This window comes from Miniopterus natalensis, chromosome 1 (assembly GCF_054644295.1).
Source record: "Miniopterus natalensis isolate mMinNat1 chromosome 1, mMinNat1.hap1, whole genome shotgun sequence".
Taxonomy (NCBI): domain Eukaryota; kingdom Metazoa; phylum Chordata; class Mammalia; order Chiroptera; family Miniopteridae; genus Miniopterus; species Miniopterus natalensis.
This window is the reverse complement of record NC_142081.1, coordinates 27,796,430-27,866,958: the sequence shown is the minus strand read 5'-3', so window position 1 is coordinate 27,866,958 and position 70,529 is coordinate 27,796,430. Positions and strand designations below refer to the sequence as shown.

The following is a 70,529-nucleotide window of genomic DNA, read 5'->3' as shown; positions in this document are numbered from 1 at the left end:
TACTGTCTTTGTGACCCCAGCAGGCTCATTAAATTCATCAAGACTCACCTCCTGACTCACAGTGGAACATACAGCAGACCCCTCGCCCCAGCCTAGCTTTGGCCCCCCTGGGTCAGGGTTAGGGGCCACATCACCAACTACTGCATTTGTTGTGTTTTTTTAAGTTGAAATTGAAGTTAATATTTTTATTGTAAAATATATATATATATATATATATATATATATATATATATATATATTCATCAAGCCTCAGTTTCCTGTTCTGTAAAATGGGAATAATAGCCCTGCCGGTGTGGCTCAGCAGGTGAGCATCAACCTAGGATCCAGGAGATTGTGGTTTGATTCCGTCAGGGCATGTGCCCAGGTTGCGGGCTCAATCCCTAGTAGGGGGCGTGCAGGAGGCAGCCAATCAGTGACTCATTATTGATGTTTCTCTCTCCCTCTTTCTCTCCCTCTCTCTGAAATCAATGGACATATATTTTTTTAAAGGGAATAATAATACCTGCTTAACAGGATTGTTGTGGGCCTTATAACTGCTAAAAAATGTTTGCTGTTATTACCTCAACTTTTACTGGGGCTCTCCAAACAGCATATAATTATTCAGTCTGTAGTGAAGTGGACTCTACTTTCTTCAGTGGTTGGCAAAGCTCTCTAAAGAGGTGTTCAGCCCATTCTTTTCCAGGCCCTGTCCTAGGGTGACATTTCACATCCTGGAGACCAATAATATGAACAACACAGAGACCACATTGGATGGAAGGAAACGTGTTGGCTTCCGTAATAACATTAAACTCACTTCCTCCGAGGTCGACCCCGCTGCTGGGAGACTCTCGGCATGGGAAGGGTGGCTGGATCTCTTGGCTCTTGTCCCCCAAGTCTCACCTTCCCCTGGAGATTTCTCCCTAATCTCACTGGTGCCATCAAGGGTAAGGAAAACTGCACCCCTTGCCCACCCCCATGAGAATTTCGCCTTCACTGCCAACTTTGGAGGATCTGGGTTTGATTTTACTGAGGGTGTCAGTAAGTTTCTTTGCCCTGAGAATTGGGGATTCTCTTCTTTTTAGCTTTAGCTAGAATAGCTTGAGATTTCAGGATCCTTAGTTCCTAACCAAAAAATCATCACCATCATCATAGCAGCTACCATTTATTTTTAGCGCTTCTTAGGTGCCAAGTACATATGGATTCTCTCATTCCATCTCCACTCTAACCCAGTGGATTAGTGCCTATGGCCACCTTCATTTTACAGATGGAGAAACTGAGGCACTGGGCGATTAGGTAACTTGCTCAAAGCCTCATGGGTAGCCAGCAAAGGAGCCAAGGACTACAACCTGGCAGTCGGCCTCCAGAGCTGAACTCCGAATCACTTGGCTGTGAAAGGAGTTGAATAAACACAGACACTGCCTTCCCACCCCTCCTTTCCCTTGGAGCAGTGATAAAGCCTAAGGTCTCTGATAATACCAGTTTCATCGAAAAGACTGACTGCAGACTCCCTCTGGCTGGCCCCTGAGTCAGGTCAAGACATCGGTGACATCAGGGAGGAGCTGCTGCAGGGAGAGAGCTAGCCTCCCACAGTCTGGCACTTAACTCTCTTTCCCACATGCTTCCGCTCCCCTGCCCTCCTCCCCCGCAGCAAGTCCCCTCCCTGCCTGAGACACAGGGAGATACTCAGCTCCCTGGGCAGGATCCTTTGCAAAGGCTCATGGCTGATGAAGAGGGTGTGTGCAGCTCCTTTGAGGCGCAGTCAGCTTGCCACCGTCTGGCACAGTTGGGAAGAGAGACACCTCTGAGGTCCTCCCCTGTCAGACAAACTGGGCCCTGTCCCTAAGCACAAGAGCTGCTTCCTCGCGTCTTAGCTTTTAAGCAGCCTTATTGGAGCATAAAAGGGCACCGCCCTGCCCAGGAGACTCAGACTCTGTCTCCATCGCAGTGAGGTGAGAAGGAAAGTCAGTGTTGAGGTTTCTGGCTTGTTCCCCATGAGAGAGAAAAACCCCAACTGTCAACAAACCCCAAACCAATCAACCAAATGATGCTGGGAGGCTGCTCGGCCGCAGCTGGGCTGCATGTGTGGCAAATGAGGTCGCAAGCCATCCTGGGCACAGAAACCAAGGTGACAAGGACAGAGGAAGAGAAGGAGAGGAGAAAGCTTGAGAGGAGGGATGCTTAGAGCTCAAAGGGAAGGAGGCCCTTGTGCGCCGACTCCCCGGTTCCCGGGCAGCTGGGCCAGGTAGGGCCAGAAGGCGAGCACAGGAGGGAATTGGGGGTGGGGAGGGATGTGAAAGGAGGGCCTCTGTGTCCCAAGGGGGAAAAGGAAACAGCTTGGAAAGAAAAGCAAATGTTCCAGAGAACCCATGGAATTAGGATGTTAAAGACCCAGACCCACTGACCTTGGGGGAGGCTTTCCTGGGGCCCTCATAGTCTAGCAGGACCTATCCAGTGGTGCTCAGGGAGGCTGCTGGGACCGCGGCGGAGCCGGATTTGTCCATATAAAGCAATTTTCAGGAAAGGCAGAGTGGAAGAGGAGGAGGCTGAGAAGGTTAAGGAGATATGTTTAGAAGTTTAGCACAGAAGGCTGCGCACCCTATGATTCCACTTACTCAACATTCTGAAAAAGGCAAAGCTACTAAGAAGGAAATCAGATCCGTGGTCGCCAGCAACTGCAAAGGTGGACGAGGCAATTTTTTGGAGTGATGGACCTGGTCTGTTTTTTGTCGGTTGGTTGGTTTGTTTATTTTTGTTAACCCTCACCTGAGGATATTTTTTCCATTGATATTTAGAGAGAGTGGGAGGGAGGGAGGGAGGAAGGGAGGGAGGTAGGGGAGAGGAGAGAGAGAAACATCGATGAGAAAGAGACATATCAGTTGGTTGCCTCCCACACGTGCGTGCCCCGATGCTCTAACTACTGAGCAACCCCGGCCAGGGCCCTGGTCTGTATTTTAATTAAGGTGATGATTACAAAACTGTACACATTTGTCAAAACTTGTTGAAATGCATGCTTTAAAAGGGTGAATTTTATTGTATATAAGTTATGCTTCATTAGCCCGACTTAAAAATAAGTTGGGGGAGGTGTCAAAAATTACATACTACAGCTCAGCTGTGTAAAAAAAAAAAAAAAATTCAACCTCTTGCCCTGCCAAGTAGCTCAGTTGGTTAGAGCATTGTCCTGATACACCAAGGTTGTGGGTTCCATCCCTGGTCAGGGCACATACAAAAATCAACCAATGAATGCAAAAATAAGTGGAACAACAAATCGATGTTTTCTCTCTCTCTCTAAAACAAAAACAATAAATAAAATTAAAAAAAAAAAATTCAGCCTCTTTATTTTTTAGAACCAGTATAAACTCCTTCACAACTCTCGTTCCTATTACTAGTAAGAGAAGGACTTTAAACTTGCCAGTTAAAGGTAAACTAGTGTCTTCCACTTTAAAATAGTTTTATTAAAGTAGTTCAGCCTCTTTTGAATAAATATTAAGTCCAACTTCTGCCTGGACTATTACCTGCTCTCTGGGTGTACCTCCTCCTGCCCCTACTCCTGATCTTATCACCTCGTAAGTCTGGGGCAATGGGAGAGGGTGGCTGGCCTGGATGCTGTACCCTGTGCTGTCCTCTGGTCCTCAGTGGCCTCTGCAGAGACGTGTTCACCCACCTGATCTGCTGGCATTGTGGTTGAAGCCCTAGCTGGTGGGGTCCAATGGCTTACCTGACCCATTTGTCCTGTCTCAGCCCTGCTGGTTCTATAGATACAAACTTGCACCTGTTGGATGTCTCCATACATTTCCGGTCTTCTAAAGTAGGTCCACAGGTTTGGTTTGGTGCTTAGAGTGTCAGCCCACGGACTGAAGGGTCCCAGGTTCGATTTCAGCCAAGGGTGCATACCTCGGTTGCAGGCTCAATCCCTGGCCCCTGTTGGGGTGCATGAGGGAGGCAACCAATCGATGTGGCTTTCTCTCTCTGTCTCTTCCTTTCACTCTTTCTGAAAAGTAATGGGAAAAAAATATCCTTGGGAGAAGATTTAAAAAAAAAAGTAAAGTAGGTCCACAAGTTCTTAACTCTCATCCTAGAGCCTTCCCTGGTGGCTCTAGGAACTTCCAGGTTTTTCCTGGGGCACACTCAAGCCAAGGGGAGTTGGGGTGGGGCAAGGTGAGGGGCAGGGAACCTCGGAGGTCTCTCTCCCAGGCTAAACCTGCCACGCAGTTGTCTCCACTTTGCTGCAGCTGCCCCAGGTGATTATATGGACACGCAGCACAGTGACTGCCCCAGGGCTCCAAGTGAGGAGTGAGCACAGATCTTTGGTGTTTCTGGCACACTCTCGGCTGCTGTGCCAGTTTCCTACTGTTCTTGAACCGCCATCAAGGTTGGCCCTGGTGGGCAAGTACAGGCGGGGGGGGGGGGGGGGCTCCCTCCCCAGCAGCGCCCTCTCTCCCTCCAGACACCAGAGGGCTTACACTTCCTCTTTCTGTTTCAGAGACCGCCCTTCTGTCCTGTCTTCCCTCTTCCCTGCCCTGTGGGTTTTGTTCTAGACGGTGCCCATCTTCCTCCTTCCCGAGGACAACAATCCCCATGGTGCATGCAGTGAGAGGATAGAGCTCACTGAGAAGGACAACGCCTTGGAAAGTGTTTTAAAAACAGTATCTTTATTACTGTGGGATTTCAGGAATAAAGCAGTCATTTCCAAGGGAGTGTTTTTGTGGCATATTAAGGGACCGTCTTTAAAATGACACAAGTTTTCTCAAAATGGTGCAATTCCCATCCATTCAGATACACAGCACATGCTTCGTTGTCTTTCCCAAGGTCGCCTCATCTTCCCCCCCCAAGCTTCTTCCTCCTGTGCTTCTAATCTACCCAGGCACCTAAGTCAGAAATCCTGGAGCCCTTACTCAACCTCCAGTCTATCACTGTACATTCTTCCTCAACCTGGAAGAATTCTTGTCTCTGTCCCAGCTCCCATCCCCACGGCTGCTGCCTTGGTTCAGGCCCTTGTATTTCTCACCTGGGTTGTTGGAATGGTTTTCTGGTTGATCTTTCTACCCCCATACTTGCTTTCCTCTGTGATCCTCCTTGCCACTGGCATGACTTTTCCAAACACACATCATACTGTATTGTTCCTCAGCTTAAAATCCTTCTGTAGGATCTCCACGGCTCTATGACATGGCCCCTGACCATTTCTCAACACTTGTCTTCTTGTCCTGTGGGCACAGTCCCTGCTCCAGCCACGTCAAATGACTTGCCGTGGACTGGCTGTGCTGTGCTGGTCCCCCACTCTGTGCCTTTGCACATTCTGTTCTCTATGGCTGGAATGCTCCTCCTTACCTTCTTATGTAATATTCAGCTCCAAGGTTTCCTTCTCCTCGAAGACTTTCTTGTCCCTCCAACCAAGAACTCTGTGCTTAAGTCATCATGGTACCAACTTGTCTGCCTTAGGACACTTGGCACACAGCATTGCATTACAATGCTAGGCTGTGAGCACCTTGGGACCAGTGACACAGCCATAGTAACCTGCTTCCCCAGCATGTAGCACAGTGCCTGGCCCAAGCCAGTCGAATGAATGAATGATGAGCATCAGCCCTGGCGTGGGAAGAGATCTCGAAGGTCATTGGGATCAATGTTTGCATTTCCAGAAGAGTCTCAGAGAAGTTCAATCTCTAGTTTTACCTCCCACAGCTTAGACCTGGGCCTTTGACTCCAGGTTCAGAGCTCTTTCTACCACTCTGCAGGATGTCTAGACACGGGGGAGGGGAGAGGGGGGGACCAGGCTGTGGGCAGGGGTCCGTGAGAAAACATCAGAGGCAAAAACTTAACTCAGGACCTGGTAGAACTTATTCCCCAGCAGGAAAATGGGTCAGCCCCACAAAGGGTTTTTGTAAAACCCTCTCACCTGTGCAATTGGAGAGATGCACACAATGTCAGCACCAACAGCGGGCACCTGAAGTTCCAATAACAACACTGTGGAAGAAACTTAAAAAAAAGGCTTGCTTGCTCACAGCCGATTTGTTTGAGGCCCAGCCCATTTATCTAATCCAATTACCATCACCACAGGGCTTTTATGACTTTATTTCTTTAAAAACAAAATTGTAAGGTATGATTTTTAAAAAGCAGCCATACTTCCTAAGCCCTCCCCTTATTTGCTCCTGGAGACTCAGTGTGGATGATGGAGGAGCGTGAGCTTTGGAGCCCAGGGCCCAGACTGAATATGGGGTCTTCTGCTTACTTACATCATGATTTAGGACAAGTCACTTTTCTGCTCTGTGTCTCAGCTTTTATGTTTGTAAAAACAGAGGTCAGGCTAGTCTGCCCCATGGTTGTGAAAAGAAGGTACCAGGGAAGCAGCTAGCACCTGGGTTCAACTTCCCATTCAGCCCCTTGCAAGGTGTGTGACCTCAGACATATTACCCTCTCTGTGACTGTTTCCTCTCTGCGTATCTGAGTATTGTTAGTATCCCTGTGGCACTTGGACAGTGCCTGGCACATAGAAGGCACCACCTGAGTGTAAACTAGGGAAATGCTGAGCACGGTGCCAGGCGCTTAACATATGGCGTTCCTTTCTCCTCCCCCTCCCGAGGGAGCAGGGTCTGCGAATCTGTGCAGATGCACAGGAGGGACCTTGGCCCATGCTCTTCAGAACCACCTTGCATCAGCTCATGATGAATCTGGAGGAACCAGGCCCTCCCTTTCCTCTACTGAGCCAATGGCAAATAAACTCTGTCTCTTGGTCACCGGGGGCACCATATGTTGAACCCCCCCAACAAACCTTGTGTATGGAGCGTGATCTCCTCCCACCACCACGCTTTGCACGCCGGGAGTAACAAGCACAAGCACAAGCCCAGCCTTGGGCCGGGCCCTCCTCCCAGGTCCAGGGCGGTGCGGTCTCCCGCAGGCCTGGCTCAGGTGCATCATTCAGTGCTGCAGTCTGGACCCTGGACACCGAAACCACCCGAGGCCTGTTTGGACCTGTTGTTCCTTGGGTTTATTAGTCTCAGCTCACTTGCTAGACTCTCAGCACTGCATGCCAACCCCAGTGACCGCATCCCCATCCGGACACATCCCCAGGTTCTGAGAGGAAAGCTCAGTCCCATTCCTGGAGAAGGTGGAAGGAAGTGGGTGGGGCAGGGGCCAGACCCTGTGCTGAGAAAAGGAGGAGCCCGAGTCCCTCGGCTGCTGAGAAGTGAAAACAAAGACAGCGAAGATCTGCAGATCCTGCTTCTGGGTTTCTTAGAAATCCCTTTGCCCTGTGACAGTTCTGGGGCCAGGATCCTAAAGACTGAAGAGACCTGAGAACTCCTCTAGGCCCACTCTTGCCTCATCCTGATGCAAGAGGCCATGCTCAGGCATCCCCAACAGGTGAGAGTGGATGTGCTCCACTCACAGACACTCACTACCTTTCCACCGTCACTAAGCCCCTCCACTGGCTGCAAACGTGGCTTCTGGGGCTTTGATTCAGCGCTCCTCATCCCTCCTCCTCTTTCGGGGTACTGGGCAGTTTGAGCAGTTATCCTGCCCACTCCATGCCCCATCCCCCTGACCCCTGCTTCTCCAGGCTAAACAGCCTCATGGTTCTTCACATAACATGATTTACAGGCCACCTCCGCATTCTGCCCGTGATCACTGGATTTCTTTTATGTCCACGGAAAACAATGAAGCCTGCAAATATTTAAGGATCTGTTGTGTGGTGAGCATCTCACTAGGTGCAGTAGGGGGAGGGGCACACAGGTATCACACCTGGTCTCTGTCCTCGGGGAGCTGACCAGAGGTGAGAGGGAGACAACTTACCTTCACGTTTGCAGGCTGATGGTGGCCACCTGCCATAGGCCCAAGTGCTAGAAGTTGAAGAGTTAGGGGGATGATACTAAAGGTTATGAAGGTTCTTTTAGAGGTGATGAAAATGTTCTAAAGATGAATATGGTGAAGGTTGCACACAATGGGTGAATACACTAAAAACCACTGAGTCGTACACTTTAAATGGGTGAATTGTATGGTATGTGACTTACATCTCAATAACGCTGTTTAAGATTTTAAAAGTTTAACAGATAAAATACGTTCTATCTTCTACCCTGAAAAGTATTCCTTCATAATGAACCTGCAGGGCCAGGTTTGAAGCTGGAGTTCTTGGAGCCCTTGGAGTTCTGCATGGAATGTGTCAGCACACGGAGAGTTGGTCTGGCGCTCACACCTCCCCACACCCCATCTCCACCCCAGCTCTGTCCTGCACCTTGAGAAGCCCTGTGAGCATGCCTGTGGACTTAAGCTCACAAGTTCCAGCTCCACCCACAGCACCCCCTGCCCAGCACCCTTATGGCTAGTGGTGTGCACACTGGTAGTGGGATCTACCCTCGGAAGGTCAGACTCAGGGAAGACACTGTCACAGGCCCAGGTGGGCTAGGAGCCTTTGGCCAGGGAATTCCGGAGCATGGTCCAGAGCAGTGCTATACCATTGAACATCTGTGAAGCTGGAAATGCCTTATAGACTCTGCCCTGTCCAGTATGGTGGTTACTAGCCTCAAATAGCATTGAGCACTTGAAATGTGGCTACTGCACCCGAGGAATTGAATTTTTAATTAAGTAATATTTAAATTCAAATTGCCACATGTGGCTAGTGGCTACCATATCAGACAGCACAGGTCTAGAAAGTGGTGGTGGGGGGCTCTGACTGGACGTGTCCTGTTGACTCTGCTGACTTCATCCCAGGAGGAGGGGGTGGGTCAGAGGAGGATCAGAGGAGGACTCCCAGGTCTCAGGGAGATCCTGGAAAGGGAAATGTTTGTTCTCAGAAGGAAACTGCCATATAAGGCAGCATGTTCCTGTCCAGCTGAGCTCTCCAGATCTCTGAGGAGGAAGAGGCAGATGGCTGTGGGCTAGGGGAGGGGGAGTGACTTGAGGGCACCCCCAAACAAGTCCTCCTGAGATATTTGCGGGACCTGTTTCACATAAGAGGCCTGCTAGGACTGTGGGTCTTGGCAGAGAGAGAAGGCTCTGCTATTTTTTCTGCTGAGGCCATGTGAACGGGGCAAGCCATGTGCATAGTTTCCATGGCATAATCTGACTATAAAGCCCTGTGTGTCTGTGAGGGAGGGACAAGGAGAGGCCCTTGGCCTGGCTGCAGTCAGAACTGGGCACGGGGCCAGAAGGCACATTCCCTGCAGATTCCTGCAGGGTCCTGAGCCGTGAGGACGGGAGGGTGTGCCTGGCTGGCCAAGCCTTTGGAAGCTCATTTGGTTGCTGATTGGGGTGAGGGTGTTGGCTCTTCCAGACGCCTGGACTGAGGTAGAGGAAAGATAATCTCTGGAAAACTGGGCCGGGGCGAGGTGCAGCAGAACACAGGATGTGGATTCAAGGGGAGGCAAAGCAGAGGTAGACAAAGGAGGGCCACCTTGTCTGCACTTGGCTGCTGGCTCTCATCTGCAAAACAGAAGCTGCCTGCAGGCTGGCCAGGGCCCAGGCTCGAGGAGGAAATGGAACAGGATCATTTGCCCAGAGCAATTCTAGGCAGGTTCACTAAGTGCCTTTCTCTGGAGAAAGGATGTCTATGAAGAAAAGATACTACTTGGCCAGCCCCTGACAACTGGGGCTCAGCAGGCAGAAGCCAGGGGTGCAGAGCATGGGCTGATATTTATTAAGCAACTACTAGGTACCAAGCTCTGTGCTAAGTGTTTTGTATGTTTCATCTCATTTGGAACAATATAGATTAATAATCATTGTAATAGCCAATAGTTCTTGAGTGTCTACCAAGGGACCAGACATCATTCCGTTTAATCCTCATAGACACCCCTGTCCATGAGGTGGAGGAAACTATGCCTCATGGGTAATTTTGCCCCAAGTCACTCAGCCAGGAAATGGTCTAGACAGAATTTGAACCCACTCTTGACCCAACGTTCCCTGCTCTTAACCATCAATTTTCTTGACAGACGTTCTGGCTGTAGGTTTTTTGAGACTCTAACCCAAGGACCTTCAAAATGGACCCCCAGTTCTGAATTATCCAGTTTGCCCCAAAGCTCCTGCTTCCTTCGGGGTCTCAAAGCCCGGAGTCTCAGAGGTGCTCTGTCCTCGAGAGTGGCTGTTCCTTCGTCTGCTCTGAGTTTGTTGTGACGTGTGGGGCGGCAGCCCCAGGCCAGGGAGGTTGCCCAAGACAATCCTGCCTTTCTGAGAGGCGAGCTGTGCCTCGAGCCTCAGGCCAAGGCCAGCACACACAATGCCCTCTGTCTCTGTCAGGGCAGAAAGGCACATTATTGCGGTTGGGTGACTCGGGCTCTGCTGGGTTGATGCTTGTGGCCGGCACCTCCCCCACACGAGCTGCCCTACTCCGTGAGCTGGCTAGAGGCTGGGGGGAGGGGTGCAGGCACTCAGGGCCTGGGAGTCCCTTCCTCTTGAGCCATCTGCCTTGCTGTGAATATCAGACTTGTCCCCTCACCTTCTGTCCCCTCCTATAGGTCTTCCCCTGGACCCACACCTCACACCCCTAAGCCTTTGAATACTCTCATTTAAATTATTCTGGAAAGCACACAGTACTCTGCCTGATACATCAGGCTCTCCCCAGATGCGACTTTCTCTTCTGTTTTCCTTTTCTGGTTTCTCATGTTTGGACTTTTTGTAGGTTGGAGATAATTCTATCATCAGGAATTCTGACAGCGCCCCTGAAAACAAGTGTGTTAGTAGCAATAACAGCCACAGTTTACTAAACCCAAGCATGTGCCAGGCACCTGGCTAAACCCATATCCTCACAACAGCCCCGGGAGGGGGTGCTCTTTCTAGTCCCACATTAAGGGTAAGAAATGGAGTCTCAGAGGACTTGAGTGTCTTGCCCAGGGTGGCAAAGCTAGTAAGTGGTGCAGCTGGGAGTCAAACTCAGTGTTTTTTTTTTCCCATGTCACTCTTTATTTTTATTATTATTAGTTTGGTTTAAGCCATTTTATAATTTTTTTAACCTTCAGTATTATTTTATATTACTTTTAGGTGTTCAGCACAGTGGTTAGACAATCATATACTTTACAAATGACTCCCCCTGATATTTCTAGTACCCACCTGGCATAGTTATTACAATATTATAGACTATATTCCCTGTGCTGTATTTTCCATCCCGGGGCCAACTCAGTTCTGACTGAGTTCAAGTTCCTGTGTTTAACTGTTCTCTTAGAGTACCTGATTGGTTTCCCAGGGCTGTCGTAACAAAGTACCAAAAACTGGGTGGCCTAGAACAACAGGCATCTATTGTTTCACAGTTCTGGAGGCTTGAAGTCCAAGATCAAGTCACCGATAGGGTTGGTTCCTTTTGAGGGCTGTGCGGGAAGGATCTTTTCCAGGCTTCTCGCCCAGCTTCTGGTAGTTTGCTGGCAACCTTCACATGGTCCTCCCTGTGTGCGTGTCTGTCTCTGTGTCCAAATTTCCCCTGATTATTAGGACACCTGTTGTGTTGGATTAGGGCCAACTCTAATGACCTTATTTTCATTAAATCATCTTCAGAGGTCTTATTTCCTAATAAAGTCACATTCACAAGTTCTGAGAGTTAGGACTTTCAACAACTTTTTTTTTGGCAGGGGAGTGGGGGGCAGCAGTTACAATTCAACCCATGAAAGCACCCTTTTCTGCTTAGCATCTTGGTGGCCCAGGATTTCTTAGGAATATTAAGAGAAGGTGATGCTTCCTTCAGCTCCAAGGGCAAGAAAATCTCTTTTCAGGACTCCTTTCACTTGCTCACATGGTATACACACACAGATGCATGCACACACATGTACATACACAGCTGTGGACAGGACAGAGGCTGGACTGCCACATTAACATCTGGGCCCCATGGAGACAGTGGCACATCTGGCCCAGGTGAGGCATGGAGGTTGCCAGGTGCTTCAACAAGAAGAGGAGGAAACAGCCAGCAGTGCAGACACTCAGCTCTCTGAGCATGCAGTTTGCCCACAGCCACAAAGAATCTGTTCTTAAAATACCACTTCCCTTCCGATCCCTGTGTCCTTCCTAGATGCATCGTCCTTCACCTCCCTTCTCGGGCCTCAGCCCTCCCTGCGGTCTGAGTGGGGCAGAGGCAGGGGCCTGTCTGTCTCTCTAGCTCCAGGGTTTGGTGCAGGAGGGACTATTTATGGAGCGTGGAAGGGAGAGGGGCAGCTTGCCAGCAGCAATGTGGACTCTTCCATCTGTACCTGCAGCAACACCCAGGTTATCCTACCTAGTTAGTTGCTGCTTGTGCTGGATCTCACTTAGCAAGTCCCCACTCCTCTGGTGTAGGAAGGGCCAGGGAAATGGAATGTTGGGGGTAGGAATGTTGCTTCCTGGGCCACTGGATTGAGGGTTAAGGGCTTGAGGGTTTGCAGCCCCAGGGACTATGGTCTTTTGGCTGCCTGGCCAGCCACAGCCCAAGGCCTTCTCTCCTAGCTTCCCCTCCCAGCTCCACCCGAGGCCTGTCCCAGCCTCTTCTGCCCCCACCTCCTACCACACCCCAGGAGGCTCCTGGTCAACTTTCTGTCTCCTTAGCTTCTTGCCCATCTCTGTGATTGATCTCCCCCATGTGAGGCCTCCCAGGCCTCAGTGCATACACTCATACATACTTTACACAGTTATACACACACAAACTCATACACAATCACACATACACTTTACAGACTCACAAATATTCATACAACCACACTCTTTACGGTCACTGACACACATGCTCACACATACCCACACACATTTTATAAGTCACATGCAGTCACATGCTCAAACACTTCCACACTGCTTATACACTCCCATGATACTCACACAACAGCACATACACATTCACATACACACACACACACACAGCCTCATACACACTCCCAGAACCTCCCTGCTTGGGGCTCTGCTGTACCTGAGCAGGGGCTTCCTTGAGTTGGCTCCTTATTGGGTTTATCAATCGGTCCCCTGGGATAAAGCACCCATTGGTCTTGCTGGGAGAATGAAAACTAAGACAGAGTGCCTTGGCCGGTGTGGGTCAGTTGGTTGAGCATTGTCCTGTGCACCAAAAGGTCGCTGGTTCAATTCCAAGTCAGGGCATGTGCCCAAGTTACAGGTTTGGTTCCTGGTCGGGGTGACAGGAGGCAACTGATTGATGTTTCTCTCACATCAATGCTTCTCTCTCTCTCTGCCTCTCTCTTTCTCTTTCTCCCTTCCTCTGTCTCTCTAAAATCATCAAAAACATATTAAAAAAAGAAAACTGAGACAGAGAGAGAGGTCCTCAGAACCACGGATGGGGGGACTAGAAGCCTGCCTGACTTTGGGGTTGAGTCCCAGCTCCACTATTTCATGGTTGTTGAGAACCGAGGTACTTGCCTTATTTCTCCCAACCTCATTTTCTTATTTGGAAAATGGGGATAATGTCACCCATTTCACGGAGTTGTGCTAAAAGCAGACAACAGATGTGAAAGATACAGCCTGCCATAAAAGAGGCAGTTGCTATTTGTTTCAAAATTTAATTGTATTTACCTTTTAAATTAAGTGACAGTCACATGATTCACAGCTCGAGGTGGAAAAGGGGACACAGTGAGGTCTCCCTTCTCCCTGTTCCCACCACTAACCTCCTTCCCCACAACCAGTGTTACCAGAGAATTATTTTTTCCAGAGAGATTTTGACATATATGAGTAACTACATATGCAGTATTAGTTTTCTCCCCTTTCCCCACAGATACTATGCACTGTACACACTGTTCTGTGCTTTACTTTCCTCGCTTACTATATCTGGGGGATGCTCCATTTCAGTACCTTAAGGGCTTCCTCATTCTCTTGGGGCTGCTTTATATGGAGGTACCTTCATGTACATAACCAGTTCTCAATGGATGGGCCAGGCTATTTCCAATCTTTTGTTATTTCAAACAAAGCTGCAGTGAAAAGTCTTGTACGAACATCATTTCCCACCGGTGTGAACATATCCATCAATACCGTAAATATTGTAAAACGGACACAAAGAGCTGCTTTTCCTGGCACATGGCTCACTCGGGCACCCACTTCTACAGCCTTGGGCTGCGAGAAGCCTGATGGGCAATGCTACTCACACTGGAGGGCACCCAGCGCCAAAAACCAACCCGAGAGACCCTTGCTTTAGTTGAAGAGACACCCCTTTGCGTTGCAATTGGATTCCGTCCACAAGCGACGAGCTCCCACTGCCTGCGTGCGGAAGGCCAGTGGTGAGTAAGTTAGAGCTCTGCTGAGAAGGGCGTTTGCGAGCCGAGGAGCACAGCGCTCATGCCTTTGCCTGTTGCGTCACTTAGTCAGCTGACAGTCGCTGGACACACAACCTGCCACACACTGTGCTGGGAGGAGGGCCCACTGCAGTCGAGCCAGGGCAGGCTCTGCCCTCAGGGAGCCTGCGGTCATATGGTGCAGACAGACACAAAGAAAACAATCCACAAATGGCACAAGGCATGGCAGTAAAGCAGGGGGCGGAAAGAGCATGCCTCAGGTTAGGCCAGGCCCAGAATTCCCAGGCAGGCAGGGCACCCTTTGACTCTTTTCTGAAGCCCCTTCAGGTGTTCCCTAGAGCCATCAGGAGCCTTCTTCCCTGTTATCTTTCTACCCGTTACCTCCTTTTTTTCACCCACTCTGGGCAGGTGAAGGCCTGGGGCTGGGTTGGGGTAGAGGGTGCTGCCACCCAGGCCCAGCTGGATACCTCAGGTCTCCTCACTGCCGCCCACCATCAGCCTCGCCGGCACTAGAGAACTGTTTTGGTCACAGGTGACGGTGGGACCATAAAGTGAGGAAAGCTTAGCTGTCACCCACTCCCTTTCCAGGCCAGGGCTGGCCCAGCCACAGTAGCTGCTTTGGGTCTGTTCTTCTGAGAGCCAAGGCTGGCTCACCCTTCCTGACGCACAGGAAAGCAGCGATCTGATAAAACTGGGTTGCACATAGGTATCAGCCACTTAATGGGTGGCCCTCCCCAGGAATATTTGCATATTAGATGACACCAGGTTGAGGGTTTTGCTTAATGTAAAGGGGTGAAATCCTAATTATAGAGATCACCCAGGTGGGAAGATTTTATTTGGGTGGATCACAGGGGACCTTCCTATATTAGCAACAGTTTACTTCATTTAGGATGGTATTTTCCATAATCTGCCCTTTTAACATTTTATTTACTTATTTTTATTTTTTTAGGGAGAGAAACATTGCTTTATTGTTCCATTCATTTATGCATTCTTTGGTTGATTCTTGTATGTGCCCTGACCAGGGATTGAACCCACAACCTTGGCAGATTGGGCCCATGCTCTAACCAACCTGGATCTGGCCAGGACAGAGCAGATCCCTTTCAGGGCTGGAGGCTGTGGGTGGAGCCCTGTCACTACTGCTGGCTGGCTTGGATGATTTCCCACTGTGTTAGGTGACAGATTGTTCTTGGACAGGAAATCATTTAAGTTCAGCTTTTCCCCTGATGATCTGGAAGGCACTCAGTCAACACATGTGGAACTGAAATCCCACAGGGACCCTGTCATTCACGGACCTTTGAGCTGGGGTCCTCAGGCACAGCGTGAGATACTTTCCATAGTGGGGGAGGAGTGTGGGATATGGGATCTCCAAAATCATGGATTTGGCGGGGGTGGGTGTGTGTGTTCCCTATTGGGCTATTGGGGGGGGGGCGTGGAAGTTATTTCCTTCCTCACTGGACTGTGGCTTTGGGGACACCTGGTAGCCTCAGATGACTTTTATGAGGTCCTTTTCAGAGGCCGTGGCTCTCAGAGGGAGAGGCTGGGCGATGACAGTTGCCCGAGTTCAGGCAGCTGATTCTGTGTTTAGGAAGGAGGTTGACACCAGGGGTCTTCCCTGTTTCCCATTCTACACCATCTGCCTTTCCTGATGTAGGTGGTTGATTGGGATGTTCCGTTACAATTTATCCTGCCTCTTCCCTTCCAAGCCCCGAGGTGCATGGAGGAAGGATGTTCTCTAAGGCTCAGTGTCTAATACAAAGCCACCAGCCACATGTGGCTATTGAAATGGGAAGTTATTTCAATGAACTAAAATTAAAAATTCAGCTCCTCAGCTGCACTAGCCACATTGCAAGTGCTCAATAGCCACGGGTGGCCAGTGGCTACTACAACGGACATTGTGGGTCTAGAACATTCCCACCATCACAGAAATGTCAGTTGGGTGGTGCTGCCCTAAGCCTCCTATTTCTCTTCTCTGAAATCAATAAAGACATATTAAAAAAAAAAGAAAGAAACCAACCAGAGGTTCACATACACCAGGATCACACACAGACCAATTTTGACCATAGGTTTGAGTCCCCAGCACTGTCTTCCGCTCCTGGAATTTCCTCTCCTCTTCACCTCTCCCCTGTTCTCCCTCTCTCTCAAGACCCTGTTAGATGGGGGTTAGTGGAGGTGGGCAAAGGGGTGTGTGTGGGGGGGGGTTGGGAGGGGAACATCTGCAATAATGTCAACATTAAAAATTTTTAATAAAAGAAAGAGACCCTGTTAGAGCCTACCTCCTCCAAGAAGCCTTCCTTGACCACCCCAGTCTCTACCCTCTGGCTTCTAGTACCAATTATAATTTTCCAAGAATGAAAAACATCTTGTATCATGCCTGCTTTCATTGTTTGGAATGATATGTTAAAGATTTTTCTGTTATATGTTTGCAGTTCATCACCCTCTCCCACCAGCTCGAGGTCAGAGATGGGACCTGATGCTTTTGTGTTCCTGACAGGAGCCAGCATAATGCTTGGCACATAATGGAACCTCAGTGAATGTTTGTGGATTAGAAATTTGTGGAAACCTGTGTGAGAGCTACAGGACTCAGGCCTTTCTGCAGCTCTTCTCAGAGGGAAATAAGCACTCCATTTAAGTGCCCAGGATGACAGTGGGTTGCCATTTCTCTAGTAAAGCACTGGTCTCTGATCAAAGGACTCTTTTTCACATCAGGGAGTGAGGATGGAAGGAGAGGAGGAACAGGGGGAGAGAATGGAGAAGAGGTGAGAATGTAGATCTTTGCCTGATGGCTGACACCCGCCCGGGAAGTTTTCCTAGGTCACCCAGGATCGTGGAGGAGAGAGGTGACCCTGTCCCAGACTTCTCTGAACTCCCCAGGGAGGAGTGGGTGTGGGGTGGGGAGAGGCACAGGTCTGAACAAGCTCCTCTTTGGAAATACCTTCAGAGCTGGCTCAGGAGTCATGTGGGAGAAACTAGTGTCCTCGCTCCACTGTCACACCTCACTCTGGATCCATTTTAATGCAGCTGGAGACTCGGGTCTGAATGGCATTCGGCTATTTGCCAAACATACTACCCCAACCATGAAAGCCCGGGATTTGCCAACACTGACGCTATTATAATAACTTAAAGGCCTTTTGAGTGATGAGAAGATATTTGACATAAGCACACATTCTCATTCTTTGAAAGCCGACGTTTTTCAAAGTATGCATTCTTGAGTCACTTATAACAAGGGAGAGAATCTCTCTTCCCTTCGGGTGTGATAATAGTCACATCTGAGAGCAGAAAAAATACTGCTGAGTTAGGTCCTCAGCTGTTCTGTTTTCTGGCTCTTGTCTTTTTGATTTGGTCATACATTTCCTTCCTGGGGGCAATGCCACATCTTTTTTTTTTTTAAATTTATCTTTATTGTTGACAGTATTACAGATGTCCCCCCTTTCCCTCCCCATTAATCCCCTTGACCCCACATCTGCCCCCCCCAGGCCTTCCCCACACTATTGTCTGTGTCCATGGGTTATGCATTTAGGTTCTTTGATTAATCTCTCCCTACCCACTCCCTCACCCCACCTTCCCTCTGAGATTTGACAGTCTGTTCCAAGCTTCTATGTAATGCCATATCTTTATTGATTTCAGAGAGAGGGAGAGGGAGAGAGAGAGAGAAACATCAATGATGAGAGAGTCATTGATTGGCTGCTTCCTGACCGCCCCTTACTAGGGATCGAGCCCACAACCCGGGCATGTGCCCTGACCGAGAATCGAACCTCGATCTCCTGGATCATAGTTGATGCTCAGCCGCTGAGCCATGCCGGCTGGGCTAATGTCACATCTTATACTAAGTATATGTCATCCAACAACCAGGGCACTCAATAAGTGAATACTGGATGCATGGATGGATGGATGGATGGATGGATAGATGGATACTCAGTAAATAGCTACTTAGACAAATAACAACAACAAAACCCTGTATTAGGGTTCTGCAGAGAAACAGAACCAATGGGATATCTATATATCTGTATTCCTATCTACCTACCTATCTAATATTATTTTACATTTATTTATTATTAGGTATTGGCTCATGTGATTATGGAGGCTGAACAGTCCCATGATCTGCTGTATATAAGCTGGAGCCCCAGGAAGGCCCGTGGTGCAGTTAGAGGGCCTGAGAGCCAGAGAGCCCAGCTGCAGATTCCAGGCTGAACCTGAGGCCTAAGAACCAGGAGTACTAAGGGTAGCAGAAAACTGATATCCCAACTCAATCAGGCCAATTTCCTCCACTTTTTGGTTCTAAGCAGGCCCTCACAGGACTGAATGACGCCCACCTACATGGAGAGGGCCATCTACTTCACTCAGTCTACTAATTCAAATGCTCATCTTTTCTGGACACACCCTCACAGACACACCCCAAATAACCCTTAACCAGCTATCTGAGCATCCCGTGATCCATCCAAGTTGACACATAAAATTAACTAACACAAACCCTAGCATTTGTTAAGCATTGACTGTGTCCCAGGCACGTGCTAAGCACTTTACTGATATTATCTCATTCTTAGAAATACATGTGTGTGAAAATTACATAGAAAAGTTCTAATATTAGGTTGCTTCTAGGGCCTCTATCAGTTATAAGATTCTTTGATGTTTACGGCATTAGGGAAACAAGGATGATGAGGTGGGGCTTGGGCATGTCAACGTAGCAGTAGAAATAAAATAACTTTCATTACTAGTTACCTTTTTTTGTGGACTAGTAATTGTGCTAACTTCCTTTCAAATATTTTCTCATGCCCTAGCTAACTCAGTGGTTAGTTGCTCAGTGGTTAGAGCATTGGCCTTCAGACTGAAGGCTGCAGGCTTGATTCCTGACCCTGGTCGGGTCGCATGCAGGAGGCAACCAATCGATGTGTCTCTCACATTGATGTTTCTCTCTCTCTCTCTCCCTTCCACTCTTTCTCTGAAAAGCGATGGAAAAAAATGGCCTTGGGTGAGGTTTAAAAAAACAACAAAAAAACCCAAAAACAAAAAACAAATATTTTCTCACTTATTCCTGAATAATACCCTATGAGACAGGTACTACTTACTACTCACCCCATTTTCAGATGAGGAAACTGAGGCACAGAGAGGTTAAATGGCTTCTCTAAGAAGCAGAGTTAGCATTCAGTTGTGCTGACTTGAAAGTCTGTAATCTTAACACCGAGATGCTTCCAGAGGGACTTGCAAAACCCTCCGTGCTGGTCCGGATGCCTGAGACGATGCCTTTCCATGGGCCACAGGGATGCAGGTGAGCTGGGGAAGGGAGAGGAAGGGGAGCATTGTCCTAGAAACAGCAAGATCCACTGTGAGGAGGGGTGGCACCCACCATGGCAGCTGGGGCTGAGGAAGGTTCTGGAGGCAATTCTACAGGAGTCTCTGAGCCAAGCAGGAGGCCAAAGCCCCACTCCTTTCAGCAGCACTTGGTCAACCGCAGCTTTGCTCCCTTGGTCGGTCCCAGGGGCAGGCAGGACAGGATGTTCTCGCAGCAGGACTATTCCTTGGGAACAGGCAGCAGAGCTGTGACTAGGACTTAAAAAGCCTGTGGTTGCCAAGCAAAGGCCCTGCCTTACCTTTTATAGCCCTCTGGCTTAAAACGTCACAGGTATTTAGAGACTTACTTTTTTCCTCTCTCACCAGCTTTGTGACCCTGAACACATTCTTCCTTTTGTGGTAAGCAGTTAGACAGACATGAGCAGAGCAAGGACAGTGGGCCAGGTACAAAAGGTCACCAGGGCTGAAAGCCCTGGGTGCCTAACAAAGGACAATTGTAGAGTGGGACCTCGCCCCTAGGGTGACCATTCCTCCTGTAGCAGGACCCCGTGACCTTTCCTTCTTAGACATAACATCTAGGCCTCAGTTGTATTTCAGCTCCAGGCCCAGAAAAGCAGCAAAACCAGGCAACCACCACCTGACCTGAGGACAAGCTGCATTGAATAATGACTTCCCTGCCCTGGCACTGAGCAATCAATCAGTGGAGACCACAACCCTGAAAGGACATACCAGGAAAGCTGCTGATTATGCTATTGAGATCTTCCCCTGGGACTTCCCCTAAAATCTCCACCCCTAAAACCCTTACGATGGAGGACGCAGAGTGCTCACCCTCCTGGGAGTACACTGGAGCTTTTCCACTCCCCCCACACCTCCCTCACTTCTAACCCCTCTCCTCAGGCACATTACCATTACTTTGCTCACTCCGGAGCTCTAAGGCCCCTTCCTTTACCTCTATAACTTGTTTCCTAAGTCCATTTCTTCTACAAATTACTTCTACCTCTGTGATTTTCCAAATAAATGTTCTCTTATAATTTGAGTCTTGGCTTTGAATTCTTTCCTAGCCAGAACTCAAGTACCGAGGTCGCTGAACCCAGGTCCAGTCTGACCCCATGGGTCTAGCACTTAGAGCTGTTTCTGCCATTTACAACACTTTTCTTCCCATTACTCAATTTACCAGCCTCTAGAACAAGTCTATAACTTCCTTTTGAGCCCAGAAGGCTTTCTGGTGAGTTGTAAGACAATTCACACTGGATTGTTGGGCAGAATGGGGTGGGGACATTTCTTTTCTTGGGTTTAATTTGCTTAAATTGCTTTCACCTTGCTCAGGTCTATTTGCTCCTAGGAAGCTGGGATGGGGTATTTTGGTGGTAGGATGTTGGTTAAGAGCACAAGTTTAGACTTCAGAGGGGCCTGGGTACATGTCTTGAGTCTGCCATTAAGGGCCACATGACCTGGGACATGGGACTTGGCCTCTCTCAGACTTGATGTTCTCATCTTTAAAATGGGAGAGAACTGTTACCTGCCTCAAAGGATTGGTGGGAATGAGATAGGCTAGTAAGCCAAGACTAGCAGACTAGGGAAACTGAAACAGATAGTTAAACAGCAGTTGCAGCAACCTAGTAAACCCTGTCTTCCCTAAACCAAGGACACCTAAGAGTAAATGGTTTGCATTTCTCCCCAACCAGAGGGTAAATAGCTTAAATCAGGAAGACAGATGGCAGAAACCCAATTAGTGCCATTTGCCAGCCACACCCAAGGACAGATAAAGTTAAGAGAATAAACCTCATTTTGGCACATCAGTATAAAGCTGCTGAATATTCTATTATCTTCTCCTAAGATCTCCCCTAAATGATCAGCCTTTAAAACCCCTCAAAATGAAGAAGCTCCCAGTGAGCTCTCCCCTGGGAAGACTCTCTCCTCCCCTTCCCCCTCTCCCCTGACAGGCAAGCATCTCCTAAACTCTAAGGGACCTGAGGAAGTTTGCAACCAGGGCAGTAGCAGTTTGTCCTGGGCAAACCCCCTGAACCTGTCCCCAAGGCTCCCTTTTCTGACTTTTTAGTGAGCCAAAGCAGCTCAGCCTAGGCTCATCTCCCCACCTAGTTCTCCTGGTATCCTAGACCCTGCCTTGTTTCACTGTCCCCAGCTTTAATAAACATTCTCTAAAATTCACCTGGACTCATGTTGTGAAATTTTTCCTGCGTGGAGTCAAACCCATACACCATCGGCTGGCCCTAGGCAGCCCCGCTAGGGCCAGGTCCCCTTCCTGGTAACAGGACGATGGAGTGAATGCTGATGGGGCACTTAGTGCTGCTCCTGCACAATGCTATCCCCGTAATCCAGCTAGCAGGACAACCACAGGCCTTGATTGAGGGCGTCTGGGTCATAGTATCAGAGGTTATGAGGCCTGGTTTTTCTCCCTGGGTGAGCTTGGAGATGAAGGAAAAGAGAACTTGTAGCTGAAAGATCCAGTGTGGGCTTTCTTTTTTTATAGATTAAAAAAAAAAAAATCTTTATTGATTTCAGAGAAAGGAAAGGAGAGGGAGAGAGAGAGAAACATCAATGATGAGAGAGTCATTGATGGAGCCCACAACTCGGGCATGTGCCGACCAGGAACTGAACCCAGATCGCATGGATCCTAGGTCAACGCTCAACCGCTGAGCCACGCTCAGCCGGACCAGTGTGGGGTTTCTTAAGATGGTAGAATCCAAGATTTCTAGGATTGCAAGAGACTCTGGAAATCCCCTAAGACTGAGAGGAAGGCAGTAATGTAGCAAGTGAAAAAGAAAGCGGGCCAGGGAGACTGCCACTAAGCATCGCACATGAGGATATTTGAGGTTTTGATGGGAATGCCTGATGGCCAATAATAGGATAGGACTGGGTGGGGTGTGTGAGCCTGGTCGATGCTCTGGCAGAGAAAGAGTTAACCCCATTCACCCTGGGGCAGTTCCTCAGTCCCCCTGGAGGAGATGCTGATGACTTCAGAAACTAGATGGACTTGGTCCCAGTTGCCCTAATAGGGCTATAAGCAACCCGTGTTTCCTGTGTGGTTGGGCATAGAAACCAAAGGAGGGGTATGCAGACCTGAGCCCCCTGGTTCCTTGGCACAGCTGCTCTGTCCTCTTTGGACAAGGCAGAGAAGCCTGGGCTGGGAACCCGTGGGGCTCCAGTTAGGAAGAAAACATCAACAACTAAAATTACAGCCTGGAAGAACTGCCTCCATCTGCAAGTAACTGGGCAATTACCTTCTATTAAGGTCTCGTTAATTTGTTTTCTGAGGGTTACAGTATGGTGCTGCGTGGGTACACCCCGCCCTGCTTATCACCAAGGTGTTGAAGAAGATTAAGCATTTCAAATGAATCCTGGTGGAACTCTTCCACCTGATTAAACATAATAGCCTTACTTATCCAGCATGATGAGTCTTAAAAGCCATGCCCTTTTATCCTTGGAGCACAGAGAGGGATTGCAGGGTTTTATTTTGAATCCTATGTTTCTAGGGAGGAAGAGGAAGCACCAGGAGGGGAAAAGACACAAGGCCTGAGTCAGAAACTCCCCAGGTGATTCTTACGAATAACTCAGGTCTGAAAATCTCAGGTAGAAGTGGAAAGCTTTCTGGGATATTACTGCCATTGATAAATGAGGTATACAGACAACTCAAAGCACGATTTCAGCCCATAATTTCTAAACCCGCCCTGGAAAATCTCTCACCTTAGCCTTAAGCTGGGTAAAGCTTGACTGTTTCATGTTTACACTTCATCCATCTACAGCTGGTGGTGTAAATAGAAAAACTTCTGGCCCGAAGGCTAGAAGTCAGAGAAGAAACAGCAAGTTTCAACGGCTAGACCATCAAAGGCTGTCGTAGTTCCAACTCCCTGGTCTCAGGTGTTGTAAATGCTGACTTACAGCTCCTTTATCTACTGATAACGAAGGTGAACATAAGTGATCTCCAGAAATGGTTCACACGTGGCTCCCAGGTTCTTGAAAAACCACAAGTGATTGGCAAATGTTCTGTTGCAGAATGAAAACTCAAACAGCTCATTTCCTTCAAGAGCTGCCCAGGGCAGTGGCTGCCAGCCTGAATGTAGTAAGGAGGGGAGAAGTCTGCCTCTCCCTCCCCCCACATCTTCTTCCCCTTTCTGATGTCAGATGTTTCTGACACTCAGGAGTTCAGACTGGGGGAAGGAAGCTATTGATAAGAAATGGGACTCCCACCCCCACCCCACCTCCAAGGTCACTGCCCTCTGAGTTGGTAACAGACGTTTCATTTTATTCATTTCGGGAAGCCTAGGGGCCACAGGGCTCGGAACTGACCTTCATTCAGTGCGCTCAGGGGAAATGTAGACTTGGGTCCTACCCACAGAAGATTCTGATACGATTTTGATTATAAGTAGCCTGGATAACTCAAACAGGTGGTAGTGACCCACACTTTTATTTTTAAAAGAAATAACCTTTTTTAATTGATTTTTTTTTTTTAGAGGGAGGGAGGGAGAGAGAAACATCAATTGGTTTTCTCCCACAGGCACCCCTGAACTTGGAACCTGGGTATGTGCTCTGACCAGAAATCGAACCCAGAGCCCTTTGGTGTACAGGATGACACTCCAACTGAGTCACATCAGCCAGGGTCACACCTTTTTTTTTTTTTTAAATAACAGGTTTATTGAAATATATTTCACATATCACACCATTAGTAGATTCAATATTTTTAGTATTGTATCACTCCTAAAAAACCCCAAACCTGTTAGCAGTCACTCCCCATTTCCTCCAAACTCCCCCCACCCCTCAGCTCTCACTAATCTACTCTGCTTGTACAGATTTGCCTATTCTGGACAGTTCATAAATGGAATTGTGGTAGGCAGTTAGACATGAGCAGAGCAAGGACGATGGACCAGGTACAGAAGGCCACCAGGGAGGAAAAATCCCAGATGCCTAGCAAAGGACAATTGTAGGGTGGGACCTCGCCCCCAGGGTTACCTTTCCTCCCCTAGCAGGACCCTCTGACCTTTCCTTCCTAGAGATAACATGTAGGCCTCAGTTGTATTTCAGCTCCAGACCCAGAAAAGCAGCAAAACCAGACAAGCAGACACCACCACTGACCTCAGGACCAGCTATTGGATAATGATCCCCCCTGCCCTGGTGCTGACCAATCAATCAATGGAGGCCATAACCCTGAAAGGACACACCTGGAAAGCTGCTGAATATTCTATTGAATCTTCCCCTGGGACCTCCCCTAAAATCTCCACCCTTAAAACCCTTAGGATGGAGGACCTAGAGTGCTCTCCCTCCGGGGAGCAAGCCCAAGTCTCCTCCAACCCCCAGGCGCATTACCATTACCTTCCTCACTCCCAAGCTCCAAGGGCCCTTCCTTTACCTCTGTAACTGAGTCTTGGCTCTGAATTCTTTTCTAGCGAGAACTCAAGTACTGAGGTTGCTGAACCCAGGTCGAGTCTGACCCCACAGGTCTAATTCCTGGTGCCGTTCCAGCCGCCTACAACAGAATCATATGCAACCCATTGTGACTGGCTTCTTTCACTTAGCATAATCTTTTTAAAGTTCATCTATGATGTAATAGGATAACAGTCCATTGTATGGATATTAATTCTGTTTATCAGCTGATGGACATTTGGGTTGTTTCTACCTTTTGGCTATTATGAATAATGCTACTATGAACATTCATGTATAAGGTTTTGTGTGTGGATAGGTGTTTTCCTTTCTCTTGTGTAGATACCTAGGAGTGGAATTGCTGGGTCGACTGGTAACTATCTTGAAACTTTTGAGGAACTGCCGGACTACTTCCCAAAGTTCATGCATCAGGAGTGCATGAGAGTTCTAATTTCTTCGCATTCTCATTAACCTTATTTTTATGTGTTTTTTATTTTAGCCATCCCAAAGGGTTTGAAGTGATCATTTCATTGTTTTGACTTGCACGTTCAGAGAGGCTAACAATGCTGAGCATCTTTTCATGTACTTATTGGCCATCTGTATATCTTCTTTGGAGAAATGTCTATTTAGAACCTTTGCTCATTTAAAAAAATACATGTTTTTATTGATTTTAGAGAGAGAGGAAGGGAGAGGGAGAAATAGAAACATTGATGAGCCTGGCAGGCATGGCTCAGGGGTTCAGCATTGACGTATGAGCCAGGAGATGGAGGTTCGATTCCCAGTCAGGGGACATGCCCAGGTTGTGAGCTTGATCCCCAGTAGGGGGCATGCAGGAGGCAGCCAATCAATGATTCTTTCATCATTGATGTTTCTTTTTCTCTCTCCCTCTTCCTTCCTCTCTCTGAAATCAATAAAAACATTAAAAAAAAAAAAGCAACTTGAAACTCTGAAAGCTTTGTCACATAGAAGTATGGCGGAGCTTTATGTCACCTTTGACAGGAAATCTCCAAGTTTGGAATTTCATTTCTCCATCTCAGCCAGCCCAGGCTCCTTCTCAGGGCTGGAGGCACAAAGCCCTGGGGACCTTCACCATGTTTACATCCCCTCCCACTCCTGAGGTCTACCACAATAGAGCAGCTGAAATGACAGTTTGGAAATGTCCTTTATTGTGAAAACTCAATGGCCTTTGTCTCTGGGATTTGAAATTTTGATGCAAATGTTGGCAGCCAAGAGTTAGGAAGGAGGAGGGAAAGGGCCTGGAGAAGAAACCATGCCATTGATTTCCATAGTGAATCATTTCTGCTCTATGTTGTCTTGGTTTTCTCACCCATAAAATGGGGGAAATACCTCCATCTCCCCATCTCAGTGGGGGGTACTATGAAGATGAATTAATCTGTATGTGTTAGAACACTTTGAGATCTTGGATTAAAGGCATTACTGAGGCACAAGGTATTATTATAATAATAAATGACTTAATAGCAGGGAGTGTGACGCTACTAAAGCAAGAATGGGTAGAGGCAGGAAGGGGTGAGACTGTGAGTTGTGGAGGGGCTGCAGCCTACGGAGCCTGGGCCTAGACACAGATTTTTATTCTTAGAGGTGAGACTGTGTGATTTCTCGCAAACGGTTTGGGTTATTTCATCTGAATTCAGCATTGCTTTACTGAGTGCTTCCTATATGACTGATACCATAAGGAAAGATTTTAGTCTTTTTTGGAAATAAGCTATACATACATTAAAACAATCAGAGCCCAGCTGGAGATGGCTCAGTGGTTGAGCATCCCCCCTATGATCCAGGAGATGGTGGTTCGATTCCTGATCATGGCACATGCCCAGGTTGCGGGCTCTATCCCCAGTGGGGGGCATGCAGGAGGCAGCTAATCAATGACTCTCATCACTGATGTTTCTCTCTCCCTTTCTCTGAAATCAATAAAAAAACAAACATACATTAAAAAAAAACAATTAGAAACAACGCAGGACATTATAATAAATGCTGAATTGAATATAGCAAGTGAGGAAAAGATAGACTAGGTGGTGGTGGAGAGCAGTGTTTTGCTTATGAATCCCAGGTCTACCACACTAGTGTGTGACCTTGCCTGGCAGTTTCTGCTGTGACTGCAACTGCTTCTTTAAAGGGCTTGGGATAATGGCCAGCACGGAGGAAGCACTCGTGTTGGACCTACCTGGGATTTCGTCTGGCGCTCCTTTTGCAGGTTCTGCAGTCTTGGCCAAGTTGCTAGATCCCTCCCATCCTCGGTTGTCCTATCTGTGAAATAGGGATAAGGACAGTTCCTCGCTCAGGAGGCGCCTGTGAGGTTGAAGGGAGACCATGTAAACAGCATAGAACCTACACATGGTGAGCATTGGCTCAGTGAGGCCTCATTACTGTCATTAACACGATTGCCTGCCTTGGGGAGGAGTGAGGGGTGCGCTCAGGCTTAGCTGAATCGGGGCCTTCTCTGGAAGCTGGACTATGAGGTGGGCAGGGAAGAAAGCGGGATCAAATCCAGACGGAAGGCGGGAAGGGACGGGGTCTTCTGTCCTCCTCCAGGCGGAGCTGGCCCGCTGCACCTGGTCGAGCCGTGGCGCCTCTTCACCTCCAAACCCCCTTCCACATTCTCGGCTTTCACCTTCCCGGGCGGCCAGAGGAGGGCTCGGCGAGGCTGCCGCGGACCCCCCTCCCTGAGGAATGTGGGTCCCGCGTCTCCAGCGGGCCCGACCCAGCTTGTACCTCCCCCTCCCCCAGCCAGCAGCCAGGAGCCCCGCTGCCTTCACCCCACCTTCCGTCGGGATCGTGTTACAAAGTCACCTGAAAGCCATTTCCTTCCTCGTCTGCCCCTCCCCTCCCCTCCCTGTAAATCACCTGGAGGTTGCTTTTTAACCTGGAGCAGCTTTTTTTTTTTTTTTGGGTGTGTGTGTGTTGTTTTGTTTGTAACCAGAATTCAATAAGCACCGTTTACTATACACACTTGTCTACACCCGGATATCAAATATACCCAGTGGTTCTGATGACCAGTGTCCCTTTCCTCCTACTTAGGAACTGGTTTTGACGCCTAACCAGTGGGACCTCTTCCCTGGGCTTTTCTCCTCTGGCCTCGTGCTGGGACAGCATCTTCTATCCAGGACCTTTATGGATGAATTATTTCGGGTTTTTAAATGTATGCTCTTGCTCAAAACCCAGCCTGCCCTGGTCCCCTCCCCCACTTGCAGCTGCATATCTTTCCACGCCCATATGATTACACACAGGCGTAAAGACAAATGATCTGTCTTCGTTTTACAAAAACGGGGGTCCTCTATTTCCATAGGTTTCTGCATCTTTCCCCCCCGACCTAACAGTCTCTTCTAGGTGGACTCCCTCCAAGTAATTGGCTTCGTCTCTGGTCAGCTTCTCACAGGCTTGGGTTTACATCTGTAAAGGGTCACGGGAACCGAGTTCGGTGGGGAAATCAAGGTGTGCCTTTCTGACCCAGAGGAACCGAGGTGACTTGCTCTGGTGGGCGGGTTCAGGCCCCCCCCAAACTGGGTCCCAACCAGTAACGCACTTGAAAGCCCCCTCTCCTGTCCGTACAATGGGGGATCTTTGGGCGGTCCGGAGCCCTCTCCCGAGGCGGTAATATCAACTATGTGACACCAGGGTGACCCCACCACGTGCGTCTTTGAATCTTGGGGACATTTAGGCTGCCCCGGAGGGCTCGCGAGCGGCCGGCCGGACACCGTGGGGCCGCGCGCCCGCCCCACCTGCAGCCGCGCACGAGCCCCGCGGCCACCGCCGCCTCTACCCCCCGGCTCCAGCCCGCAGCGCCGCGGTTTCCCGGGCACCCGCCGAGCCGCCCATTGTTGGATTCCAGCAGCGGCCCTAGTCTCCACCCACTGGAAAAATTCCTGGCCCGCACCTCCCTCTCCTCCCTCCCGCCGCAGCCCGGGCTCGGCCCCGACTTCCTGCCGGGCGCTGAGAAGCCGCGCGCGGGCTGGAGTCCCCGGGGGCCGCGCTCGCAGCTGGCCGCCTAGGGGCCGGCAGTGGGCGGGAGCGGCGGGCAGCCTCGGCCCCTTCCGAGAGCGCCTTTCAAACTCGCGCCCGCGGCACTGCCCGGGGCAGCCTCGCGCACCGTGCGTGGCGGACCCGGCAGACGGCCACCGCTTGGTGAGTGTCCCCCGGCTCTCTCCCTGTCCCTCTGCCAGTGCAGCCAGCGGAGTGAGTGCCCAGAGCCACTCCGAGGCCCCCACCCTCCCTGGCCATCCGCCCAGCCCCCTGCGGGGTGAGGACTGGGGCGGCCGAGGAAGGCCCGGGCTGCATTGGCTCCTCCCAGGGCGACCCTCGCGGCTCGGCTGAGTGCCGGAGGCTCTTTCAAGGAGACATTTTCTGTCCTTCAGCCCCCACCCCGGAAACAAAAGGAGCGGGCGCGCCGGGTGGCTCCGAGAGGTTCGGTCTAAAGCCCGGGAAGCCCCCAGGGCTGCGCGCACTCGCTCCCCGGTGCGCTCGGTCGCCCGAGGCACGGGACTGGGGGCCCGGGGGCGCGTACTCCAGGGAAGGACGCGAGCCTCTGGTCCCGGGAGCCCAAGAGGCGCCAGTAGCCTGTTCCGGATTGTGCCACACGGTGCTGGCTCCTGGGAGCCTCAGCTCATGTCCTGGAGGAGTTAGCGCGGGTGCCAGAAGCGGGGTGCCCGGGAGCGGAAATCACAGAGGCCACTGCCTGGCCCCGGCACCTCGACCCCGCGCCCTCCTGAGATGGGTTTGGTTCGTTAGCGCCACATCCTCGGCCCTTGGGTTTGCAGAGCTACGATCAGGCGTGCAGCCTGGAGAACTCCAAGACGTTCTCAAGTAGCTACTTTGAGTCTTTGCAGCTGCTTTTGAAAACAAAAGGAAGAACGGTGTGGGAAATGTAATGGTGGGAGGCTGGAGAGGTGTGGCCGGGGGGGGGGGGGGAGGGGGCGGTATTAGCGGCGGTTGTTAGAGTTTAATCTCTGAGGTCACTCGCTAGGTTGTTGGCACGTGAAGGGGCCTGTCCCCTGCTGTGGGACTCGCAGGAGGCGACCCAGACTCCAGCAGCCTACAGGGAACCCTAGACTGGGGGTTCCCAGAGTCTCCCCAGCCCTGCCTCTGCATGCATCCCGATCACACTTACCTTGCTCAAGAAATAATAAGCAGGGAGAGTAGTGGCAGCCCCCACAGGACTCCCTGCTGAGCAAATCCCCTGCCTCCCATCAGGAAAGTGCCTTTCCACGCTCTCCTCTGATGGACTGTGAGTGGAATCCTGAGCGACTTAGCTGGGAGTACCTCACCTCCCTGGCAGAGTAAGAACCAAAAGAAGGTGTACTCCCTCTCTCTGTTATTCACCGCTTCCCGGTGGTCCTGGGACACCACCTCTCCTTCCACACCTGCTAATAATGCTTTTACTGCCTCTGCTGCCCCCATGCCCTAACTGGAGGGTTGGACAACCCCTTGGCTCCCTGGGTATCTTGTTCTGGGATTGGGGCAAACCAAGTTCTAGAAGCAGAGGGAGAGGTTTGTGTAAGAGCTTGGGAGCTTTTCTAACTGCCTTTTATTAGAAGTGGCATAGGAGAGTGGAAAGAGCGCTAGCCTGGGAGTCCAGCACAGGACTTTGCCCGAGTTTTAGTCCTGGCTCTACTGTATGGCATCAAAGACTAATAATAGTCTCTTGTGCTGGAAGGTACCTTGGATTTGCCTAATCCATTTACATGAAGGGAGGAGAGTTCAGAGATGGAGGCCATTTGAGCCTGGTTCCTGTTGGCCTAATAGGGACCAGCACTCAGATTTCCTCACTCTGTCTAATCCATGCTTTTCCCTACATGACTTGGGCAAGTGACTTATGTTTTCTGACTCAGTTTCCACTGAGTAAAGTGGGGTGCTTGCCTGCTCTTCCTCATAGAAGTTGGAGTGAGGATCAAATGAAGCCATATATGTGGAGAGTGCTCCATAAACGTCTATACAAAATAAAGGGCTCAGCTGTGGCTAGGAGAGGCCCTCTCCAGAGCTTTATAATTTCCTGGGTTTGTCCCACATGTGCCACAAGGAAGGGTAGATACCAGAAGCCAACGGTGAAATTTACACCCCTGGACTGTAGTATTGCATCTCCAGAGTAAACATTTGCCTTAACCAAATCCCAGGGTCACTGTTTACACTGCAGGAGGCCAAAGGCCATGGCCTGAGAGATGACCAGGGTTGGAGGGAAAAGGACTGTGTTCCAGTGTATGGCATGTCCCTTCACCTCCACCCCACTCTCAGAACCTTGTGAAGCATCTGGCTCCAAGCCTGGAGTATTGCTACAATCCCAGGCTGGAGCTGACCTAGTAGGGTTAACTGTGAAGCCATTTAGCTATTTTCTGTTGTGTTGGGGGTTGAGGGGACTCTGGGCTTTGGGAACGTGTTGCCTTTGCAGCTGCACTGAGGGCTGTTTTCAGCTCCTCTTTTGCCCCCCTCCCCACATCCCAGGCTGCCCCTCTGGCCCAGGCTGCTGCTCTGTCCCGCCTCTGGCCAGCTGCAGGTCCATAGGCCTTTGTTCCAGGCCTTCCCTCCCCAGCAGGCTATGGTCCTGGCAGCTGGAACTCACTACTGCCAGCAGGAAGGTTCTACTGGAGTTGCAGAGGTCCTGGCAGACCCTCATTTCCTCTCATGGGGCTCATTTTGGGGCTCCTAACTTGCCCCTGGCCAGATTCTTTCACTGTCCTTTCTCACCCCCTTTCTTCCCCTGAATCATTCTCTTTTCCTTCTATACTCATGCCTCTTAGTTCTATTTTAAAGCATTCATTTATTCATTCAACAGTTGTTTATTTGGCACTGACTGTATGAATGCTAGATGCAGGAGACACAGCAGTGAACAAACTATACAACTATCATTGACCTATGGAGTTGACTTCTAGTGGGGGAGGCTGACAATAGGCAAGATAAATAATTAAAACAGAAAGCATTTTAGCCCTGGACAGTGTGGCTCAGCTGGTTGGAGCATAGTCCTGTGCACCAAAGCGTTGCCGGTTTGATCACCAGTGGGGCGGGTATGGGTGCAGGACGCAACCAATTGATGTTTCTCATGTCAATGTTTTTCTCTCCCTCCCCCTTCTCTCCCTCTCAAATCAATTAAAGCATATCCTTGGGTGAGGATTTAAAAAAGCATTTTAATGATAAGGAGAAAAGTCTGACAGGGTAGATGGGTGTGAATTATAGAAGGGGTGAGATGATGTCTAAGATGAAGGGACTGGAGGAAGGGACGTTTGAGAGAATGCTGAAGGAGATGTTTCCTTTCATCTCTCATTTCCCTTTCTTGAAACTCTTTAAGCAACACTGGAATTGGACACACCTGGGCTCAGATCCCAGCTTGACAGCTTACTACTAGCCCTGTGGTGCTAAACTCCTTTGTGCTTGTGTTTCTCACATGTAAAATGGAGTTAGTCATAATACCACATATGATATTGTGAGAATGAACAATGAGACGATGTATGTTAAGTGCTTAGCAAGTCTATACAGGGATGTTCAGTAAACGATAGTCTTGTTATTTCCCCAACCAAGTTCTGCAGGGGTAACCTAAAATATTTAATGCTAAGGACTGTAGATGAGAAGTTTTTTTATTTCAATTATTAGGTAGGAATGGGGAATTAGAGGGCTGTGAAAATAGAAATCCTAGTTAGTGCAGACTTTATATTTAGTGAGGTTTTTCTATAGGGCCTTAGATTCCAGGTGGTTGAAAGGTGTGGGCTGCTTTCCCTGGTGACTGGCTGGGTTTGGGGCAGCCTTGACCCTCCCTTGCTCTGGAATTCCCTCTGTTTCCAACCAGCCCAGATGATTCACACCTTAGTCTCCGGCCTCTCTTCTGCCTCAGGCTGGGAAGGCTATCAGCTCCTCCCCCAATGTCTACTTAAAGTTTGCTGGGGTGAGGGTTGGGGGTGGGGTGGGGAAATGAGAGAGGGGCTGGGGAGAGCTGGGCAGATGGTAGGCGGGGCTGTTTTAGGGAACCTGTGGAAGTGGCTAGAGGATTCTGTTAGAGGCTCAGAAGCAGCCTTGAAAAAAGGTTTAAGAAGGGTCCACATGGACCAGAATGTAGAGTAAGGGAATGGACAGACACTATGAGATCTCAGGGTCTAGCTGGACTTTGACTACTCAGCTCTCCCCGGCTTCCACCAGCCAGCCTAAGGAGCCTCTTCCCCTCTCAGCTGGAACCACGGACCTCAAAGGGAGGGGCCCATCTAAAAGACTGCTGTCAAAAGCTGCGGTGAGCGGTTTCCTGGGGGCCCTGCCGGGGCTCCGGAAGCTGGTTGGTGGAGGGTGGGGCCCAGGGAAGTGGTCATCAGACAGACCACTCCCCTGGAGAGCTCTTCTGCACTCACAGGCTATCCTGGCAGGCCCTGTGGTGAAGGAACTTTCTTTCTGGGCCTGTAGGTCGGTGCCTGGAGACCAACTAAAGCTAGATGTAATCTAGCCTCAGACACAGTTGCAAAGAGGGCCCTGAACAGCCCCAGACATTTTTGTCACAGAGAGAGAAAATGGGCAGGGTCAGTTAACCTGTGATTGTAAGGAGGTGCATCTAGAGATGCTGGCAGCCTCTCTGGGGGTTTATCTGTCTGGGATAAAGGCTGGTCTTGTTGACCGAGTCTCTGCTGTGTTCTTATTTTGGTTAGAAACTCTGAGGGCAGGAACGCTGCTTGATTCATCTTTGTTCTCACATAGCATGAAGAACAGTAGAAAGTGTAATCGGTGTGCTGAGGAATCTGGGCTTGGTGGTCTCAACTACTCCAGCTTTTGCTCCATGAAGTTAGGGGGAAGAAGGCAGTGGTGGGGGTCAAGCCCAGCCTCTGTGGGCTGTTGCCATCTGGGAATGCAGGACAAGGAGAGAGGGGCTTTCTGTAGTCCTCTTACTGGCCTCTGGGGAGGGAGGGAGTCTTGGTTTAAGCTCAAAGAATGGATTTAAAAAAAAAAAAAAATCTTTTATTGATTTCAGAGAGAGGAAGGGAGAGGGAGAGAGAGAGTTGAAACATCAATAATGAGCGAGTCATTGATTGGCTGCCTCCTGCACTTTCCCTGCTGGGGATGGAGCCTGCAACCTAGGCATGTGCCGTGACCAGGAATTGAACTTTGATATCCTGGATCCTAGATCGATGCTCAACTGCTGAGCCACACCCGGCTGGGCCAAGGAATGGATTTTTAAGGACTCATACTCTGTTCCATGCTGAGCTGACTGGGGGACTGAACACAGGACCTGAACAATGTTCCAGTAGACGCGATGGTGGCTGTGCATGTAGCCTTTAGGAAACACAGTTTCAGGGTCCTCGAAGTTGGCTCTGATTATTGCTGGAGTCTGGTTGAGAATGAGGGAGGATGCAAGAGTAGGGAAGTCAATTTTATTGCGGTAATAGGATCCCAAGAGGAGAGATCAGTTCTACAGGTATTGGAAGCTCTTAAAAAACTCATATCCTTACTATGCCGGCTGTGAGACTCTGTGTGTATGTGTGTTTAAGTGTAAATCAGAGGTTCTTGAAAAATAGATGTCAAGTGTTTATTGAAAGGAAAAGGGATTCAACAATAAAGATAAATTAAGAAATTTTAAAAAAAGGGAAAGGGAACCAGTATACAAGCAGCCTCTATGTATCCTCCACATTGCTACATCCCCTGTGCTTGCTGGAGTCCAATAAATATTTGTTGAATAAGTAAAACCCTACTGTGTGATGAAACCTTAGGAATGAAAGAAATTTTCATGCTCTTCACAAATGTTCTATTTCTGTCTGAAAGTGCCCAGGATATAAGATTCTAAGAAGATAACCTGTGGTCAGTTGCTCTGGCAGAGGGGCAGATGGACCTGTATTCCTCCAGGCTGGAAAAGTGAAAGGGGTCTTTGGGACCAGTCCTCCCAGTGACCCAAGTGGACTGCAGGGTGTGCTTATAGTCTTGAATATCGTTCATCCCATAATATGTCCCATAAAATTGCATAACATCTCTCCTACTTTATTCAGGACTTGGCCACCCAGCACCCATACTTATCTGCATAAGGCCAAGTAGGTCTCAGATCAGCCAGGACTCGAGTTCCTACATTTTTCCTCACACCAGCCCCCTCAGACTCTGTTTAACTTTTATATATAAGCTGTGTCATTTCTATTTCCAAGCCTACAACTGAAAGGAGCAGCAAGGAAGATTGTAAAGAGACTGGCATTGAGAGGAAAAATGACCATAGTGCAACTGAGAGTTGTCTGTAAGAGTGGATGGAGATCAGAAGGCTATGAAAAGCCAGGAGTACCAGCGTGAGAGTTGAGAGTCATTTATTTAAGGGGGAATGGCTTGGCACACCTTGGCCCTTGTGGGAAACCATCATTTTGATAACTGGTGCAAAGACATGGATGGACCTTGAGAATATTATGCTACACGATCCTATTAACTAATGTCACCCTAATAAATTTAATTTTTTAAAAAAGGTAGTTGATGTTTTGCTGGTAATTGTGACCCTGAGTCTTCAAGAAAAGTTTAAATTATGTTCCCTTGACTCTGTTTAGGAAGGAAGTGGATTGCATATTTTTAAAAGATTTCCTATCAGATTGCGTAAGTATCAACATTTAAAAAATGTTGTTACTTAGGTAATATCCCTAATTCTCTCAAAAAGGCAAAATAAGTGGTGGTACCCCATCTCCAGATAAGGAAACTCACAAGGTTGGTCACTTGTCCAGAATCACTCAGCTAAGACTTGGGGATGAGGTAACTTCTGAGTACCCTGGAGTCCATGCTCTTAGCTCTAGGACCCAGACTTTTGAGACCCCTCACTTTCTTGAAAATGTGGCTTTTTGGACAGCTTTTTCTGCAGCGAGTCTGGGTTTTACTGTGTTAACAGTAGAGCTAGGATGGGTGCACCTTAAATCAGCTCCACCCAAGCAGACTGCCAGTTATCCCAAAGGGCACTCACTTGCCTCAGTGGAAACAAGAATGCTTTCAATACATTTACAGTTTTAGCACCTGCCTGGGTGCCACACAGCACTTTCCAACGCCAGAAAATGACAGGGAGGATCTGCAGTTTCAAAAATTCCAGGCCTCTTTCCACCAGGAGCTTTGTTCCTTTGTTTTGGTTCTGGGTGCTGCTGAAAGATGCTGTGCTATGCAGTCTTGGCGTTGGCTGTTCCAGTCAGTCACCAGGGTGCTGGGGGCCACCCCTGCATTGGAACCCCTACCCCCATATAGGAACCCCTACCCCCATGTTCCCACCATCCAGATCTGGCAAATGGTAATTTTATCATGTTTACTTCTCTCATTTATTATAGAGATAGAATGTGACATACATTTGAAGCTTCCTTTGTTTTTCTCCCTAATCCCATTCTCTTTCCTCCCTTCCCAGGAGTAACATTTTCCTGAATATGGTGTTTATCATCCCTATGCATGTTTTTATACTCTTTACTGTAATCTGTAAGTAATTTATATATTGTGTTGTTTTAAATTTGACATATGTCATGTTGAATGCATTCTTCTTGAACTTGCATTTACTATCCAACAATATTGTCTAGATTTATCCATGTTGATATATTTAAATCTAGCTTATTCATTTAACTGTATCTATTGGTATGTATTGTATAATTACATCGCAGTTCCCTTATTAATGGACATTTAGGTTGTTCCATTTTCATACCACTCTAAATAAATAATTAAACAGCCATGTGCCAGTCTTCTCTGCTATGTATGTCAGCAGTGGGATTACTGGGTCATGTGCTTTTTAAGATACTGCTGACCAAATAATACCCCCAAATGATTCCTAACCAACTTATATTTTTACCTGAAAGATGAGAGCTCCTATTTCACTAACAGTTGGATTGTGTCTTTTGATCTAGTAGATATGAAGTGGTATTTTAAAATTATTTTATAAATTGGCTTTTAAAATTAGCACTTTGATTACAGGAAGGGATGGGCATTTTTCCTGTTTATTGGCCAACCATGTTTATTATGTGAATCTTTGCCCTTCACATTAAAAAACTTTTTTTTAAACCACGTAATACATCCACGTGATTCAAACCCCAAAAGGAAATACAGTGAAAAGTTTCCCAACCCTGTCCCCTGGCTCACCATCTCCCCACCCTGCAACCTGTTAGAGGTGCTTGTGTACTTTTCAGTTTTAGTTGTCATTGTCTTTTTTTGTTGATTTTTAGGAATTAAAATATATGTGCTAAATAACTATCTTTTGCAGATCATATTCATTACATATAGTTCTGATTGTCTTAACTTTAATAATATTCTTTTTTATAGGGAAGTTTTAATTTTAATGTCAGATTTGCTAATCTTTTGTTTGTACTTTCTGTGTTTTGTTCAAGAATCCTACTCTGATTTTTTTAAAAAATTATTTTTTCTATTCGACATTTATTTCCTCTATGCCCTCTTTGATTTTTATTTATTTTTCTTCCTTTAAAAATTTTTTTTTGTTTCTACTCTGATTTTATAAATCTATATTTTAATGTTTTGTTTTATAAATTTAAGTTTTGCTTCCCATGCTTATATATTTTTAAAAAAATACGTTTTTATTGATTTCACAGAGGAAGAAACATTGATTGGCTGCCTCCTACACACTCCCTATTGGGGATTGAGCTCCCTATCTTGGAATCAAATCTGTGACTGCTGGGCCCATACTTACTTTTTTTTTTTAATCCTCACCAGAGGATATTTCTTCCATCGCTTTTTCAGAGAGAGTGGAAGGGGGGCGGGGGGAGAGAGAAACATCGATGTGAGAGAGACACATTGATTGGTTGCTTCCCACACGCTCCCCCGGGGGGTGGAGATCGAGCCTGCAATAAAGGTACACGCCCTTGGTCAGAATCGAACCCGGACCCTTCAGTCCAAGGGCCAACCCTCTAACCACTGAGCAAAACTGCCCAGGGCCCATAATTACATTTTAAATTCACCTGGAATGTATATGTGTGGGTATATATGTTTTTATTTATTATTTATTTTTTTAATATCTCTTTATTGATTTCAGAGAGCGGAAAGGAGAGGGAGAGAGAGATAGAAACATCAGTGATGAGAGAGTCATTGATCAGCTGCCTCCTGCATACCCCCGACTGGGAATTGAGCCTGCAACCCGGGCATGTGCCCTGACCGGGAATTGAACCCCGATCGCCTGGATCCTAGGTTGATGCTCAACTGCTGAGCCAAGCCTGGCCGGGCTATATGTTTTTATTGATTTTTTTAGAGAGAGAGAGAGAAACAAACATCAATTGCTGCCTCCCACATGAATCCCAACTGGGGATCAAACCCAAAACCTGGGTATGTGCCTTGACTGGGAATGGAACCCATGACCTTTTGGTGCACAGAACAATGCTCAATCAACTGAGCCACACTGGCCAGGGCTGTTTTTTTCTAATATGACACTGGTTCTCAACCCTGGTTACACGTTAAACCTCATGAGAAGCTTTTAAAAAATGTACTGAGCCTGGCTGATATGGCTCAGTAGTCACAGTTTGATTCCCAGTCAGAGCTGGGGGTTCTGGCTGGATCCCTAGTAGGGGGCGTACAAGAGGCAGCCCATCAATGACTCTCTCACATCATTGATGTTTCTGTCTCACTCTCACTCTCCCTTCTTCTCTCTGAAATCAGTAAAACCATATTTTAAAAAATGTACTGATATCTGAGCCTTACCTCAGATCTGGCCAATAAAATAAAAGTATTTTGGGGTGGGATTCAGGCGTGGTTATGAAACACAGCCCAGGTGATATTTATGTTCAGACAAGGGTGAGAACCATTCAGCCTTATAAGATGGAACTGATTTTATTTTTTTTCTAGAGGAATGGCTGGTTTTCCCACTATTAGTTATTGAATAGTCTATGCTTTTCTTGCTGACTTGTTACTTGTAAGATTTGATTGATTTATAACTATTGAGATACATTTTACATATTTAAAATTCACCTATGTAAAGTATCTATAGTTCAGCGGTGTTTAGTGTATTCACAAAAATTGTGCAACCATCACCACTATCTAATCTAAAACTTTTTTTAGCCCTGGCTGATGTGGTTCAGTGGTTACAGCATTGGCCTGCGAACTGAAGGGCCAAAGGTTCAATTTCCAGTCAACGGCACATATCTGGGTTGCATGTTCAATCCCTGGCCCCAGTGGGCGCACATGCAGGAGGCAACCAATCGATGTGTTTCTCTCACATCGATGTTTCTCTCTCTCTCTCTTTCTCTCTCTCTCTCTCTCTTTTTCTCTTTCCTTCCCTTCCTCCCTTCCACTCTAAAAAATCAATGGGAAAAACACACAACTTTTTTTTTTTATCATGCTTCAAAAGAAACCCTGTAACCCATTAGCAATCACTTCCCATTTCCCCCATCCCCCAGCCCTAGGCAACCACTAATGTATTTTCCATCTTTATGGATTTGGCTATTCTGGACATTTCACATAAATGAATTCATACAATATTTACTCTGTTATGACTATTTTCTTTAACTTAGCATAATTTCAAGGGTCGTCTGTGTTGTGGAATGTTATTTGTTATTTTTTTTTTATTACCAAGTAATATTCCATTGTATGGGCATACTACATTTTGTTTATCCACTTATCAGTTGATGGGCATTTGAGCTGTTTCCACTTTTGTGCTATTATGAATAATGCTACTGTGAACAGTTGCGTACAACTTTTTGTGTAGATACAAGTTTTCCATTCTCTTAGGTATATAACTAGGAGTAGTATTGCTGGGTCATAGGTAACTCTAGGTTTAAATTTTTGAGGAACTACCAGAGAGAAGCCATGAAATGCTTTTCTTCTTTTTTTTAATCCTCACCTGAGGATATATTTTTTGTTGATTTGTAGAGGGGGGGGAGGAAAGAGAGAAAGAGAGAGAGAGACATTGATGTGAGAGAGAGACATCGATCACTTGCCTCCCATACACGCCCCCACTGGGGATCAAACCCACAACCTAGGTATATGCCCTGACTGGAAATCAAACCTGTAGCCTTTTGGTGTACAGGACAATGCTCCAGCCAGCCGAGCCACCTGGCCAGGGCAAGTGCTTTTAAGTAAAAGATGAGTACAGTAGAATAAGATTTTTATTTTAAATATATCTTTATTGATTACAGAGAGAGGAAAGGAGAGAGAGAGAGATAGAAACATCAATGATGAAAGAGTCATAATCGGCTGCCTCCTGCACGCCCCTGACTGGGGATCAAGCCCGCAACCCGGGCACGTCCCTTGACCAGGAATCAAACCTTGATCGCCTGGATCCTAGGTCGACGCTCAACCACTGAGCCACTCCCGGCCGGGCAGAATAAGATTTTTTTGAGAGAGAGACCATATTCACATAACTTTTATTGCAGTATATTGTTATAATTATTTTATTATTATTGTTGTTAATCTCTTACTGTGCCTAATATAGAAATTAAATTTTATCATAGGTGTGTATGTATAGGAAAAAGCATAGTATATATAGGGTTCAATACTATCTGTGGTTTCAGGCATCCACTGGGGGTCCTGGAATGTATCCCCCTTGGATAAGGGGGGACTATACTGTATATTAGTTTCAGGTGTACAAGATAGTGACTCAGTATTTTGTATACACTGCAAAATGACCACAATAAGTCTAATATCTTTTCATTTTCTTGGTGGTGCCCTTTGAAACAAAAAATCTTTTCAAGATTGTTTTGCCTGTACTCAGTTCCTTGCTTTTCCATACATATTTTAGGATCAGCTTGTCAATTTCTACAAAAATGCTACCTGAACTTTGAGTCTGTAGGCCAATTTGGCAAGTATTGCCATATTTAAGAATGTTAAGCATCCTTATCCATGAACGTGGGATGTCCTTCCATTTATTCAGGTCTTTAATTTCTTTTAACAGTACTTTGTGGTTTTCAGTACATCTTATACTTTAAAAAAATATAATCCAAAGTATTTTATGTGTTTTGCTGCAATTATAAATGGGATTGTTTTGTTTCTTAATTTAATTTTTGGATTGTTCACTGCTAGTGTATAGAAATAGACTTGTGTTTCCACAGCTGTGAAAATCAGTACTAGGAATTTGAATGCTGGAAGACCTGGGGGAAAATGGGGTACAAAAAGCCCAGGAAGATCTGGTCCTCCTTACCTATAAGAGGCTGTAATTGGGTTAAGTAGATAGGACACTCAGAAAACAAGATGCCTGCTATTCGCTGAGACTGTACAGATTAGTGCCCCACTGTGAGTGCTTACAGGTGGAGAAAGGCAGCCTTTGCGTGTTCCTGGCCATCTTCTTTTTTTTTTTTTTTTTTAAGGTGTACACTTTATTGAACTGGTCTCAAGTCAGTGCACAGATAATCCCCCGGCTGCTTCCACACCTCAACCCATTCCCAGAGAGACCAGAGGCCTTCATACATCTCAAGTCGGAGGACAAAAAGTGGGGCATGAAGGCTGACCATTGTCCTGGGTCGTCTTATGTGGCCACATAAGTTGTTTGTGGGGCAAGTTATGAATTCCTGGGTGACTCCATTTTGGCCTCTTTCTGAGGTTGCTCCACAGTGTAGGAACTTGTTCTGAGCAAAGTTACTAGTAGAAGGGCAAAGGTGCCCGAGGGCATTCCCACAAGGGGGCTGCAGGATAGCACCTTTCTGTTCCATCCTGAGGGAGCAGGTATCGGAATGAATTTCCCTCTTACCTCACTGTCCAGTCCTGGGTAGGTGAGCAAATAGCTCTTGATCACAGGGCTGTTTGAGGAGATTGCATAGAGAATGTGTTTAGCACAATGCCTGGTACACCCAAATAAAATGCTAGTTGATATTATGCCAGTCTGGCATCTTGGAAGCCATTTGTGCCTTAGTTCTCCTATCTGTAAAAACAGATAATAATACCTGGTGCTCACCTGCCCCTCCCTTCTGCCTCCGGCTGTTGGTAAGGGTGGAAGGGTTAATATCCTCAGGCTTTGAGGGCCTGGGGTGGGGGAGGAGCCCTATAAACGGAGTATTATTGTGCTGGTGAATGAACTGGCTTTGTTCGTCTGCCTTTAGCACTTGACTTCCTGCAGTTAGTGTCCCCTGTATTTAAATTGCTAGAGATATTTGCCTGTCCACAGCTGTGCAGTGCTCACCTGCCTGGCTCTGGCCTGGATCCCCACCCAGTGGGGACCTGCTGAATTGGAGTGGGAAGCTGCATTTCCTCTGTTAGGGGCCTCCCAGGAATCAGGAATGACAGAAATGCAGAAAGTATGACCCACACGCAGAACTGGTTCTGAATAGGACATTTATTGGAGAGGTTTTGCAGGAGGCGCAGGCACTTGGTGGCAGCTCTCTGCTTGCCCCAAGCCTGTTAACTGCTCATCTGCCGGTGCGGAAGAATGCAGCTCCCTGGTCCCACACGTCCCTCTCGGTGGTACTCGGATGGGAGCCCTTTTGAGAAAAGCAGTAGGTACCCATCTGGGGCTAGGCCAGGGGTGTGAGTGGGGTGTGACCGGGACTCTGTCAACTCCAGGCCTTCAAGCCTTGCCAGAACCTCCCATGAAACCTGGCCAGCCACAGGCTTTGGGGCAAAAGGTAGGTTTCTCCCTTGGGGGTTCAGGAACTGAGGTCCTCACAGGTACAGGTGTAGGGCAGACAGCTGGTCCTTTTTATCCTGCCTGGCTTCTTCTAGTGGATGTGTCCATCTTGTCTGGGTAACAGCGCAACATTCCTGTGTCCTCTTGGAGGTAACTGCAAATGATTCTGCTAGGGTACTTCGGAAAGTTCTTCTGATCTCAGGACATTCAGAGTTGAATGGTTAGAGAAGGAGCCCTTCCTGAAGTGTCCCAGCACAAGTACACATGCATGCACGCACACACACACGGAGGCGCACACACACTGGGAAAAGCAGTTAATCTCCCACTTGTTTCTGAAGTTTCCTTTTCCCTGAATCCACAGAGAGTGGTTATTAGATAAATCAGGTAGTGGCAGGTGGAGCAGGTGAAAGGAAGTTCTCCCCAACCCTCCCTTGTCCTTAATGAATGCTGCCAGGCAGGGGCAGTTCTCACCAGACTGGGGCAGTTCACCATGCCAGTGCCCACCACTTCTGGAACTCTGGGCCGCAGGAGCAGGAAGGTTGGGGGTAGATCCTGACTTGGTTATGTCTTTCAACCTTGAATCAAGGCCTTGCTTTTCCAGAAGCAGGACTCTGCTGTCGGGGCCAAGCCACTCCACGCCATGTGCACCCCCTCACCCCAGAACCTTGGGTTTGGTAACAGCTGCCCTCTGTCTGTGTAACCTCTCAGCTGAGGGAGAAAGCTCCTCTCCTCCTACTTGGGAACTGGTTGGATCAGTTTTCTGGGCCTCCCTGGTGAGGCCCTTAGAAGGAAAGGCAGGGACCTGAGGAGGTGGGGGTAGGGCAGGTGCTGTGGGGTGGAGAGGGGCCCCCCTGGGCTCTGTGGGACAGGCGTCCCTGAGGGGAAGTGCAGGAGGCCCTGCTGTCTGAAGGGCTGGCTGCCTTGGAGAATTGACCTTTGTATGTGAGTCTATAAGGTGTGCCTTGGAAATCCGTGCTCCTAACTTCTCTGGGTTAGGCAGCAGGCCCAAGGTCAGCATCCAGGACAAAGAAGGGGTGTTCCTTGGAGCTCTTCTCTTGCTGTAGTGCCTGAGGGATGGAGAAGGCCAGGGCTGTTGTAAAGGCTTGAAGCTGGTGTTGGTGTTTGGAATTGGAGAGGAAGTTGCCTTTGGGGGAGCTGTCCTGCTGGCAGCCTTGCCCCCTAAATCTAACTTGCTTGAGGAGGGAAAGTGAGAATTTGGGGAAGGGACAATCCCTCAGGTGGTGAGGCATACACTGGCCCCTCCCCCAGCCTCGGGGGAGCCACTGGCCTGAAATTTCAAGCAGATTCCCTTACCGTTAAGCTGTGTCTGTTTTCTAGAGTAGGTGTTCTTGCCCTGCTTTCAGAGGCACTTGATTCCCAGGTAGCTTCATAGCTTCCCATTTATTTGGAGCTTTGTTTCTCTCCCCTTCAGAGGGGTTGGAAGATGTCTCCTGCTTTCTAGCAGGTGCTCCCTAGGTCTCTCTCTCCTCCTTGAAACTGTCTGAATAGTCAGCACCTTTTTGGGCCTCTGGGTTCTTGAACACTCTGGTTTTCCAGACACCTACTGCCATAGCCCCCATGGCGGTTTCTCACACCTCGTCTCAGAGCCCCATCTCCCCCTGCCTCGGCACTTGTCCCTCCAGGCCTGGCTCGGGTGTGCCCTTTTCCGTAAAGCCATTGCCGATGCCTTTGGTCTGTGCGTGGCCTGCCTGCCGGCCTGGCCCCTTGCTGCTGGCTGCCCGGGTCCTTGGGGGGTCCAGGTCCTTTGGGGACTCAGCTTTCCCATGCTGCTGCCTTTGCCACACATGCCTCCAGACCTCTTCACCTGGCAAAAGCTGACTGATCATTCAAGACTCCACTAAAATGTCCCTCCTCCTTTAAGTCCCCCTCCTCCCCGTAGCAGTATCTACCCTAACAGTTTCTGTACTCAGACTTCTGTACCAGCATGCACGTCACTGCTTTGTGGATCACCTATTACAGGGCTGTTCTTCCTTCTAAAATTCAGTTCCTCCAAGACAGGGACAACGTCTTATTTATTTCAGTGTCCCCAGGGCCCAGCAGGCATCATACCCAGAAGTATTGCCGCAAGCTGGAGGCAGCCTTGGATTCCCGTATTGCTCACTCTGTACCTTCTTTTGCTGTCTTGTTTTCTCCTGGTGGAACACCAGCTCTGGGGAGTGGGTTCTGGGTGTGATTTATTTTTGTGTCTCCCACAAGGCTGCCACAATGCCTTTGTGCAAAGAGGGTGCTTAAAAATACTCGTCCAGTGGGTTCTGAAGCTCGCAACTTAGGGAGGGCAGTAGTGTTATCCGCAAAGAGGGCAGACGTTGTGGCAGAAGTCACTGCCTGGCTTCTTACAGCCAGCTAGTCAGGAGCATAGCGAGGACTGGTTTTGAGCGGTACTGGCTGGAGACCCTGGCCTCAGTCATACACATTCTGCTGCTCTCCCCTGTTTGACCTTCCCTGGGGCTTAGAAAATGGGTGAACACCAGGGCTTTTACCAGTAGCTTTGTCTATGTCTTCTGTCCTGGCTTACCACATGTCTACCCTGGAGCTGGTTTTGTCTTTTCTTTAAAACCCAAGGACCAGTGTCAAGGATGGTTTTTATTGATCACTTATTTGTGATTTTGCTACCTCACATTACCTTAAACTCTGTTCCTGCTCAGGCCAGTCATCCTCTATGGCTCTGTTCCTCTCTACTCCTAGCAGGATGTGCCGTCTCTCCCTGTGGAACCCTGAGGAATGTGCCTTGCCTGACACAGTGAAGGACTCTGAATTATTTATACTTCATCTTCTGGTTTGACCTTCTGTTGGGCATGGATGTTAGACTGTTTTCCTTTCCAGCTGAATTGTTTTATATTTTTCCTTATAAGAGCTTGGTCTGAATCGATGTTGGGATCATAGATGATGGATGGTTGGTGGGGAGGGTTGGGCCATGTTGGTTCAGTGAGTTTAACAAATGTCTTTATTATTCATTTGAGATGTGGTTCAACATTTTCGGCACAAATCAGAAACATCTTTTGTCCTGGTTGCCTGTGGAACAGATAATTTACCCATCATTGTCGTCATTGCTACCATTAATGGGTGTCTTACTGTATGTCAGATGTACAGATAGCTTTACTTGTATCATCTCAACCTTGGAGGTCAGTGAGCTTGGTATTATTGCTGTGCTCACTTTGCAGGTGGGGAACTTGAAGCTTAGCAAGATCAAGTGACTCACTCAAGGCCACACACAGCTGGTAAAGTGGAGCAGGTGGGGTTCAAGCTAGGTCTGCTTGACTCCAAGGCCTATGGATTCATTTAGCGCATTTAACCTCTGGGCTCTGTGGACTCCCATGCACACACATGCTTGTGTATTCTCTCTTCCTCTGCTGAGAACGCAGGGGACCTAATGGGGCCCTTCTGTTCCCATTTGGTTCCCCTCTGAGAACCTGATGCAATAGTAAATGCTGCAGCTCTTGAAGGTGTGGCTCCTGTTTCCTCTTCACCCCTACCCCAGCCGAGAGGTCTCAAATCAGGCAGCCCTTACAGTGGGGGAAGGGGCAATAAGATGCCTAATTGGCAGGGCTGGGCCCCTGAATTTTGCTGATAAGGAGCGGTGGTCCTGTGAGCCTTTTTGACCTAGAGATGAGAGGGGTGGGACCTCTGGGAACATTGGATCTGTCTGTGACTTCTAGCACCGGATATGGCTACTCCATCTTCTGGGGACATTGTGTTATTTCCCTGCTTGATGACAAGTAGTGCTGGGAACCAAGTTGACCTACCCTGGCTGTGAGCAATAGCAATTTCTAATCAACAGTAATTGCTCTCATTTGCCTTTAGTACATGTCTATGGGAAACCTCTTGCTGAACTGATTTTCCAGGCATATTTGTAGAGGGACCTTATTTCAGTTTCTTCTCCAGTCTCTAAAGTAGTCCCATTACCATTTTCTTCCTCCCAGTTTTTTGTGGCTGGTCATTTAATACGTGGCATGGCAAGACAGCTGTGTCCCTGCTCTAGCCCTCCTTTGCCTGGGGCCAAGTAGGCCCAGACTGGTGGGGTAAATGGGCCTGGTGGGGTGAATGTGCAGTCACCACTCCTGGGTGCCTGATGGCTGACTGGAAATTTGCTAGCACTGACTAATATGGAAACCCATTAGTCTAGGAGGAACTGGCTCTGGTCTTGACTTTGACCACTGTTTATCTTTCATTTGACTGAGGAAGTGGAGAGTGGTGCTCCAGGTATAATCCTGCATTCCTTCCAGCAGGCATTTATTGAGCACCTAATGTGCATTACTTGCTGGGGGTGAAGGGAGAATATGGGAAAGAAGGTTTTATTGTTTAGTCCAGAAGAAAAGCTTGCATATATGGACACACAAGGACCAGTGTTTTAAGCCATACTCAGGGTCATTAGAATTTAAAGAAGTGTTTAGTAACACTGTCCTATGGCTGCTGTAAGGAGCTCCATAAACTCAGTGGATTAAACATTTATTATGTTACAGTTCTGGAGGTCAGAAGTTAGCCTAGGTCCCCAGGGCTGTGTTCCTTCTGGAAGCTCCAAGGGAGAATTTTTTTTCTTGTCCTTTCTAGCTTCCTGAGGCTGCCTAGGTCCTTTGACTTGTGGCCCCTTTCCGAAAAGCCAGCAACGTAGCATCATCCCATCTGTTTCTCTCTGTCTCTGCTTTTGTTGTTACGTCAACTTTGGGTTCTGCTGCCTCCCTCCCATATGGACCCTTGTGATTACATGGGGCCCGCCCAGGTAACCTGGGAATACCTCCCTATCCCAAGATCCTTAACTTGAACACATCTGCAGAGTCTCTTTTTCCATGCAAGGTAACATTCACAGGTTCCTTAAATCTAGGGCTTAGGATGTGATATTCTGGGGGGTGGGGGGGCATTATTCAGTCTACAGTAGGGTATGTTTTGGAGGGGTTGGAAATGGTTGAGGAGGCCTTTCTGAAGGAGGTAGTTTGACCAAATCTGTGTAGGGAAAGGAGGGTCTGGGACACATTCCGGGTTTAAGGAATAACATGAGCCATGGCAAATGTTGGGATTGTGGACTTGTGGGAACTGTGAGGTGTGGGCCAGTGATCTTCCCATAGAAACAAGATGCCAGGGGCTTTCCTTTCCCTCCAAGGCCAGGCCAAGGGGGTTTTCTGGACTTCAGTCTTTAGGCCCAGACTTCCTTGCAGAATTCACGGGAGAGGGCTCCACTGGCAGTCAGGATCCTTTTCCTTTCCCACAGCTTCAGTCCTGCTCTGAGGACCCAGCCACACTTGGTGGCCCCCTGCTGTTCTTGGGGGTGGGAAACCAAATTCACGAGGGAAAAGGAGTTTGAGCCTGCTGGCCAGGGTTTGGGTGGCCCAGAAACCCTGATCACACTGTTTGCACAGCCTCTGACAGTCACATTGCCCACACTCACTCCCTGGGGAGCCTTTCCTTATCTGTTCTTAGGGTGCTGAGGGCCCCTGAGTCTCCGGAGAGGGGAGGAGGGGCCAGAGAGAGGAGATTGCTGGTGAAAAGGCAGAGAGCCAGATGCTCTAGGGTTCTCCTGGGGAAAGCCTGGGGTTGTCGTGAAAGGTGGCCTCCTGCTGGTGTGACCTCACTCAGCTCTGCCCATCCTCGGCTGGCCCAGGGAGGGCTGTGGAGAGAGGTGCCTGAGTGGGGGGCAGTGGGAACACGCTGGCAGGAGCCCCGGCAGGAGCAGGGCTTCTCCTGGGCGCAGAGTTGGGGAGCAGCTTGGCGTGTGGCTGTGCTGAGCTGCGGGCGAGAGCACAACGAGTGACGCAGGATCTCAGCTGACGTCTCTGTGGAGGTTCACATTGCTTCTGCCCTGGAAAAGGTGGAAGAGTTGTTTGGAAAAGTTGTGGCTTTTTTCTGTTCCTTCTTTCTGATACCTTCTCTGAGGAGATCTTGATAGTGGAGTTGGGGGGCAGTCCTGGGGAAGGTCAGAGGCTGTCTGGCCTCTTGAGTTTGGAGAATGAACCTTTAGGATGTAGTTGAAAGACAAGGCAGTCTGCAGTCCCTGAGGGAGGACTTGACCTGGTGAACTCCTTCCCTTTCCCCCACTTTGGTCCATGGACTTTGGAGCAGTTGTCTTTGGGGGAACCCCCTCCCTCTTTTCCTGCCTGCCTCCAACGCAGGTGTGGTGTGTCGTGCTTCCACTTCTTGGGTGTGGGGTGAGAGAGGATGACATCATCTTCCTCCGCACCTGGACCCAGCCTCCCTGATCTGAAATGTTTTCTGGGGAGCGTCCAGAGCACTGACCTACTCAGAGGGTTCGCCAGCAAGCACCCTTTCCCTCTCTCCTGCCTTCTCAGCCCACTGGCTGGGGAGGGAGGGCCGGCAGGGAATGCTGCTGAGTCCTGGGGATTCCCTAGGACCAGAGAAGCAGAGGTTCTCCAGAAGGTGGGTGCCCCTGTGAGACCATTTTTTCAGAAGTTGGTTGGGGGGATCTGTGTCCTGCTGCCTCAGTGACAAGAACCCTGAGGACAGAACACGGAGGGGGGGCTATTGTGGGTTTTGGGTGGTGTCATTTTCTTCTTGGAGGCAGAGGTATGGATCAGATTGAGGGCATGGCACCTGAGGCACAGTGGGGAGGAGAAGGGTGAGGACTTGCACTGTTAGCTGTGCTGGGAGCCCTAGGGGCCTGCTGCCCCCTGCCTGGGGGATATGCAGGGAGGTAGATGACCTTACAGGGTGTGGCTGGGATTTAGATTTAGAGAAAGTTTAAACAAGCAAACTAAAGAAACCAGATCTCCCTTTCTCTCCTGCCCCCGGGCTCTTAAAGGTGTATGTCTGAGCAGCTTCTTGGGCCCTTCCAAAAGAAAGGTCTGCCTGTCCAGAGTGGCTCAGTTGGTTGAGCATTGTCCTGTGTACCAGAAGGTTGCAGGTTCAATTCCCGGTCAGGGCACAGAAAAAAAAAAAAAAAAAAAAGAAGAAAGAAAGGTCTTAGGTGACCTTGTCAAAGAAGGCTTCATAGGCATGGGATTTGAAATACACAGTTTTCTAGAAGACTGATTTACTGATTGATGATTGACTGGATTGATTCATGTTGAGAGATGGAAGAGGTCACGGCTGGGAAGCAGGTAGGGGAATTGGAGACGTGGTGTCCTAGGATGGGGTGGCCATGGGCATCTGGCTTGAGGGTTTGGCTGCTGCCTGCCTGTTGCCTCCTTCTCTAGGCTTCCACATCTCTTCAGATAGTATCTTCCAAGATGAGTTTGAAGACCTGAGTTCTGATCTTGGCTTTGGAGTGAATCTTACAATATGAGGTGATGCTCAGTGGACGGGAAGGGAAGGTTGGCTCTGCCCAGGGGCATGTGGGCAACTGCTTTCACTCTCTCTGTGAGAGTCTGAACTACACACATAGTCCTGGTTGGGAATAAGCTTTTAGGACCAGATTGCACTCAAATTGAGTATGGTGTCTTTTTTACATCACTGTCAAGTGGTGTCTACTCACAGCCCCCACCCGGGCTGTGCCTTGTTTGCTCTCACTGCCCATTCGCTTTTCATTCCTCCCTTTCTGGGTCTCTACATTCTGTTCCAGTTCTGCTATCCAGGAGAGAGCCTGTGATCCTGGGCCTCCTGGTCACTGCCCAGCTTTTCTCATTTTCCAAGGAATTTACAGTCTGACCTCATGATCACATGCTTTTTCCCTTCTCCACGACCTACGATCCTTTGACCTGGAATCTGTATTTTGTTGTTCTAACAGGAGGGTAAATGGTCGCAGAAGCTATAGCTGCAAGGAATCTTAACACTCAGCCCTTTACCTCCACAGGCCTTTGTGGGGTAAATGAATGTTACATTAAAAACTCTGATCTTTCAAGAGGCAAAGCCATGGCATCCAGGGCTGTGACTAATCCTTTGCCTGTGGTCCTGGCTGGTGTGAAATCCATTAGGGAGGTAGGAGAGCATGAACACTGGAGCATGAGTTCAAATCTAGGCTCTATCACATGCTACTTCTGTGACCTCAGTTTCTGTATCTGTAAAATGGAGATAATAGTAGTATCTACCTCAGAGTTTTTATGAGATATAAGTGGCTTGTTAATGTCTATAGTGCTTAGAACATTTTAGTTGTTCTGCTTGGTTTTAGTCCCAGGAGGATTTGGGCAGGGGCACTACTTTGAAAATGTGAACTTGGTTCGCAGGCAGATGGCTGGCTATGTTTAACCAGAGAAAGTTTCTCCAGATAGAAAAACTTTAGTTTCTGAGCTTGAAGTGTGCTTATGTTGCCATGGGGTCCCAAAAGAGTGGCCTTCAGAAGGAACCCTTTAGAGATAAATCTCTCCCAGATAGTGTGTGTGTGTGTTTGGGGGGGGGGGGGGCAGTAGCTGTGGGGCACTGTGACCTGGTCAGCTGCGAAATCCACTTGGGAATTGGGCCTTTTCCATTTAGCATCCCTCTAGGGGCTAACTGATCCCAGGTCTGATCTGGGAAAAGTCTTAGGCCATAAGTCCCTGTCCCATGGTTCCAGCTGGGACTGATGGGGGAGGGGTGGAGAGAGGCAATGTGCCTGACTGCGACAAGCAGTGTGCTTTGAAGGACACCAGAGTCCTGCAGGACTGAGGATTAGGGGGCAGAGTATGGGTCTTTGTCTTCCTCTGTGCTGAAACGACGTGGTCTTAGGCTGCTGGCTGGTTCTGTAGACAGGCCTAGCGGGTTAATTCTGAAGGCTCTTTTGAAGAGAGAGGAAAAGGCAGCAATGCTGCATTTCCCAAGGGGCTCTCCTCTGAGATGCTCAGTTCCACTCAGCGGATCCTCTGAATTAACCCTCCTTTTGCTGCCCATGAAGGGAGGGAGAGTGCAGGACTGGCCCCAGTGGTGCCACTGTGCCCTCATCTGCAAAACGGGAGGCTCACGTGAGCACCGCAGCCGAGACACACAGTGACAAAGCGCTGTGCCTGAGGGGCTCCTTGCTGGGCGAGCATGGATGGCAAACAGGTCTCGATGCTCCTGACTTTTAGCTCAGTACAGGCACCAGTTTGTTCATCATCATTCATTTGCCAGATCATCCTTAAGGCCCCGGCCCTTAGGTCACTTATAGCCGAGGGTCGGAGGCCTCAAACTAGTCACAGTCTCGTGCAGCGAGTGCTAGAGTAGGTGTAACCCTGGGTGCGGAAAGATTATGCAGAAGGTGCCCCAGGTTTGCTTTCTGGGGAGGTTTCTAGAGGGGGTGGTGGCTTCTAATTGGAACCAGGGGGTTGGGTATAAGTGACTCCGGTTGGGGGGGGGAGTATGCCATGGGATGGGTGGGGGAGAACATTTGCAAAGGCCACAGCCCAGGGTGTTGGGACAGATTGGGGTGCTGGTTCCAGGGTGGGGCAGAGGCACAGAAGACCAGGGAGCAAATTCATAGTTATTGGAGTGATGGTACCTTCTAGATTCTTCTCCTCATAGCTGTAGTCTGTGATCTGGTAGCTTCTGAGATCTAGAACTAGGGGTGGAAGGCTTTGGGTCAGTAGAGGTGGGAGGGATGCTCTGGAACTTTTTCCTGTGGAACCAACAATCAGATGTACATTCTAGAAAGTGGTGTTAGTGAGCTCTGATCCTCTGGGGTGGAGGTGGAGCGTCTCTGTTCTTCTCAAAGGCTGCAGCCCCTCCCCTGACTTGCTGCTTCAGGTAGCCTACCTGTGAATCCACTGTCTGCTCAGGGAATAAAGTCCACCAAAGGCTGTATTTGCCTCATCTGGGAGCAGCTTCCTGCTTGCTGTGCTCCCCTGAGCTGAGAGGGGGGAGCTAGGAGGACTCACTGGTGGCTCAGCCCTGGGGAATTTCCTGTGTCCTGGGAGCCAGGGTGAGTCAGGGGCTTGTACCAGGTGCTGAAGGTGGGGGCGGGTAATGTAGGCTCAGCCTTTGTACCATCTCCTCTGCCTTCTCTGTCAGTATCCAGAAGTTTCCAGGTTCATGGTGTAGCCATTGGCACCCCAGAGATTTTGCAACTTTGGGGACACTGTTACCCTCTGGCATGTGTGTTGTCATAAATTATAAGAGCCAGATCTTTGCCTGCCCTTGTCTGGTGACCCCAGCACAGGCCCTGACAGGTGAACACTTGGGAAGTGCTTTTTGACAGCTACCATTAGCATCACAGTTTTGATGGTTTATGGAGCCCTTGCCCTGTGCCAGGTGCTCAGAGCCTGGAGGACACAGCACTGGGGCAGATGGTGAGGAGCTGAGGTACTTGGGTTTGATGAGAAGGCATCCCTGCCATGGCTCTGGCAGAGGTGTGTTCTCTGCTTTTCTGGGGCCTCGGGTTTCAGAGCCCTTGTTGTCCCTGGCTGTGGTCCATTTTTCTTCCACCCTGGAAAGATGGAGGTGGAGCCGTTGGAGTCAGGAAGGAATGTTATTGGGCATCCTTGTAGATGCTCATAGTCTGAAGAAGGACTTCCTGGGGATTCAGAGTTGCTGGGGGTTTTTGTTTTTCCATTATGTTTTATATATTATTATTTTTTAATCTTTATTGTTGAAAATATTACAGATGTCCCCTTTTTACCCCCATTGACCCCCTCCACCCTGTATCCACCCCACCCCCAGGCCTTTCCCATATCAATGTCTGTATCTATGGGTTATGCTTATAAACATATAAGTTCTTTGATTAATCTCTTCCCACCTACTCCCCCATCCCCACCTTCCCTCTGAGATCCCTCAGTCTGTTCCATGCTTCTCTGGATCTATTTTGTTCATCAGTTTGTTTATTATATTCTACATATGAGTGAGATCATGTGGTACTTGTCTTTCTTTGACTGGCTTATTTCGCTAAGCATAATACTCTCCAGTTCCTTCTATGCTGTCCCAAAGGATAAGAGACCCTTCTTTTTTATAGCTGCATAGTATTCCATGGTGTAAATGTCCCACAGCTTTTTTATCCACTCATCTGATGGGCACTTGGGCTGTTTCCAGATCTTAACTATTGCAAATTGCGCTGTTATGAACATAAGAGGTGCATACGTTTTTTCTAATTGGTGTTTTGCAGAGTTGCTGCTTTTAAAATTGTAAAATTGTTTTTTTTAAAATATATCTTTATTGATTTCAGAGAGAGGAAAGGAGAGGGAGAGAGAGAGAGAGAGAGAAACATCAATGATGAGAGAATCATTGATCGGCTGCAGCCCACAACCCAGGCATGTGCCCTGACCGGGAATCAAACCCCGATCGCCTGGATCCTAGGTCGACACTCAACCGCTGAGCCATGCCCGGCCAGGCTGTAAAATTGTTTTTAAAGTAAGATAAAATACGCATTTTAACCATTTTTAAGTGGCATTAAGTCCGTTCACATTGTCGTGCATCCATCACCAATCTGTCCACAGAACGTTTTATCATCTTGCAAAACCGAAACTCAGTATCCATGAAACAGCAACTACCCCTGCCTGCCCCCACTCACCCTTAGCAGCCAGCCTTTTGCTTTCTGTTTCTTGAAGACTCAGAGTTTGCCTCTATCTGTCCTGCCCAGAATCTCGCCGCAGAGCCTCCGCCGGGCAGCGATGCCAGGATGCCCGTCTCTGCCTCCCTCCGCCAGGACGGCAGCCAGGAGCGGCCGCTGAGCCTGACCTCCACCGCGTCCTCCTCGGGCTCCTCCCGTGACAGCCGGGGCGCCATGGAGGAGCCCAGCGGCCCTGAGGCCTCAGCCAAGAACGGGGCCGGCTCCCCGCGAGGCCGGCACCCCCCCAACAGCAACAACAACTCCAGCAGCCGGCTGAACAAGAAGGGACCCCTGTCCCCGTTCAACAGCCGGGCGGCGGCGGCGCCTGCGCACAAGCTCAGCTACCTGGGCCGCGTGGTGCGGGAGATCGTGGAGACCGAGCGCATGTACGTGCAGGACCTGCGCAGCATCGTGGAGGTGAGGCCCGCGCGGCTTCGCCCGCCTCCCCCGGCCGGGCCTCGGCAGCCCAGCTCTGTGCGTAAACCTGCCGACGCCCCGGGAGGGTGCTTCCCCGACACGCGTGTCTCGGAGGTCTGCTTCCCGTGGACTAGCGGGGAAGCCTGACATCTCCCGCCCTGGGGAAGCTGCCGACTGCCCACACTGCCTTGTGACTGGGTGAGACCAGTCGCTCCAGCCGGCAGAACCTACTGCAGTTTCCCCGGGGAATAGGCAAGGACAGAAGGGACTCCTGTGCTCAGTGGAGACTGGCTCTGGACTCCACCTGTCTGCTTCTAAATCCCTGCTCTGTTGTTCCCTAGCTCTGGGGTCTCAGGCACAGAGGTAAACCCCCCCCCCCCCAGAACCTCAGGTTCCTCATTTGTAAAATGAAGATGCACCTCCTCGCAGGGCTGTGTAGGTGAAGCATTTCCCTCTGTGCAGGGCACACAGGAGGAGGTGGCCCTGCGGCTGCAACTGTGGAAGCTGCCAGCTGCTGTGGAAGGAGATGTATTGGTTTCCCAGGGCTGCTGTAACAAATTACCACAGACTTAGAGGCTTAAGACGCAGGAATTTATTCTGTCTCGGTTTAAGAGGCTAGAAGTTAGAAATCAAGATGTTGGCAGGGTTGTTTCTTCTGGAGGCTCTGAGGGGGAATGCATTCCAGGCCTCTTTCCTAGCTTCTGCTGGTTGCTGTCCATCCTCTGTGTTCCTTGGCCTGTAGATGCATCACCCCAGTTTCTGCCTCCGTCTTCACGTTGCCTTCTTCCCTGTCTCTTCATGTCTTCTCTTATAAGGACACTAGTCATTGGATTTAGGGCCCACCCTAAATCCAGTATGATCCTCTTGAGATCCTTAACTAGTTGCATCTTCAAAGACCCTGTTTCCAAATAAGGTCATAGTCTGAGGTTCCAAGTGGACATTAACTTTTGGATGGAACTATCCAACCCAGTATAGTAGGTGATGTCTGTGAAATCGCGTTATAGCTGTAAAATGAGGTGTGGCTAGGGGGACAGGATTGTGTCAGGAGGGGCTGGGCTCTGATGCCTCTCTCCATGCAGGACTACCTCTTGAAGATCATTGACACACCTGGGCTGCTAAAGCCAGAACAAGTCAGCGCCCTCTTTGGGAACATAGAAAACATCTATGCACTGAACAGGTATGAGCGGGCCTGGCATACACTATGTTCCACCTGTGAGGCCCATCTCAGGGCCTGGGGAGGAATCCTGAATGTCCCTCGTCTCATGGGCTGTGACATATGGGTCCAGAGCCTGATCTCTGAGGGTGGGGAGGGGCAGTCCATCCCTGTACAAAGGTATAGTTAGCTCCCTGCAGGAGAGAGGACATGTGGGACCATGTGCCCTGGGGCTGATGTGCTTCCTGTAAGGCAGGGAGAGCGTCTGAGGCCATGTGCTTGTTGGGTTCAGCCTGGGCTGGTACCTCCTCGGGGGACTGCTGGACCCTTGCACATGATATCCTTCCCTCTATCACTTTGTGGTTCCTTTGTCCCTTTCATCTTTGTCTTCCTCTTGCACATCTCTTAATTTCTTCTCCGTCTTCCTACTGACCCCATGGGAAGTCAGGGCTCCCTGGAGGTGATCTCTGACCCATTAGGGGAATGCACAGGTCAGTCAAGACGTGATGGGGGAGGCTGAACAAGGCCTGATGAGGGGCTGTTTCAGGGCCAAGGGGCTCCTTGAGGATGTATAGTGTGCCGCCTGGGCCCACAGATGCCCCAGGGGAAGGGCACTAGTCTGGAGGAGCAGAGCTTGAGGGGACAGTGTTGATAGTTCAGGAGGAAACTTACCCCAGGCCCTTTAAGGTGGGCAGGGAGACGTCTTGCTGTGTAAGCTGGAGAAGTCTGGGAGGGACACCTAGGCTGGATTGTGGGGATTGGGAAGGTGGGGGGAGTGTGGGGGGAGCACCCTTTCTAGGGTTTCCTATAGTGCCTCCATCTAAGAATAAGGGGTGCTGGGACTCACCCTGTCTCTCTCCTTTTACTGCATCCTTTTGAACTAGGTGCCTTGGTTCTTTTGCGACTCCCCTCTCTCTCTTCTTTCTCCTTTAATCTTTGCTTTGTGTATTTGACTCCTTCTGCCTGCAGAGGAGCTGTGTCCTCTCCCGGAGGTGGGTACTGGTGTCCCTTCTTCCTCTTACTGAGCATGTGGGTGTCCTTTGCTCCCCATCTTTGCAGTGTTGCTGGATGCTTTTTGTGGTTGCTGCCATGGGCAGGGCTCACTTTGAGGGTGGAAGCCCTGACTCTTTGGTGTGACACCAGGGCTGGCTGTGTATCTGGGCGCCAGGAAGCCGGGGAGGGAGCATGGTGTGTTGGTAGATGTGAGGCTGCAAGTGGTCCAGGATCTGATGACCACTCTCCCTCACCCAGCCAGCTACTCAGAGACCTGGACAACTGCAATAGTGATCCTGTGGCTGTGGCCAGCTGCTTTGTGGAAAGGGTAAGAAGCCCCCTGCTGGGGGCTCAGTGGGACAGGAACTCCCACCTTCAGGGGACATCTGAGCTCTGGGTGCCCCTCTCCAGGGGAAAGGCCATGCTTCCTTTCGGTAATGGGGAGGGTATACTGGGGTGGGGCCAGACAGATGGGTGCAAAGATGGACCTGCAGACACTCAGGGAAAGGGGGATAGAGTTGCTCTGGGGACCAGGGGCATGTCTTTGGTAGACCTGGCTTTACAGTCCAAAGAGACTCTCCCTGAAATCACTATTTTTGCTTTCTCCTTAGAGTCAAGAATTTGATATCTACACCCAGTACTGCAACAACTACCCCAAGTGAGTAACTGAGGTGGAGAGGGGCAGCTGATCCATTTGGTGAGTCTGGGACACCCCACCTTCCCATCCAGGCCTTCTCAGGCGGTGACGGCCCCTTCCTCACTCCCAGCTCAGTGGCTGCCCTGACGGAATGCATGCGGGACAAGCAGCAGGCCAAGTTCTTCCGGGACCGGCAGGAGCTGCTGCAGCACTCGCTGCCCTTGGGCTCCTACCTGCTGAAGCCAGTCCAGCGCATCCTCAAGTACCACCTACTGCTCCAGGTAACCCAAGGGTCCAGGGGCGGCTGGGGGAGGGGCAGGACCCTTGAGTCTGTGGACTGACTAAGCCCCTGTGTCCCATGCAGGAAATTGCCAAACATTTTGATGAAGAAGAGGACGGCTTTGAGGTGGTGGAGGATGCCATCGACACCATGACCTGCGTGGCCTGGTACATCAACGATATGAAGAGGAGGCACGAGCACGCAGTCCGGCTCCAGGTGCTCCAGGCTGCTGCCTGCAGGGGCATGTGGGTGTGGTTGCGTGGGCGTGGGGCTTGGAGAGGGAATGTGGCTGCCCTGCTGGGGTGAGCTGAGGGGTGGTGTCCGTGTGGGGCAGGCTTCTCTAGGGTGACCCAGCAGTGGCTGGATTTTTAGGAGCTTCCTGGAGTCCCATAGGGTCCCCAGCATGGTCATGATAAGCCTGACCCTTGGGGTTGGTGCTTCTGTGCTGCAGGAGATTCAGTCACTGCTCATCAACTGGAAGGGGCCGGACCTGACCATCTATGGGGAGCTCGTCCTGGAGGGCACATTCCGCGTGCACCGCGTGCGGAATGAGAAGACCTTCTTCCTCTTTGACAAAGCGCTGCTCATCACCAAGAAGCGGGGCGATCACTTTGTCTACAAGGGTCATATCCCGGTAACCAGGCTGCTGTGGTCTCCTCTGCCTCCTTCCTTCCTTGCCCTCTTCACTCTTCACTGGCCCCAAGTCAGTGTGGACGTAGCTCCATCCTTCTGCGATTACTCTTCCTGCCTCCCAAGATGATCTCGAGGCACTGGGGCCCCAGGTCAGCTGCCCTTTCCCCCCTCCTTGTGCTTGACTGCCCTCTCCCTCTGCCCCAGTGCTCCTCCCTGATGCTGATCGAAAGCACCAGAGACTCCCTGTGCTTCACCGTCACCCACTACAAGCACAGCAAGCAGCAGTATAGTATCCAGGTGAGGGGCCGGTCGGGGCGCTTGGGCTGGGACAGACCTGCCTCATCCGCTCACTTAGCTGTGCTGAGCCTCAGGGTCTCGCTCGGGAAGGCAAGGTTCATTGTGGACACCTCTCAGGCTAGTGCTGACAAGTCAAAGTAACGTCACAGAGGCCCCCGCAGAGGTCCTCTTCCCACCTCTGCCCTGCTTGGCAGAAGCACAGCCCATGTCATGTGCTTTTAGGCCCATGATAACCCCTGGCTCCCTCTCCCTTGGCTCCTCCCAGGCCAAAACAGCGGAGGAGAAACGGAACTGGACTCACCACATCAAGAGGCTCATCCTGGAGAACCACCACACCACCATCCCCCAGAAGGTGTGCTCCTGGGGTGCCCCCAGCCCCGGCTCCTGTTGGGGTACAGGGAGAGGGTGTCTTTTAGTGCCAGCTGTGGGGTCCACTGGGGCCTCACCCTCTGGACATTGGCTTCACTCAACAGCGGGGGTTAGTTCAGAGGATGCCCTGGGCCTCAGCAGAGCACTATGGGGTATCCTCACTCAGCAAGTGAGTCCATACACCGCGGGAGGCACAGCACATGGCAAGGTCGTAACTAGGTGGGTTTCTTCCTTTCCAGGCCAAGGAAGCTATTTTGGAAATGGATTCCTATTGTAAGTGACCCTTTCTGCCTGCTCTGTCCCTAATTGTGCACCTTTCTCGGTCAGGCTGTGTCCTGGGGAAGCTTTGCCTGGCACTAAGATTCCAGAGGGCAGGGGGGACCAGGTGGCTCCTTTTGTCAGGCCCTGGGGTCTACTGTGAACTAGGGGCACTGCTGATGAGCAGACTCTCCATGTCCGATGCTCCTGGGTGGAATTGGATGGAAGATGGAAGAGGAGGGAGTTTTGGAGGCTTCTTGCCCCTGGAGTTGGGGTGGGCAGCAGAGATGTGGTCAGCTACAGTCAGACTCTAGGCCAAGGCTGATAGTGTCCCAAAGGCCTGATTTTCTCTCCTGGGTGCAGATCCCAATCGGTACCGCTACAGTCCAGAGCGCCTGAAGAAGGCTTGGTCCTCACAGGATGAGGTGTCCACCCATGCGCGCCAGGGCCGCCGGCAATCTGGTAAGGAAAGGGCTGTGTGGGCAGAGAGGCATCTTCATAGGACCCTTGACCAGGCAGGGGACCATTTGCAGCAGCATTTGGGGCTGGCTCTCAACTCCAGAAATCCTGGGAAAGGGCAGGGTGTGTGTGTGTGGAGCATCCTCTCCTTGTGCTCCCCCCCACCAGGCACCTAGGCGCCCTTCTTGCCCACCAGGGTTGGGCAGTCCACCTTTTCAAAGGCCCTAGGAATGCTCATTCACTCAGGCCTTGGCACTCTTCTTAGCTCCCTTGCAATTGAAATCTCCCTTCTTCACCTCTCCAAATCCTGGGAGTCAGCCAGGAGTAACGCTTGGACATCATGGATGGGTCCCAGCTCAGCTGTGGAACAGAGCAGAGGCAGGGCATGGGGAAAACAAGTTAGGCTTCAAGTGGCATCAAATCCAGACGGGAAATATTTACTTTGGGTCTCAGGGAAGAGTTCCATTTTCCTCTTCTGGGTTTTCCATGACTGGGTTCACTACTATGTACTTGGAGTAATTGGAGTGAATCGTCTATTGAAAAAGAGAAGACCTTTTATTCTTAGCTGTCCTGGTGATGAGTGTGTTTTCTACATCTGTTTTTACTCTGCCTTTCAGTCTGAGGCTCAGGGACCGATTTGGCTTCAGCCAGGTATCTGCCAAACATACTCACGTGGTGGGAGTTGGGGTGAGAAATGTCTTAGAGACCCCTGGAGAGAGAGATTTGGGTGTGACTGGGAGTGGTGTCCTGGCTTAGATCTCCACAGTGCATTGGGCTTTGATTAGCCATGACCCACAGGTCTCTTGAATAGTCATGTGGGTTGATGTGTGAGCTGAGTGGTCTTTAGAAAACTTCTGTGGTTTTATTTTGTTTGGTATTGCTCCCAATGGATCTTGAACCCAAGGCAAGCTTGTCATGGTTGCAGAATTGTATGGTGTTACATGTTAAAAGCTCCCAGTTGGCGGTGTTAAGTTCGTAAGTCTCGGGGTCTGTTTTTCTTTCCTTTCTTTTATAATCCTCTTTTGTCCGTCAAGAATTCCTCCTTAACCTGCCATAGCTTTAAATTGGAAGCTCTGGCACATGGACATGTTCAGTAAGTGACGGTGGCGGTGGTGGTAGTGATAGTATTACTACCTGTCATACGTCAGATTCCAAACGGTAGCTATGAAGGCACTCGGGAAATGAGCCATTTTAGAGCTTAAGTGTCCACACGGCTGAGATTTTAGCCTAAAATCTAAAACTCTAAAAGAGTTGGGTGTTGTTTGTGTGCTTGTTTCTGTGTTTTCGTTTTAACCATTATGAAAGAGACATCTTTCTAAAAAAACATGCTTCATGCTCTTGAGCCTTTAAAATAGAGGGTGCTGACCAGAGTTGAACTTCTTTTCTGAAGTCGGTGCAGCGGCATCACTGTGGTGCATGAGCTGCCAGATTCTCCAGGGGCCTCGGGTGGGGGTGGGGGCTGCCGGTTGCCGTAGAGACAGCCTGTGTTTGCAGGGTTGTGTCCGTCTACACACTGACGAGTGTTTGTTCTCATCCGTCTTCGTGTGCTTGCCTGCAGTATCCTGTCTTCCTCCTTCATTCTGTTAGAAATCAGTCTGTGGAACTTGTGAGAAGTGTGTAACAGCAGCATGAAGTGGCTGAGAAGGGAGGACGGGAGGCCTGCTCTCAGCCACCTGCTCCGACTGCCTCTCGGCCTTTTCTGCTTCCTCCTTCCAGAGAGCTGAGATGGGTAGATAAATGACATTTATGGATAAGGTGCTGCTGTCATCGTTTGTCACTTATTAAATATTCTTTTTTTAATGTCTTTATTGATTTCAGACAGAAAAGGGAGGGAGATATAGAAACATCAATGATGAGAGATTCATTGACTGGCTACTTCCTGCACGCCCCCCACTGGGGACCAAGCCCGAAACCTGGACATGTGCCCTGACTGGGAATCGAACTGTGATTCCTGGATCATAGGTTGATGCTCAGCCGCTGAGCCACGCCGGCTGGGCATTATTAAATATTCTTGATTACAGGTTCTAAAATGAAAGAATTGAGTGTTTGATGAAAACAATTGAATGTTTACTTATATTGTGCAGATTGTGCACGCAAACACACCTCAGTAGAAAAATGTTTTTCTTTATGCTCTTCTGCCCAGGAACAGCTAAGAGACCTCAGTAGACTTTCCTTCTGGTTATAAGTTTATCATGGGCTTCTCACTTAATGCCAGCTGGGCAAGGACAGCATGGGTTAAGTCCGAGGCTCTATAGAGAGGTCCCTTGACACGTGTCCTCTTATTCCTGCCTGCCTGTCTCAGGTCTGTCCCCAGAAAGACTGGTGACACCATCAGCCTAATGGGTGTGTTTTGTATCCTGTCCCCAGAACCTGGTCAGCCCCTGTACAGCCAGGCAACACTCCCCAACAGGCAGCGAAGCTTCGTGGTGCCAGGCCTTAAGGGCCGTAGGAAGTCGGGTGCGACCTCTGCTTTCCAACTGGGGTGCTGTGAGGGGGCTTGGCCTGGGCTGTAGCTGATGTTCTCATTGCAGGGAAGGTGGGGCTTGAGGTGGAGCCGTGGACCTCCAGAGATATGGCTAGTTGGTTTGAAGGGGGCAGTGTGGGGCTGTGGCTCCTTGGGTGAGCTTTGCTAATCCAGGGGATTGTGGGAAGTGCTGCTCATGGGGGCTGGTGGTCATAGCAGAGGTCCTAGGGCTGATGGAAGTGGGATGGGGTGAGGGGGCCAGGCCCAAGTGGACTTTGAGCTGGTGATGGGCCGGCAGCGCTGTGGGCTTGGGAGCAGGGCCAGGCACAGTTGTTTCCAGGCCTACACTGACTGCCTATTCACTTTCCTCCGCAGAGCCAACCAAACACCTGTTCAGGCAACTCAGCGAGAAAGGTGAGTGTGAGGGGTGGACGGCCATTCAGGTGAGCTCTAGGGCAGGGGCAGGAAGGTAACCATCTGGGTGGGGATATTGAGGACAGTTTAGAGGGGACTCTGTCTCTATTCCTCTGGGAAGTGGGCCTTGCCCATTGCTGTCTAGGGAGGGGGCTTGAGCCCCCCACTCCTTTTACCCTATCCTTGAGTAACAGCAGGAGCAAGTGACACAGACCTGCACTGCTCTGCACTGCCCCACCCTCACCCCCATCCCCAGCTCCCATTCTGTCAGTCATTCCTTTGAAAGGTGAGGGTTCTGACAGTAGGAGCCCCCAGAGAGGTCTTCCCCAGGGAGCTCTAGGCCTCTGGCCTCTATAAAGAGGCTCTTTCTCCTGTTTACCCATCTTCCTCCCCCCCCCCCTCGCCCATGTGCTGGGACTCTGCGGTGGTGGCAGCAGCCAGAGCAGCAGGAATGAAGGTAAGGCTTGTGGGCAGAGGGGCCTGGCTGGATAGAGTGGGGTGGAACTGCCCAGGTCAGCTCTGGCCCCTTCAGCTCTCATTGTCTCCATTCATTTAACAAATACCTACCAAACACCTCCTGTGCACCAGGCTCTGTCATCAGGATCACAGATGAATGAACTGAGGCATGTGCCCCAGGGACCCTTCTGTACCCTTTCCTGGAATGTCACCCTAGTGGTGGCCTGGCCAGCTGAATCCTCTCTCATTTTTTCCTCTCTCTGGGTCTTACGTTCCTAACCAGGCCCCAGTCCTAGCTTTCCCAGGTCCCAACTTCCTACCGCGAGAACCTCCACCCCACCCTGCATTCTCTCACCTCACCCCCTATCCCTCCACTTCCTACCCCTCCGGTCCTCACTGGGCTCCAGTGCAGACCAGGGGTTGGTGTCTAGATATGGATTTTTGTATAGACCCTCCTCACCCCCAGCCACTGGCAGGAGGAGGGGGTGTTGCTCAGGGGCCGGTCACGAGTGGGTCTTGTGCTCTGAACAGCATGCAGGCAGTGCTGGCGCGCTCCTGGACTTTGGGCAGCCCTCCCGTACTCGGGGCCTGCAGGCGGAGGCTGAAGGGGCTGCCCGGGAGGAGCAGGAGCAGGAGCAGGAGGAGGTGGTGGAAGACGAGGAGGAGCAGGCCTTTCAGGTCACTCTGGAGGACCTGGCAGGGCATGAAGGCAGCAAGAAGGGGTCTGGGCCAGAGCCCCCAGGCTCAGAGGAAGAAGATGAGGAAGAGAGCCTGGCAGTGGCGGAGCAGGTAGCCGACTTTGCCAGCTCCCTGCTGGCTGCCCTCCACTGCTGGCACTATCGGGCCAACGCTTTACTTTTCTCCCGGGGTGCTATGGTGAGGTGTCTCTTTGATCTCCCCTCCTCCTTGCATGCTCCCTGGCATGTGCAAGCTCGTGTCCATCCTAGAGTCCCCTCCCCTGCCCTCTCCACCCTCTGTCCTTGTTCCTTTACTTCTGCCATCAGCACTTCTTAACCCCTCACTCACTGTCACACCCTGGTGAGCCCCTGGCATGCACTGTTCCAGTACTGGGCGTGAACTAGTATACCACCCAATGCGCATGACTAACGGGGTGGGGTGGTGGGCAAGGGGAGAGGGCAGCACACAGCAGGGCTGGCAGGGTCAAAAGGGCTGGGCTTTTCTGAGGCTGCATGCCTGGCAGGGATTTATGTTCCCAGACTTGGCAGTTCAAGTTGACTATGGATTGGCTCAGGTGCAAGGCTGGCTCTCAGCAAAGCCCAGCCCCTTTAGGGCTCAGGACATGTTGTTCATGTTGGGATGCAGAAGGAACCAGCTCCCAATTGCCCCGGGAGCTGACGACTCCCCTCTGCTTGCTGCAGGTGAAGGGGCGCAGGGAGTCCGAAGGCCCCAAGAGCTGCAGGAGGCCCAGCGGCCGGTCTCCAACCAGTTCTGAGAAGCACATGAGCTTCGAGTCCATTTCTTCCCTTCCTGAGGTGAGTGGCCAGTAGGTGGAAAGGGGATAGTGCAGAGGTGTCTGGAGCCCAGATCTCCAGATCTGCAGGCCAAGCCTTCAGGCTTGGACTCTCCTGTTGGGCCCCTTCAGGAAGCCTGTCTGGTCTTTGTGCACATGGCTTGGTGAGCAGATAGCCCCTTTCTGTGAATTAGAAAAAGGTGCTCCTTCCTTTGGGCAGATGTAGGCCCTTGCCAAGGGGCGCAGTCAGCAGAAGTGACCAAATTTTAGATCTCCTCGGCCAGGCCTCCTTGTGTAGGGCACAAAGCCCTGCCCCTGCCAGAAGGCCAGACATTTAAATCATACCTGTGCCCACTTGGGCAATGGGTAGCATATTGACATTCACTCGATACCTCCCACATGTCTGATGTTTATTTCTTTTGTCTATTCCCTGTGACAGCTCTACCAGGGAGAAAGAAAGAGGCTCAGAAAGGTTGAATGACGTGCCCGACAGTGGGCAGCATCTGAGGGGCAGAGCTGAGACCAGACTCGGGTCTGTACTCAGAAGCCCACGCTCTTCTTCCTGCCACCCCACACTGCCTGTGGGTTGTCTGGAACGGAGTCCTTTGCTTTGCCAAAGTTATGAGAAAAATTTGTTCATGAGGCCGAGACCCCAGGGTGGGCCTCACCCGGATGACATTGGAGGAGAGTCTAGAGTAATGCTGTCCACTGATAATAGAATGCTATCCACATGTGTTGTTTTACTTGTTATTTTTAATCCTCACCGAAGGATATTTTTTCCATTGCTTTTCAGAGACAGTGGAAGAGGGAGAGAGAGAGGAAGGGAGGGAGAGGGGAACACCAATTGGTTACCTCCCATACGTGCCCAACCAGTGTTGGGGATCAAACCTGAAACCCAGGTATGTGCTCTTGGCTGGAATTGAACCCGGGACCCTTTGGTCTGTGGGCCAATGCTCTAACCACTGAGCAAACTGGCCAGGGCTACTTATTATTTTAATTATTTTATTATTTTTCAAAAATATGTTTTTATTGCCCTGGTCAATGTGGCTCAGTGTACCCAAGGGTTACAGTTTCAATCCCCTGTGCAGTTCAGGGCACATGCAGGAGGCAACCAATCAATGTGTCTCTCCCATATCGATGTTTCTTTCTCTCCCCCTACTACCCCACTTCCACTCTTTCTAAGAAATCAATGGAAAATATATCCTCAGGTGAAGATTAAAAAAAATAAATTAGAAAAAAAAATGTTTTTATTGATTTTAGAGGAAGAGAGAGGGAGAGAAAGAGAGAAACTTCAATGTGAGAGAGACATTTATCTGTTGCCTCCTGCACACACCCCAACCAGGGATCAAACCTGAAACCTGGGCATGTGCCCTGACCAGGAATTGAATTGGCGACCCACTGAGCCACACTGGCCAGGGCCACATGTGTAACTTTAAATTGTCTAGTAGCCACATTAAAAAATCATTTAAGCCCTGCTGGCATGGCTCAGCAGTTGAGCATTAACCGTGATCTAGGAGATCACAGTTCGATTCCTGGTCAGGGCACATGCCCGTGTTGTGGGCTCCATCCCCAGTGAGGGGGGTGTGCAGGAGGGAGCCGATCAATGACTCATCATTGATGTTTCTCTCTCTCCCCCTCTCCCCTCTTCTCTCTGAAATCAATAAAGACATATTTTTAAAAAATAATGATTTAACTGCCCTGGCCAGGTAGCTCAGTTGTTTCTCTCTCCCTCCTTCCCTCTCCCTCTGCCTCTCTTTCTAAAATCAATAAATAAAAATATTTTAAAAAATTATTTAATCCAGCATGTCCCAACAGTTATCATTTCAATATATAATCAATATGAAAAGCTATTAATGAGATGTTTTATACTTTTTTTGTATGAAGTTTTTGCAGTCTGCTGTGTATTTTACCTTTGCAGCTGTTTTAAGTGTGGACTAGCCACATTACAGGTGCTTGGAAGGCAGTGTAGCTGGCGGCTACTGTCGTTAGACAGTGCAGGCCTAGGTCACGGTTCTACTCTGCAGATTCTGGACTTGATCAATTGTTACCAAGTTTGATTCCTCAGAATATAGAGTATGCTTTTCTTCTCCCTACAGACCTCTCTGGAAGGCTGCCCAGAGAGGTACTAGCCAGTTTTGTGGTTCAAATGACTTACAAGGTGGTCAAGAGGGAGTTCTCAAATTTGCTTCCTTCCTTGCCCATCTCCTGGGCACATGTACCCACATTCCTGTTTCGCCCTCTGACAGGATTCTAGTGTGTGGTCCTGTTGCCTGCTGGACCCTGAGCCGCCCGGGAGGCCCTGCCCCTTAGGGAAGTAGGAGTGGCCTCTCACATTGCTCAGGCCTGGGTATGAACCCAGAACAACTCCTGTGTGGGGAGGCTCTAGGGCTCTAGGGAGTTGCTTCACCATTGGGCAGGGCTTGCTGGTGCCATGGCTCTGACCCTGTGTTTGCATGTTCTTCTGTCCCTGTAGCTCCCAGATAGGCTGCCACACAGGGGCGCCACCTCTTTACCCCATCTGTATTCCTAGAATTTTCCCTGGGTTTGAGGACCCAGCACCTGCAGGGTCACAAAGGAACATCATCACGTTCCTCTCCCTAGGGACATTTAGTCCTAAACCGCAGTCCCCTCACTCGGCTTCGAGTAGGCCATGTTGTCCCTTCATCCCCCAGGTCTCACGTGAGCTTTCTGTGCTGTCCCAGGTTGAGCCAGACCCTGAGCCTGGGGAAGAGCCGGAGGTGTTTGCTGCTGTGGAAGATCCCAGCACCGAGGAGATGCCCTTAGACACAGAGTCTCCAGAAGTCCTGGAAACACAGCTTGATGCCCATCAGGAGTTGCTGGGGCTGGACCACCTGAGTGACATGGTGGACTTTGTAGTAGCCGAGAGCACCGAGGACATTAAGGCCTTGAGCAGTGAGGAGGAGGAAGAGGAGGAAGAGGAGGAGGAGGAGGAGGAAGAGGAGGAGATGGGGGCCACCCAAGAGCCTGAGAGCCTCCTGCCGCCCTCTGTGCTGGACCAGGCCAGTGTCATTGCTGAGCGGTTTGTCAGCAGCTTCTCTCGGCGGAGCAGCCTGGCACTGGAGGATGGCAAGTCCACTGGCTTTGGGACCCCGAGGCTGACCAGCCGGAGCAGCAGTGTGCTCAGCCTGGATGGCAGTGAGAAGGGCCTGGCCCGCTGTGGCAGCACCACAGATGCCCTTGGCTCTCAGTTCCCCCCAGAAGGGGACCTCAGTGTGGGGGTGGCCACAGAGAGTGGCCCTTCTGTCAATGGGACAGAGCCCCCAAGCCCAGGCTGCTCAGCGGAGACTGACATGTCTTCTTCCTGCAAGAAGAAGGAATCAATGCTCTCCACCCGAGACCGGCTGTTGCTGGACAAAATCAAGAGCTACTACGAAAATGCAGAGCACCACGATGCTGGCTTTAGCATCCGGCGCCGCGAGAGCCTCTCCTACATCCCCAAAGGCCTGGTGAGAAACTCGGTCTCCAGGTTCAACAACCTTCCCAAGCAGGACCCAGAGCCATTGGCCCCGTTGGGGCACAAGAGACAGGTGGGCTCCAGGCCGGCTTCATGGGCCCTGTTTGACCTCCCAGGCCCAGGGCAGGAAGGTGCAGGCGCTGGGGACCCAGCTCCTATCACAGATGCTGAGTTCCGTCCGTCTTCTGAAATTTTGAAGATCTGGGAGGGGATGGAGTCTTCTAGGGGGAGCCCTCGGAAGGGGCCAGGCCAAAGCCAGGCCAATGGCTTTGATCTGCATGAGCCGCTCTTCATCCTGGAGGAGCACGAGCTGGGAGCCATCACCGAAGAGTCGGCCACTGCCTCACCGGAGAGCGCCTCCCCCACTGAGCGGCCCAGCCCAGCCCACCTGGCCCGAGAGCTGAAGGAGCTGGTGAAGGAGCTGAGCAGTGGCTCCCAGGGAGAGCTAGTGGCCCCGCTGCACCCCTGCATAGTGCAGCTCTCCCACGTGATGGACAGCCACATGAGTGAGCGAGTTAAGAACAAGGTCTACCAGCTGGCCCGCCAGTACAGCCTCCGGATTAAGAGCAAGATGGGGACAGCCAGGCCACCACTGCAGTGGGAAAACGCAGCTTCCACCGTTCCCCACCTGCAAGAGGAGGCTGGAGCGCCGTCGGCTGGCAAAGGTATGATGGGAGTAGGGAGTGGACCCCTCCCACAAGTCTAGGGTGGAGAGCCTTTTTGGAGCCACTTGGCTTTTGAGGGAAAGTGACCTCTAAAGAACCTCTACCCAAGACAGGGCTGGACCCCACACCGAGGGCCAGGGTGAGCCCTGGCACCTGGTCCAACACCCTGAGGCCACTTGTGCAGCCATGGTTGACTGTCCTCCCCCAGCCTTTGCTGGGAAGCAAGGACCCTTGGAGGAAATGTAGCCATGCCCCCTCTTTTCCAGGAGAGCAGGAGCTCTTGTCTTTCTCTTTGACTCTCGAGCCCTTGTCCACTGCCTTTTCTTTATTCTTCCTGTTTCCCTTTGATAAAGGGGCCGGGATGGTAAATGAGATTTCCCTTCCATCATCACACCCAAAACTCCACCAACCAGCCTTACCCAGAAGTGACTGAAGGCAGTTCAGAGGCCTCACTTCTGCCCTCCCCTCCTGCCCAGTGACTCAGGCAGTGCTCTCTCCTCACAGGTAAGAGAAGGCCAGTGCTGTCCCTCAACCAGGAGCAGCTGCTGGTCCAGGAGCACAGCCTACCCAAGCCCTACCCTGCTGGGGAGACATCACCACGGCGTCTCTCCTTCAGCCCCTCTGCTGCCAACTCGAGGACCACTTCCCCGGGGGCCCGGCCCTCCATCCGAAGCCCCCTCAGTCCCTTGGACACTGAAACCTTCAACTGGCCTGATGTCCGAGAGCTCTGCTCCAAGTACGCCTCCCACGACGAGGCGGTCCAGGCCGAGGGCAGTCGGCGCCGAGGCCTGCCCGTCAACCGGAGCCGCTCGGTGCCGAACATGGTGGAGCCGCCTCTGTCGGGCAGGGTGGGCCGCTGCTGCAGCCTTAAGGGCCGGCCCCAGGCTCCCCGGGGGCTGCCCCAAAGTGGGCCCGATGGAGAGGAGGCCCTGTGTGTCACCGCAGACCTCACCCTGGAGAACAGCCGGCGCGTGATTATCATGGAGAAGGGGCTCCTGCCTGGCCCCGCTGGGGGGCTGGAGGAGGGCAGTGGCCAGGGACCAAGCTCACCAGCAGCCATGGCGGGGCAGGGCCAGGATTTGCAGGAGTCTGCAGAGTACTGGCTGAAGGAAGAGGGTCCCAGGGACCCAGTGGACCCAAGCCAGCAGGGCAGAGTGAGAAACCTGAGGGAGAAATTCCAGGCCTTGAGCTCCATAGGTTGATTCTTGAGTCCTGGGGGAGGGAGGAGCTGAGGGACGGGGAAGAACCTTGGCATATGCCCACAAGCCTGGGCTCACCCTCCTTACAGGAGCCTCACCCTGGGCCCTCAGAAAGGCCGTGCCCAGGAAGACTGCTCTCATGTACTCGGCATGTGCCTTCACCTGCCGTGACCGCACTGGCGCTCCCCTGGACTCATGGTGACCTTCCACAGGCCCAAATGAGCCCCTTCCCTCTGAGGCCAGTGTGGCCACTTCCCTTGTATATATTTCTCTCTATAAGAAGCCAAATATTTAAGCTCACCTCTCCCCTGGGAGAGCAGACCCTGCTCAGGCCTCCAGCGTGGGCGGCCACTGCCAGACTGAGACGCCCAGCCAGGGAGACGCAGGAAGGTGGCCTGGAGAGGCTTTGCCCTTTAACCGTGCCTTTCCTTAGCATCCAGGCGGGAGTGAGGTCCATAATTTATTGCTTTCCATTCTGTGTATATGTGCGCGCGCATGAGAGAGAGCGAGCGAGTGTGTGTTTTCTCTGTTGATTCCCTTCCCGTGAAGAATGTAACAGACTCAATTCAGGTACTTTTGTGGGTTGTCTTGCTGACCCTGTGGTTGTCGCTAATGTATACACATTTCATTATTTGCCAATGGTGCAATAACCACTGCTGACCAACCGACCTGTGTGTGGCGTCCTTACTGGGCCTGGCTGGGGTGGGGAGAGTCGATCGTGACGGGGTAGCTTAGATGAAGTGGGACGGGGGGGTTGTAGCTTTCACGCTGACCCAGCCACCAGCCGTGCTTATGAAGCACAAGGCACCAGGGTGCTCGTGGGGCAGGTTGGGGCCGCAGGATGTGCAGGGGGGAACTTGCTCTCTGCTACTCCAGTGGACTTCTCTGTCAACCCACAGCCTGGCATTCTGTCTTGACGGCAGCAGCATCATGCCAGCCTTTAGCTTGTTTCCTCAAGGGCCAAAGCTGGACTAAAGGAAGGGGGGGAGTGAATGGAAGGAATGGAAGGAACGTTTTTCTAATAGGCAGAAGTTTCCAGTGTCTGGTGCCTTGTACTCTTCTTCCGCTCTCATTCCTAGGAGACATTCTAGGAGATGAGGATTCTGAACCTGGAGTCTAGAAATGTCTTCAGGTGGCTTGGAATGTTGGGTGAGGGATACAGGTGCATTTTTCTGGGATGCAGCCTCAGTTTTCATCCCATTCTCAAAGTGTCTTTGATTCAGAAGGGCTAAG

The 70,529-nt window shown here is 50.2% G+C and overlaps 1 protein-coding gene across 1 annotated transcript; it reads left to right on the top strand.

Moving 5' to 3' along the window:
• The first annotated feature begins 41,466 nt into the window (after positions 1-41,466).
• PLEKHG3 (pleckstrin homology and RhoGEF domain containing G3) lies at positions 41,467-69,964 on the top strand. The gene is made up of 19 exons (XM_087819866.1): positions 41,467-42,259; positions 53,687-54,073; positions 55,153-55,250; positions 56,478-56,547; positions 56,831-56,877; positions 56,987-57,137; positions 57,221-57,352; positions 57,588-57,770; positions 57,974-58,066; positions 58,332-58,418; positions 58,675-58,708; positions 59,057-59,155; positions 61,520-61,609; positions 61,992-62,030; positions 62,465-62,487; positions 63,018-63,362; positions 63,866-63,979; positions 66,660-68,097; positions 68,602-69,964. The coding sequence occupies exons 1-19, from the start codon at positions 42,107-42,109 to the stop codon at positions 69,297-69,299; spliced, it is 4,281 nt and encodes a 1,426-aa protein (XP_087675992.1). The 5' UTR covers positions 41,467-42,106; the 3' UTR covers positions 69,300-69,964.
• Positions 69,965-70,529: the final 565 nt, after the last annotated feature.

Excerpts from the sequence above, each read along its gene's own strand:
- PLEKHG3 (XM_087819866.1), top strand. The coding sequence starts at position 42,107 with ATGGGAGCCCTTTTGAGAAAAGCAGTAGGTACCCATCTGGGGCTAGGC. Across the intron at positions 42,260-53,686 it reads CACAGGCTTTGGGGCAAAAG|AATCTCGCCGCAGAGCCTCC; the intron begins GTAGGTTTCTCC and ends TGTCCTGCCCAG. Across the intron at positions 68,098-68,601 it reads AGCGCCGTCGGCTGGCAAAG|GTAAGAGAAGGCCAGTGCTG; the intron begins GTATGATGGGAG and ends CTCTCCTCACAG.